Genomic DNA, 72,089 nt, shown 5'->3' with positions numbered 1-72,089 from the left:
AAACCTCGACACAATTAATGGACCATGCACAAATTTAATTTCATCATTCCACACACCCCACAATCAACTATTTACCTGGTTTGTAGCTGCGGAAGACCATCATGCTGTCACCTGAGTTCATGGGCACCAAAAGTTAATCGATTTACACACCGTAGCAGAGACAAAGGACAATAACAACAACAACAAGTGACAATCATCGGACGAGAGACCAGATTCCGAAACCAAACCGTAGAAGAATGACAGAACGAGACCAAGAACTTACTGTGTGAAAAGAATTCGAGCAAGCGCACCTCCAGAGCCAAGACAGACTCGTGCCACAGGAGAAGTCCATTGACAACTGCACAAACAAGTTTGGAAGGCCGACATTCACTTACAACCATACCCAAAGAAAAACCAGATATTGTCATATGTGGCAGAGCAAAAACCATACGTTGTGACAAATAAACCCTTGCAGAGTCGCCCAACAGAACAGAACCATCGCGAATGACTGGAAGGAAAAAACATTTTGGGCAAAGACCAAATGGAGGGAACCAGACCCGAGGATCGTAGGTGAGCATTTATTAATGCATTTAATTATTCCTAGTTTCCAAAAAAAATATATGTTATCCATATTGCATATAACCACCGAAACAACAACCAAACACACCACATCATAAAGCCCGAAATAGGTGTAAAGCCGAGGCTACGTGGAAGCGTGGGCTGGGTCACATCAGAGTTCTTATAGTAAGAAATTTCATTTTAGAGTAAGTGTTTTGTAAGTGAATCTTTTCTGTGTCGGTGCTTAAAATTGATCTTGTTTTCTGGTTACAGTTTTTAATCAATAACGTAGTTTTTTAAAAGTTAATTTAATTTTATTCATTTAGAAAATAATTAGGTGTAGTGAGATATAATTTTTAACAATATAAATTTACTTTTAAATATTTAAGAAACTAGTGTATTAGGAGTTCTTGTAATAGGAAATTTCATTTCAGAGTATAAGCTAGTGTTTTGTAACTGAAATTTTCCTAAATTAGTGTTTAAATTTTTTTGTTGGTCATGTTTTATAGTTATATTATTATACTTTCCACAAGCATGCTATTAAGCATTTAGTTTTTTGTTTCACTAGCTATTTTTTAGGTTCTTAAAGTTGTCAAATTTTTCTATTATTTAGGTTCTAAAAGTTCATCTATCATGTCAATTTTTTCAACTATTTAGGTTCTCAAAGTTCATATATCATGTCAAATTTTTCTATTATTTAGGTTCTTAAAATTCATATATCATGTCAATTTTTTCAATCTTTAAACTTTCAATTTTATAGACTTGTCCATTGAACAATTTTTTGAAAACAATTTGAGAAAATGTTTTATTTGAAAAAATTGAACATGATTGTTTAATTCATATTTCAATTTCCTTTTTCCATATACAAAGAGTAAAATATATCAAATGTTTTTGATTTGAAGGAGTTTGATCTTTCATATTAACATTCAAAGTGTGAGCATTTAGTAAAGGACTCATTAAAGTTTTTAACAAATTGCCCACCAATGAGAAAATCCAAACTAAGATGTGACTAATTTGAGATTGTTCATCAATTTTTTGAAAGTTTAAAGTTCTTCTAGAAAAAAAATTGAAGTAGATAATCAATATCTATTTTATTTAAGAAGATTTTAAAATTATATTATTCTTTTCATATTAATTTAGTTGATATTTAGTTAAAAAAATTATTTGCTTTTATTCAATTTTTGGTCTAAAGAAATTGGCAATTAGGTTTGGTTGGTACTAGTTCGAAACCTTATATCTACACATTATTATATATTATATCACAAATTAGAGAACAAAGCACATTTTAGAAAATTATACATTCATGTTGTGTAGTCAATTGAACTTCATGGACATGTGGGATTCTTAAAACATACTCAAGAATTTGTTTCATTTTTAAAAATTTATATGGCTAATTGTCTTATGCCAAATCATTGTTTTTCACTTCAATTTAATTATATTTAAATTAAGAGGCAGGTACTAGCTACTACATAGCACTTGTTTATATACACAATATACAATATATCAATTCTATGAAAAGTATAAATTTTTTATATATACACTATTAAAATGTTTTAATTAAAAATAAGAAATAATTTTAATATAAAATAATTTTAAAAATAATATATATATATATATATATATATGAGTTTAAATGACAGAGGTTAATTTAAGGTGAGTACTTAAGAACATACATATTTTTAAGGAATAATTTTGTTTCCCTTTTAATTGTTTTTGTTTCTTATTTTTAAATATTTATTTATACAATAAACAATTTTATATTTTTAATTACTTTATTTTATAGCTTAAGTGGGTCTAATGGTTAAGATTATGTGTTTCCTCTTAAGAGATCACAGATTCGAAACCAGAGGGGCTAGAGTATGTATTCCTTTGTAGAATTAGTAGTGAAATCATTGCACAGAGGTTGATCTTTTGTCTCACAAACAAGGGGGTCTCATACACCAATTTGATGTCTGGCCATCAAGGTTGGAATTTGGATTTCTCTTAACCCGTCATATAATGGAATTTGGATTTCTCTTAACTGGAATTGCGCGGAGGTGGGTCTCTTGTCCCACAAACGAGGGGGTCTCATACACCAATTTGATGTTTGGCATCAAGGTTGGAATTTGGATTTCTCTTAACCCGTCATACAATGGAATTTGGATTTCTCTTAACTCGACATACAATATTTTTTTTTATGTTTTGGGTCCTGACGCCGTCAAGAAATGTTATGTTTAAAATTTTTCCCTTCAAAAGTGATGTTCTCATAATAAATTAACCCCTCACCAATAAAATTTCAATTAAAAATTTAACCTTTAATAACATAATTATGCTAAAAAATTTCACATATATATCACAAGAAACAAAATTAAGATAATAGACAAATGACTTATTAAATATTGAATCTTGGTTTGAAATTGCATAGAACACTCACAATAAAATCTTTGGAACCTGAAACCAAATGTCTTTGACTTTGACATGCCATTGCATTTGTATATATGACATGTTGGGTTGTGTTATATTCTTTCCACGACTAGCCCACGTTGTTAACCGGGGGGTTAGAGGGGGGGTGGAGCACCCCCTTCGTTGCGCCGATTCTATAGCAGGGGGGGTCACAGGGGGTTTGAGGTGTACTCGTAACCCTACTTTATGGGGTCCGAGGCAACGCCCAGGAAAATTTTGGTTTTGGACCCTATGTTAGGTTGGGCGGACCCACCTATGGTTTTGTGCATGATTTTCGCACATGGTTTTGGACGCGATGGTTTTCGGTCCATGGTATTGGATGCTTCGGCATGTATAAATATGTATTGTAACATTGAAAGGAACATAATGAAAAATCAAGCTGGTAGTCCCGATTTTGGGATCTAGGGGAAAATCTCTGTGTTTATGTGTTTTATGTGTTATGCTCTCGCATTGTTTATTTTCTGTGTTTTAGAATTCGTATGCAGGTAATATCTGTACGGAGTTAAAACCTACATTTGGTATCAGAGTTGTTTTGGCTTCAAGGGGACGCCTTTGTTGCTGAGGGGTTTCGCTTGGGCCTGTGGTAGACCCTATTCAGTGGGAGATCTGCGAGATCGATTATGGTGGTGAAAGAAGATAGCGAGCAGTGGAAATATAGAGATCGAGAAATTTAATGGTCAAAGTTTTGAGTTGTGGAAACTCAAGATGGAGGATTTGTTGGTGGATAAAGATCAGGGGATCGCGGTAGATCCAGGAACTAAACCAACAGGAGTGTCTGATGAAGAATGGAAGACGTTGGATCGGAAGGCAAAGAGCACAATACGATTGTGTGTCTCAGATTCAGTATTGCCGAATGTATCAGGGGAAGCTACGATGAAGGCTTTGTGGGACAAGTTAGGGACTTTGTATCAATCTAAGTCTCTGGTGGATAAATTGTTCCTACGGAAAAAGCTGTATAACCTAGGATGAAAGATGGAGACTCGGTGACAAAGCATCTGAACGCATTTAATACTGTGGTAAGTCAGTTAGCGTCTGTTGATATTAAAATTTCAGATGAAGATAAGTGCATCAGCTTGTTGTGTTTTCTACCAAATTCGTGGGATAGTCTGGTTATTGCAATAGGTAGTAATGCAACTACCTTGAAGTTTGATGAAATAGTTTCATCCTTGCTGATGGAGGAGATGAGACAAAAAAATACGAAGAGCCAGAATAGTGATGCCTTGTCTATATGAGGATGGTCCCAAAACATAAACAAAAATAAGTCATCGAGTGGGAGATCTAAATCGAAAGGGAGATCTAAATCTCCAAGAAAACCTATAAAGGTGGTGTGTTGGAAATGCGGAAAGGAAGGGCACTACAAAAGGGACTGTAAATCTAAGGCTGCTGATAAAGGAATGCTCCTTCTACAGAGGTGAAAACAACCTCAAATGAAGGTGGGGATGTGTACTTGGCTTCTTCAAGTACACATGTAGATCATGAGGCATGGTTGATTGACTCAGGTGCATCCTCCTTTCACTTCACTCCCCACAAAGAGTGGTTTTGCGAGTATGAGAAATATGATGGTGGCGATGTCTTCTTGGGGGATGACAGGAAGGCTAGAATCATTGGTCGTGGAAAAGTAAAGTTGAAGCTGCAAGGTGGAAGGGTTAGAACACTTCCGGGTGTTCTACATATTCCTGCACTAGCCAGAAATCTGATTTCTGTTAGCAAGCTAGATGATGCAGGTGTAAAAATAGTGTTCGAGAAGGATACCTGCAAGATGGTTCAAGGAGCACTAGTATTGATGCGGGGAGTTTGGATTGTAACTCCGTACAAGCTACAAGGTAGCACTGTGGTTGATGGGTGCAACAATTCTGTGGTTCCTGAAAGTGGAGCAGAAAATCTAGTGGTCTCTGGAGAGAAGACCATGTTGTGGCATCAAAGGCTTGGACATATTGGAGAGAAGGGCCTTCGAATACTTCATGGTAAGAGGACGAAACAGATATTATAACTTATGCACAGTGATTTGTTTGAACCTATGAGGGTTCCATCACTGGGTAAGTCTGTGTATTATGTATCATTTATAGATGACTTCTCAAGGAATACATGGATATATTTCCTTAAGAATAAATCTGAAGCCTTTGACAGTTTTAAAGAATTTAAGGCTCTCGTGGAAAATCGGATAGAGAAGAAGATAAAGGAGCTAAGGAAAGATAATGGTGGAGATTTTTGCAGCAAGGAATTTGAAGAATTTTGTAAGAAATGTGGTATAGCATGACAGAAGACTACTCCATATACACCTCAGCAAAATGGAGTTGCAAAAAGAATGAATAAGACGTTGATGGAAAGGGCAAGAAGCATGCTCAGTGGTGCCGAGTTAGGATAGGAATTCTGGGCAGAGGCGATGGATACTGCATGTTACATGGTCAACAAGTCACCTTCATCAGCGTTGGAGGATAAGACTCCACAAGAGGTATGGACTGGTAAGAAACCCTCTCTTTTACATCTGAGGGTATTTGGATGTGATGCATATGTACATGTTCCAAAGGAGAAACGAACCAAGTTGGATAGTAAATCTGAAAAGTGCATCTTTATTGGGTATAAGGATGGTTTAAAGGGTTATAAGCTTTGGAAGGTTGTGTACAGCCGAGATGTGGTGTTCAGAGAGGTGAAAGATGTTATTAAACATGAATTCCAACCAAAGGAAGCTGAGAAGATAGAGTTTGAGCTAAAGGAGGAAGAATCAGACTCTACAGCAGAGGAGAAATCATAAGAGGAAGAGCCACAAACTCCGGCTATGAGAAGATCAGTTCGAGAAAGAAGGCAGTCAGAAAAGTATAGTCCATCTGCTTTTTGTTCAAATTTTTCTTTATCTATTACTAATGATGATCCCAGAACTATGAAGGAAGCAATAGATTCAGAGGATGGAAAACTCTGGAAAGAGGCCATGGTTGATGAAATGGCATCTTTGCACAAAAATGAAGCTTGGGATCTGGTGGAGTTGTCGGCTGGAAGGAAACCCATTGGCAACAAATGGGTGTTTAAGAAGAAGACAAATGCAGAAGGAAAGGTGGAGAAATACAAAGCTCGGTTGGTAGCAAAAGGTTATTCCCAAGTGTTGGGAATTGATTTTGGGGATATTTTTTTCTCATTTTGCCAACGTAACTTCTATTAGATTACTTTTATCTGTTGTTGTTGCTTTTGATTTTGAGGTAGAACGGATGGATGTGAAGACAACATTTCTTCACGGGGATCTAGAAGAGGAAATATACATGAAGCAACCTAAAGGCTTTGCGGTGAAGGGTAAGAAAGAACCGGTATGCAAGTTAAAGAAGTCCCTGTATGGGTTAAAACAGTCACCAAGGATGTGGTATCAAAAATTTGATACATTTATATGGGGACTTGGCTTCACCAGAAGCAAAGTGGATCACTGTGTGTATTTTAAATTAATTTGTGACCATGTTATTTATTTGGTCTTGTATGTGGATGATATGTTGCTAGTTGGAAATGACAAAGAAATTATCCAGGATTGAAGACCCAATTGTCCTCCAAATTCGACTTGAAAGATCTTGGTGCTGCAAACTATATTTTGGGCATGGAAATTAAAATAGATTGTACAAAGAGGAAGCTCTAGTTAAACCAAAGGAAGTATGTCGAGACAATACTACAGAGGTTTAATATGCAGGATAGTAAACCGGTGAAGGTTCCTATTCTTGTAGGTGTGAGGTTATCTGCTGAACAGTGTCTCAAGACTCAAGAAGAGGAAGAGGACATGTCCCGTGTTCCATATGCAAGTGCAGTTGGTAGCCTGATGTATGAAATGGTCTGTACTAGACCAAACATTGCACATGCAGTGGGAGTATTGAGCAGGTTTATGTCAAAACTAGGGAAGGAGCACTGGACAACAGTGAAGCGGGTTTTCAGGTATTTGCGTGGCACTAGTGATTATGGTTTATGCTACCAAGGAAGACCAGGATTGGACAAAGTGTTGGATATTCATGGCTTTGTTGATGTAGACTGGGCTGGAGATCTGGATCAGAGAAGATCTACAAGTGGGTATGTGTTTAACCTATTTGGAGGTGCAGTCAGTTGGATGAGTAAGAAACAATCTATAGTGGCACTATCAACTACAGAGGCAGAATACATGGCAGCCACTCATGCAAGCAAGGAAGTAGTTTGGTTGCAGAGATTGTGTTCAAGTATGAGGTTAATATAGGAAGCTATAAGGATAGACTATGACATCCAAAGTGCAATTTTCTTGGCAAAGAACCCTGCATATCATTCAAAGACAAAGCGCATTGATGTTCAGTATCACTTTGTGAGGGATATGATAAAAGACAAAAAGGTGTTGATGGTAAAGGTGGACACTTTGAAGAATATTGCAGATGCATTGACAAAATCTGTGAGCTCTGAGAAGTTCTCTTGGTGTAGAGAAACAATGGGCATTTCAGGGCTAGAAAAATGACTAAGCTCTCTTGTGGCCCCCTGTGGAAAGAAAACAACAAGTGGGAGAATGTTGGGTTGTGTTATATTCTTTCCACGACTAGCCCACGTAGTTAACCGGGGGGTTAGAGGGGGGGGAAGCACCCCTTCGTTGCGCCGATTGTGTAGCGGGGGGGTTACAGGGGGTTTGAGGTGTACTCCTAACCCCACATCATGGGGTCCGGGGTAGACCCACCTATGGTTTTTTGCATGATTTTCGCACATGGTTTTGGATGTGATGGTTTTTGGTCCATGGTATTGGATGCTTCGGCATGTATAAATATGTATTGTAATATTGAAAGGAACATAATGAAAAATCAAGTTAGTAGTCCCGGTTTTGGGATCCAAGGGAAAATCTCTATGTGTTATGTGTTTTGTGTGTTATGCTCTCGCATTGTTTATTTTATGTGGTTTAGAATTCATATGCATGTAATTTCTATATGGGGTTAAAACCTACATGACATATGACTAAGAAGATCTTATGAGATATATAAGATGACTAACAAAGTAAAAGTATTCATTATTATCAATAAAAACTCAAAAGTAGATTAATTAATATGGTTTATGTTATGGTCTACATAATCTAATATATATTATTGGATATAAAGATAAAATATACATTTTACTATAAATATTTTTGCATTGCTTTGGATCATAAGATACACTAATATTAATAAGATTGAATGCATATTATATAAACCTTTTAAAAATTAAAAAAACTAAACTTATAATAAATTGACCATACGAATATTAATAAAATTGAATGCATAGTATCTAAACCTTTTTAAAAATAAAAAACTAAACTTTTAATAAATTGACCTTGTGGATCTCCTAACATCATGTCATAGGATTATGTTATGCTTTTCTCCTTCATTATTACATTCTCACACAACATTGAAGCTTGAACATGTATGAAGTACTAAAGGAAAATTAAAACAATAATTTGGTCGGTGCTTTATTTTACCCTACTCCAATGTGCCTCATATCCCTAACATGTTTTCCTCCATAAAATATCTTAACCTACCTTGTTAGATATGTTTGTGTTATGCACCAATGTGTAGCTATGTTTAGTACAATTCAAAATCCATTTTCTAAATAAAATAATTTAATGGGACCTTATGCAATGTTCCTTGTATAAAGATACATCAATGCAATGGTCTATTTAGAGCACACTAGAGCAATGGTATGTTTAGTGCACATTGCACAACAATCATTTTAAAACTTATTATACTACACATTGTATCACTTGAATCAATGTAGCTATTTTATTTAGTGCATTAACATTTTTTTATTATCAAATGTTAGCCTAATGTAGTGTGCATGGCATTGTACAAATGGGTGCCTCTTCCTTTTAAATTGTCATTTTAGCAAAATTTAGGTTTTGTATTAACCCTAAAACTAGCATGTTTGGTAACACAATGTACATGTGTGTTGTACTTAATAACAAGCATCAGGAAAATTATATGTTTTCCTTACCATGTTGCATCTTTTTCAATGTATGTATTTTACAAAAATTGAGCCTGGGAGGATGTATAACTATCAAGAGAGAGAGGGGTGTTATGAAAATGTAATTGTCAAGACTTTAAAAGTTTATGTGCTCGAAAAAAAATCTACTAAAAACTTTTCCATGTCTATTCACCTCCACTAAAAAGAGAACAAGAACAAGTGTGTTTGTTAAAAGTTTTATTAATTGGTGTGTTCTTTCTAGTGCTTCCTTCTTTGTTGGGGGGCATTCTCTTACTTAGCTTCTATATCATGAGCTCAAGGTGTCATGAGAGCCATTAATATTATTACCCTTTCATAGGTCTTATGGAGTTGGTGCCTAAGCCAGACTTGTGATTTTTATGATGGAAAGTAGGTATATATGCTTTTGTCTCTTAATATTTGATGTAGTTTAATTGTTCTATATTTTGGTCTTTTTGTCAAATTTTGATGATAAAATTTTTTGAAAAAAAATTAATTTTCCATTATTTATATTTTGTTCTGAATGCATAAATGGATTGAATGTCCAAAGAAACCTTTACAGCACTTAAATTGTGTGGAATATATAACTAAAATTTACAATCCAACAAATCCATTAACCACAAAATTTACTAAAAAAAAAACCAAAACATTAGATAATTAAACTACACTTTTACATTTTAACATCATCCTAGATTTCACAAAACCCTTTATCCACATACAAAGGTATAAAATTATATATTTTGTGAAAAAAGAAGAGGAAAGAAAATTACTAACTAATATATTGAGATTCCATCTAAAAGTAAATGTGAAAAAATAATGTACTTGTTTTTTCCAAGTTTGTTTGAAGTTTAGTGCTTTGATATATGAATGCCAATATACTTTTTTCTTATGGGTTAATGAAAAAAATTAAATTGTATATGAATGATTATTTTTTAATCATTAATGTTTAATTAATTTAAAATACAAATAAATTTATTTTTATAACTAATAATAATTTAAATATGAGGAACTCACAAATTTAGGATCGATACAGTTATATTAGTAAATATGATTGATATATGTTTATCATTATTTTTTATCTTTTACAATTAATGGGTTGATTCACATGGTGTTATTTGTTATTTGATAATTTGTGTGGTGAATTCATCATTGTATTAGGTAAATGTAAAAGGATACATATTGATAACCGGAATAAGAGATAACTAGAATATATCAATATATTTCATTTATGACCATTAGATAAAGATTTAGATTAAAATATAAATAAATATAAGAATCTTCCCTAAAAATTACCTATCAACATAAATAAAAACAGCGTTTATAAAAGATCTCAACAATTTTCATAACAAAAAAAATAAATTAATATATTGTATAGTAAAAGTAAGTTTTATTATACACAACCACATTCAAATTTCTTTTTTTATTTTAACGATGTAATTAAAGAACATTATTATTTCAGATGTAACTAAAAACAAATTGATTGAATTATTCAATTTGCACGAAGAAAACAAGGCAGATTTTGCTATTTTTTAGAAAAACAATTTACTACAACTATCACGTTATTATTTTTTTAAACGATTCCAACTGACCCACTCATCTTTTTTGTAATTTTTTATATGATCATCTCATTTCTTATTACATTCTTATTCTTTTATCTCCATATTAAACTCAAAACATATTCAAACCAAAAAAAGCATAAAATAATAAAACAAACTAAATCACCCACCCAACCACATATATTTATACATTATATTTGCTTCCGCATTAATCTTCAATCATTATACCAGAGGATCAAAGTTTAGGATGCCTCATTATCACTCGTCTAATTCTCAAGAAAATAAAAATACTAAATTATATATATTTACAAAATCTTGATATGAAATAAGAGAAAATTTTGTATAGTGATTAAAAGTTTCTGGAAATTTATAATCACTTCAATTATTAAAAAAAAAAATTATTAATAAAGTGAAAGATTAAAGTCGTCTCTCAAGTTTCTTACCACTTCCACTTAATCGATGAATGGTTGATCAAGTTTGCAACGCTCAGCGGCTTTTGAAAATCGGGTGGGAATTGGAAGTAAAAAGATGTTTCATTTACCATGATGATGATTGCCTGGAATATCTCGTGGGACCACTGCCTACAAGGATGCCATGTATGGATTCATATCATGTCTTCCATGCCATGTTAACAAAATATACATATATAAAATATTTTGAATAGTAATGGGCTTTGAACCAGTCCACCCTAGTCTCATTATTATGGCTTACCAGAGGGCCTTTGTGGGTAAGCTGAGAGAGGAAACGACAGTCCGTCAATTAGGGTTTGATGCCTGAAAAGGGCTAGCCAAAACAATTAGGGTTGGTACTAGTTGCAAGTGAAATACGTTGCATACTATTTTAGATACCTAGATACGGGTCAGGAGAGTCAGGGATTCTGTCATCAAGTAAAGCAAGGCAGGGGGATGCAGATCATGATGATCGTGTTTTTTCCCTCTATCTGAATTCAACCACCCCTCCCTTTCAATCTCCTAGTCTTGGCTTGTCCGCAATGGGTTTTACTCTTGGCTTCCAATCCTGCTTAACCCAAATCAATTAAATGTCAGTCCCTGTCCTTTTCATTCAATTTCACTGGAATTGAATACCGTCCAATCCCGGATTTTTGCATTTTTTTCTCTCAGAAAAAAAGCAGAAATGCATTATATTAAGACATGGTTTTTGCCTTTCCGCGTTTCTCCTTCCCTGAGTCTTATCAGAGAAGTCTCTACCATGCTCTCTCACATTTTTCTACTGAGCGCTGGTTTTCGCTATTTTCCCATGCAGAATTGCTTATTACGTTGACGAAAAGGAGACGCTGCTCATGGGTTTCGCTTCTGTAAAAGGTCAGTTCCCCGCTTCTTCGTGCATATGCTTTTTCCTTTTACTGAACTTGTATGGAGCATCTTATTATGAATCATTGCTTCAGTGATTTTTAGTTAAATTATCCATGTATGTCTTATCCTAGAACTATGGACAGTCCTATGAAAGCCTATCTTTCATGCTAGATTCGTTACAAGCTCTCCATACTCAGGAAGTCCCCTAGATTGCAAATTTTCCCTGTCCCTCTCCTCACATGTTTAAGGATTTTCTTCAAAAACTCAGGAATCTCATCGTTTTTTACAAGCCATGCTCAGATATTAGATTTAGAATTGGACAATGATGGTGTGTTTTTGAGATTTACTGCTGCTGTTTTGCATGCCTCTGAGATCACAGCTTTTAATCCTCACGAGCCCCCCTATGCTGAACGGTCTCTCCTCCCCTCACCGGAAAACTTTTTCGGTGTCCGTTTTTTCCTTCCGGTCTCCTCAGATTTTCAAACTGTCATTGGGATTAGAATCTAGCATGTGCCAAAGTATCTTCAAGGCCCGGATTTTTGCATTTATCTGTACAGCATATTGTTTAACTTGGTAAATTTGTTTTGACCAGTTTATCCTTCATTCAACCAAAAAAACCATTGAATATGAGAACCAGAAATGTACCTGGACACTTAATTCCTTCCCAGCTTGCTTGTGAGAATAGAATGTCATATCAGCTGTCTCCTCATTATTCATTCATGGAAAACTGCTGTCCTCGTCAACTTCGAAGGGCATAACTCACTACTATTTTGAGGTCTTATACAATATACTCCATCCATCTATTTGTAGAGCAGAGGAAGTTACAGTATTAATGCAACTTTCCTATCTTTGATGAACATTCCTGCAATCGAATGCAATCGAAAGCAACACAAGCATGCAAGTAATGTTGTATATCCATTACGTCATCAGTATACTATTAATGTGAAGTTACATGATGTTTTATAATGTGTGGTTAATCGGAAATAGTGAACTCAAGATATATCTATAGAATGATAGTTTTTTTTTGTTTTTTCAACCATACGTATCCTATTATGGTTGAGTTATGATGCGTTTAGATCTTAAAGATTCTTCATTGAAAATAATTTAATAATTAGATACATTTTTTCCACATATACTATATTATTATCACAAAATCATTAAAAAAATATTATTAATAGTTAATAGAAATAAACTTTCCATGTTTATAAATATAATTAAATTTAAAAAATTATATAATTTTTTAATATATATAAAAGATTACACACTAATGTAGATTTATCTTTTTAATTTAATTTACTGATAGTAAACATGAGTTAACAACTTTTCTCCTTGTCATTAAAATTAACTATTTTAATAATTACTCAATGTTGATAATAATCATATGGTTAATGATATTGTTTATTTTAATAATTACTAAATGTTAGTAATAATATATACAAAAGTGGTAATAATAATATAGAAAAACAAAAGAATGGATAATGATACATATTTCTGTTGGAGCAGTGAAGTGACATTATAAGATAAAATCACAGATGCATGTTGAGGGATCCTAACTTTTTAGGGTTATAACCTGCCACTTCAATCACCTTGAGACTCCACACATATAATTTTTTAAGATAATTTCCAACCTGTTTCTCTGTGACCTGTTCCATGCAAATTGCAAATTGTTTTGTCCCTGTATAATTTTTTTTCAAGATATTCTGTAATTATTTTATTTTTGAAATTACAAGACAATTTTTTTGTTTTTTCTTAAATGATTTAAAATATGTTTTTTTAAATATATAAATAAATTCAATTTAATGAGAAAATTTAGAAACATTTAAATTATACAAAGTTTACATTTCTAATTTTAATAAATTCCCCTAAATTTTAATTGAAAAATATCTCTTAAAAAACTCCAAAATGGAAGACAATCAGAGTATAAATGGTCATTGCTATAATCTTTCTATTCTTACATTTAATTGTCATTTATATAGATGACTAATGTATTTTAAATCTAAATCTACTACTATTATTATTATTATTATTATTATTAAAGAAAAATGTAAATATGATGGATTTTTTTTTTAAAGAAATATATATATATATATAATTGGAAATTTTGGAGAATGTCTCTTTAATCTATGTATTTGGAAAACAAATCATTCCATAGTTTTTTATTTTGAAAAATCTTAAAATATTATTTTAATGATAAAATTATAATTTTTTATTGTTTAAAAATATTTGAATATATAAATGAATTTAGAATTTTTAATTAATTAAATTATGTAATTTCGATCGGCATAAATGTTCATAATGTGTTTTATCAAATTTTAAATCAAATCTGAAATTAAAAAATAAATAAAATGTTTAAAGAATATTAACAAATTTCCTAGTTCTAAACTGCCATATCAACAACCTTCAGATTCTATGTAGAATATTTATGTAGATAATTGCTAGCTTCTTTTATCTGTGACCTATTCCTTGTTGGTCAAGAGTTTAGGCAATTTTTTTTGAGGTATTGTGTAATTATTTTTTTGAAATAACAAAATAATTTAGTGATTTTTTTTAAATATATTTTTGAATATATAAGTGAATTTAAAGTAAAGAAATTCTTTTAAAACAGTTAGATTATAGGCATTTTATATCTGTTGATTTTAATAAATCTGAGCAAATTTTAATTAAAAAATATGAAAACAAAACTCTAAAATTAAAACAATCAAATTACATATGGTCATCGGAGAAGACTCTTATTTTTACATTTATTTTTCATTTATATGAATGATTAGTGAATTGTATCACTTATTATTATTATTTCAAAATGTAAAACAACCTGATTGAATAGGCTCATCCTCATACACCTCATATTTTTACATTTAATTTAATTTTCATTTATATGGACTACTAGTATAGTGTAAATTTTGATCACTAATTATTATTATTATTTTCTTTGTGGTCATGTCATATCTTTAGGCTTAAGATAAATCTATACTGATTTTAACACAATGTTAATAAATTATCAAAATCTAATTACCAATAAAATTATAAACTTTATTAATTAAATATTTTTTTAACATATAAATGAATTTCACATTTTTAATTAATTAAATTTTCTAATATTAATTAACCATTCATATTTGTAATATGTTTTAATCAAATTTTAAATCAAACTTAAATTTCCAAAATAAATAACATGTTTAAAGTTGCCTTGTGTAACTAAAAATCAAATTTCACGAATAATTCTGACATAATCAATAATATGGTACAATTTTCAAATTTATTCCATTGGCACGGCGGAATTTATGAACCATATTTCACATGGCATGTGAAACATGTCTGTTTAAGTTGTTCCAACTGAATAATACAATTCTAGATAAAGAGAATCAATGCTTTGAATTTAATTTCTTCAACGACTGTGAGTTCGTATTTTTCTATGTGAATGCAGTAGGATTCAGTTTGAATCGAAGATTATATCTAATTCGTTCGTCTGTGTTTTAAATAAGTAAGCATTATTCTAAATTACTCGTCTAGTTTTGTCTAACCCTCGATTTATCATGCCGCGATCCATCGAGGTGAAAAACTTCTTTTTGGAGTGTAGAATTTGAGGAAAGATTTAGTTAGCAATGTCATATTTTTATACTATCATTATTATGTATATGTTTGAGATAAACTTCGTACTTTGAAATTTACATTATGTTTCCTTTTAATTTAGTCTATGTTTCTTTATTTGAACGGTTTGTTTGTCTTTGTTTAGATGTTTTGAGTGGTTTGTGTGTGTCTGTATTTGGATGCTCTGAGTGGTTTGTGTGTTTGGATTTGGATGGTAATGTTTGTGATTGTTACAATTTTTGTGTTATATTTCTATATGTGTATATAATTGTCTATTAGTAATTAGTTGGTGATGATGAAGGAAGACAATCTTGTCAATAGCATGTAGGAGGATTGATATTGCACATCCATTTCATTTAATTTTAGGTATCTTAGTTTTTGACAACTAATTAATTCTTAATAGTGTCCCTTCGGGTATTACTAAACATATCTTGAAGAGTAATTTTAATGTTAAATTTGTTGAGTTACCTTAATCTCTTGAGATGATAAATATTGTTAATAATTTTAACTATGAAAAACGATGAAATAAAGTTTTTGAATGCAAAGTGACAATGTAATAGTGTTGACTGACAAAAGATGTGAATAATAAGAATGTACTAAATTACAAATAGTCTTCATTGTGATCAATCTAAACTATTTTCTTCTACTATTCTTATTTTCATCCCTGTTATTTTTTCCATATTTTCATATCGATTATATGAAATCCGTAATTGAAATCGTAAACCATTCAAATCTTTAACTCGAGCTATTATAGTAAACATCTTACCTTTTCTCTCTTGCTCTCCAATATTAATAGGTTGTATTACTATAACACAAAAATCAATGCACATTGTCAATAATTTCTTTGTGCTTACACTAAAATAAATCACACTATTAATCTAGTCACTTTAAAATTAATGTACCATCATACATCCAGTTACATCAAATCATAAATCAACATCTACACTGAAATCAATGCATCTAGTGCAAGGAATCAAATATGACTAGAAAAAAACGTCTACACTGAAATCAATGCATCTAATGCAAGTAATCAATTAGGATTAGAAATCAACATCTATAACGAAATCAATGCATCTAGTGTAGGTAATCAAATATAATAAGAAATCAACATCTACACTGAAATCAATACATCTAGTGGAAATAATCAAATATAATTAGAAAACAACATCTACACTCAAGTCAATGCATCTAGTGCAAGCAATAAAATAGAATTAGAAAACATCTACATTGAAATCAATGCGTCTAGTGCAAGTAATCAAATAGCATTAGAAATCAACATCTACACTAAAACCAATGCATCTAGTGCAAGCAATCAAATATCGTTAAAAATCAACATCTAGTGTAGGTAATCAAATATAATAAGAAATCAACATCTACACTGAAATCAATACATCTAGTGCAAATAATCAAATATAATTAGAAAACAACATCTACACTCAAGTCAATGCATCTAGTGCAAGCAATAAAATAGAATTAGAAAACATCTACATTGAAATCAATGCGTCTAGTGCAAGTAATCAAATAGCATTAGAAATCAACATCTACACTAAAACCAATGCATCTAGTGCAAGCAATCAAATATCGTTAAAAATCAACATCAACACTGAAATTAATGCATCTAGTGCAAGCAATGAAACAGTATTAGAAATCACAATGTATGTTAAAATCAATGTACTTGTGTAAGAAATGGTTTTCCCTCTCTCCCCCTCCATCCATATTTATATCTCCCTCCATCTCACCTTCTTTGTCTCTTTATCTCATCCCAAATATGCACACACTCTCTACATCTCTCCCTTGTCTCTCTCTCTCTCTCTCTCTCTCTCTCTCTCTCTCTCTCTCTCTCTATGTCTTTCTTCTTCCCTCCCTCTCTCCCCTTCGAACTCCATCTCTTTGTCCCTCCCTCTCTCCTTATCTCTCTCCATCCCTCTCTCCTCCTCTATCTCATCCTTCCTCTCTATCCCTTTATCTCCCCCAATCTCTCTCTATTATGTGCCTATAATACTGGTGTATGCCCCCATTATTATCTTCATTGTAGCCCTTATTGTTATTCTTGTGCCCATGTTGTCCCCATATTGTTATTAGTGTGCCCCATAGAATTATGCTATTGTTATTTTTGTTCCCTTACATTATTATTGTTATGTCAGCTTTGATTATATTGCGACCCCTTAGACTCCTTTATATAGAAAAGGAGCTTTTGTCATTTTCATCATCCAAGAATTATTAATTTGTGTAGTGTAAATGAGGAATCCCCCTCGAAGAGGCTGATTTTGAAGTCGTTGATCTATATTTTCTTCTATTTTGTGAGCTAGTTGAATAACATTTGATATCAGAGCTTTGGATTATAGGGCTTCACTGCTTCAAACCGGTCATCGTGGAATTTTTGCTATAACTTTTTTCTACAAAGCTCCAGACTAAAAAAAATAACCCATTTGAGAAGAAATCTTGACAAACTTCATGTCTAAATTTAAAATTGTTTATCATTATATTTTCTGATATATGAACCGAGGAATTTAGGGTTTTGGTAGGCTCCTAAATTCCATCTCAAACAGGTGACCTTGGAAAAATATTCGTAACATTTTCTCTGAGCACTAGATTCCAATTTCATAAAAAGAGACAGAAAGAGGATTACAGACTGTAGTGTGTTGGGTATCGTGTTCAGGGTCTAAGGGTGTTGGGCATCGAATCCCCCGCGCAATGGTTTTGGGGCTTAAAGCGCGAGTTTTGGCTCAAATTGTATTGTAAAGACTCCACAAAGTGCGGGGAGCGTGAAATGAAAATATGGGTCAAAGGATTGTCCACCCTAAAATAATGTAATTTAATGTAAAGTGAGTCGACCTATCCATGGTCTGTGGACCATGGGAGTGTATAAATAGAGCAAGGCTCTACAATGTAAAGGAGTAAGTAGTTCAATGAGAAGTTGTAATGGATGATTGAATAATTCAGAGTCTGTAAGTCTGAGTCTTGGTAGGTGTTGAAAATGCAACAAGAGATGGAGCTTAGTGAAAAGAGGTCGCCTTCACTAAGTGAGCCTGCAGGCTATTTTTGGTGCAAAGTCTATTTTTAGACATATGGATCATGGTCTATGAGTTGCAGGATGCTATTTATGGATGATTGGTCATGTTAGTAAAAATAGATGGACCTCTATTTTTAGACATATGGGTGGAGTCTATTTTTAGACTGCCAGTCAAAAAATAGAACAGTCGAATATTATTAGCTCTTAATAATATTTGGACTATAAACGTTATCTTATCCTCTTGCAACACTTCAGTTCGAGCTACGGATGTGGCGCATGCAACTGCCAGAAGGAAATATGCTTTTCCTATGGGTTAGTTGAGCTATTGCATGATGGACTTCAGTTACAACTCAAGTGATTGAGTTTGGTGGAGTTGATGGAGTTGTGTTCAGTTTGACTTAGTTGAACTAGTTGTATTTAGTCTAACTGACAAATACACTAGTGATGAGTGATGTGAATTAATTATTAATTAATTCACTAATTATTAACTCATAAATCAACTAAAGAATACATCAGTTAACTCAGTGCATGGACAGTTCAATGGAGACAAGTGTTAGAGGTGGGTGAAAGGGTGAGACTACTATCAGTTGTGACTATAGTTGTGCATGAGATTTGCACAATCAATGATGGAGATTGCCAATGAGGATTACGCAGTACAAACCAGGGGAATTTGAACTTGGATCTGATTCATTCTCAACTTGGATTTCGCAGTAGAGGCAGGCAAACAGCGGAGGAGATTTGAACCCGTGACTTGTTCAGATCTGAGCTAGTTTTGTTTGTAGCAGGTGGAGATAGTACTGAGTACTTGTGAGGAGTATTGTACTATGTATTGTTACATGTTCTTTATCATTATAATATATAGATAGTTGGGGGTTTTCAGCTGTATGCTTTCCCCATTACATATTGTGTTGATATGTGTGATTGATGTTTCAATGTGCGCATGCCATTATTTTTTATTCCGCAAATTGATGATCAATAGTAGAGGAGGTTATGTATTATGCATGCATTCCGCAAATAGTGTATAATCAGGATAATATCTGTAAATAAGTGTTATATTATTCAAAATTTCATTGACTAGTTACGGGTCAATATCATTGACTCTGTCAATGATATTTGGCCATCCATCCAAGTAATTTCTGAGCAAAGTGACTTAGTGAAAGAGGCTACAAAATCCATATAGAGAGTTAAAGCAGAACTGGGAGACGTGCCAAAGGAAGCCACTAGAATAATTCATTTCTTCAACTCCAAAAAAAATATGAATTGCAGGAGCTGGAGATACCTGACAGGACTGGCACAATACTAGACGTAAAAGGTCCTCACCAAGAGGAATTTGATGATGAACCTTGAATATAAATGCCAAACCATGCAGCTGGCTATAGATAGGTTCATGGTTAAGTTTAATGTTTTGAGGCAGAAAGGTCTACCAAATCCCTTGGTGATAAATGAAAAATTGATGCCACACGAAGACTACAATAGAAGAAATTAGAGAAGTAGCCAGGGATTAGGTAAACACTTCCTCTATGAAGGGGATGCCTACTGGCAAGGTCCTGTATCAGACCTTTGAGAACTTGTTTTACCTCCAGCATGAGGTAAAACACCTTTTTGTAAATAAACCCACTTTTGCCAAATAGACTGAAGTAGATGAAATATACAAGAAAATGGTAAATATCCAATTACCATATGTAGAAAAATGGGAGAAATTGAATGACTTACTGTAAAGATACATAGTCAAAATGTAAAAATGTACATTAAGGGTGAAAACGACATAGTAAAAGGAAAATGACAAGTCAGCTAAGTAAAAGAGTATTAGTTGAAAGGTCAAAGAAGAGTCCGCGTGAAGACAAACAACAAGGCAGAGAATAAAAAGCAAAATATCAGATCATAAAGAACAACACACCCTAATAAACAAGGACAGCATACAGCTGTTGAACATCTGCCTCTATCTTCTTACATGAAGCTAATTCTTTCTCCTAGATTATTTCCCAAGACAATTTGGGATATTTTGTAAACTATTTTTGTATAAATACTTCATAATTCGAAGTATTGAATGTGGATTGATATACATTTGTAGAGTTGTATTGATCATAAACCTGAGGGTTATTGTACCAATTTTTCAATTCAATAGACTGGACTAAGTAACAAAGAGATTGCATTGCAGGATTCATGTGTTGATCTATTACAATGAAGTATTTTCTTTGTCAGATTTGTTATATTTTTATGTATTTCACAAACTTACATGTTATCTGAAGTGAATGAATTAACTGGAAATTTATCTTAGAATTTGTTTAAGTACACATTGTTTTGAACAGTTGATCATTTCTATGTTTTCTTCTGATATCCAGATTTGAGAATCCTTAATTGCTCTCCCATCCCAGTTGACCTCTTTCACTTCTTTCATAATCTGACCTAAGGAACCCTTAATTTCTCTTTGGATCCGATTGAAACCAACTTCACCATCCAGGCTTAAGATCTGAAATAGCTTAGCTACCTTGTCCTGTAGACACTATTTTTAGAACTTGATTCAATCCTGTTTGCTTGACATTTGACCGCATAGCCCAATGGTAAAAAACATCCCTATATCCATTTAAGTAAGTGATCCCACCAAATCCAAACCAAAACCCAAGTATAATCATAACTAGCCTAAAACCAATTAACTAAACAAAGTTAAATCATAAAGAAAGAGTCCTCTCTGAGAATTAGGAAGGCTAGATCCTAATATCCAGAGTTGGTTTGTGGTTACCTCTAATCATTTCTTTCTTAACAATTCTAGAGAAATATTGGAGTGATAACAAGACATATATCATATTGTTGTTGTATTATGTGTTTTTCCATGTAAGCATTGAGGGAGGGTGTTGGAAGTAATGCTTCCATGTCATGTGTAGTTGTCATTAGGAGTTACAAGGAGTCAATCTAGAAGTTGTTGTTTCGAATGTATGAGTTGTAGTGATGATCTATATGTGTTGAAGTCAGTAAATTATGTCCTATATATTTCTATATGTAGTGATAAATAAAAGTATCAAGTGTGATTTGTTGTGTGCAATCAATCGCTCTCTGATCTCTCTATTTTCTAATATTAGAGAGAAAAATATGTATTACTCAAACCCTAAGTTGTAGAGTGCTTTTAAACCGACTTCATAAAAATAAGATAACATTACTCATTCTAAATGGAATGAATTTTCAATCATTCATTTTTTATTTTATTTTAAATTAATTTAATGTAACAATAATCTTTTTATATAGCTTAATTTGTTTTTTAAATGCACAAGAATATATCTATATATATATATATATATATATAGAATAGAATGGGGGAATTTTATTTTGGTTACTTTTGTTGATTAGAGACATGATATAATTAGTGATTAGATATATGGCATAATTGAAATAATAAGTTTATAAATATTTAATATAATCTATTCAATAGGTGTATTATGAAGTCAACTTTACATTTATAGTTATAAAATTAATAATGATTATATAATAAATAATTATGTTATTTAATTCTGTGTATATTTGTGTAGTATGGGATTTTTTAATGGGTGGTTTTCAAACTTATAAATAATTTGTATAAATTATTTAATAGGAGTAATATGAAGTCCATTTTAAAGTTAGAGTTATAAAATTAATTATAAATATATAAAAAATAACTAAATAATTAAATTATATGTATAGATTTATGTGTTTTTATATATATAGATTTATATAGTATGTTTTTTTATGGTTAATCTTTACAAAAGGTTAAAGAAGAATGGAATCCTTATCAAATATCCAATTAATTTATCATATTGATTTTGTGAATATGTAATCGTAAATAATTTAATTAAAGTTAAAAAAATCCAAGTAATAAAATTTAGGATGATAAATTTTTAATTGTTTCAATTCAATAAAATGCAATGCTATATGCTATAATATAGTAAAAATATTATACACCATGCAATTATTTTTTACTAGCATATCTAAACCACATAAAAATTACATCAACTCAGTGTATTTGATATACAATCTTTTGATCGGATGACATAGCTCAATGAAACAATCTTATATCAAATAAGTTGAAATCAATAGAAATTCTACATGGTGTAAAAATATATTTTCCACTTATAGTATATAATATGATGTAGATAATTGGTGGCATATTATAATGATCATTTAAACATTCCAAAAATATTACATCTTTCAATCTAAATGAAATTAATTTAATTATTTTTTATTTTATTTTAGTTTATTTATTTTAAATTATTATTATACAAATAATTCTAATTATTTTTTTTCTTACTTTAATTTATTTATTTTAAATTATTATTATACAAATAATTCTAATTTTAAAGTTCAATTATTTTTATATTTAATAAATACTATTTATAAATATTATAAAGTTTTTAGTTTTTAAAATAATTTAATTGATAATGATTATAAAAATAAAAATAAAATATTATATTTAAAAAAAAATTGAGTTCAAATCCCTTAAATTTATTTGTAAATAGTATATTGAAAATCACCTAGTTTACCTAAAAATTATAGTGACCATAGTTGAAATAGATTTAGGTTAAGCGAGTACAAAATTAATCTAATTATCAATTCTTTAATTACAAAATAAATAATTAAGTAAATAAAATAAAATAAAATTATAAATATTAATTATACAATATTTCAGAGCGCAATAAATTACATAATTGCGTTCCTCATCATCTCAAGTGCACTATACTTAATGTCCTTTGTCCTTTGGTACAGTGGTGTTGTTATTCATTAAATCATGGAGCTCGTGGGTTTCACGAGGGTTGAGGATGGGCTACCCCTATTTCCAATCCTATAGCAATATAAATGTTATCTGACATGCGAGCAGAATAGCATCGCCCTCTGAGTGAGGAGAGAGAGGGCGAGCGTGGAGAGGGCACTCTATGGCTATTCCCCTCACATGTCAGATAGCATTTATATTGCTATAGGGTTGGAAATAAGAGTCGCCGTTGAGGATACCTGCCTGACTCGATTAAACACCATGAATTTGATATTATAAAGGCCACTTAAGGCTTAAACGAGGTTGGTATAAAGACACAAGGGCTTGGTTAAACTATTAGGAGATGACCATAATGTTGCATTGTAAGACATTAATAACATTAAAAATATTGTTACTTCTAAGTTGAAAGGAAAAATGTGGTGTGAGAAAGATTTAACAGCTAAAAGAAAATTAAGATATTATAAGGAGGTCATCAACCCCACTGTAGAAGATCAAAAGTATCTCTTTGTTTCAGCTATCTCAAAGAAGAAAATTAATATAGCCAAGATTAAAACGAACTCTCATGAGGTCCATAGTGAAACGAGTCGTTGGGTAGTTCCTAAAACACCATGGATGGAAAGGTTCTGCCATCTTTGTGAGACATCAAAGATGAAAATCACTTCCTCTTAGAGTGCCCCGCTTACAACCTCATTAGATCTTAGTTTCAAAATCTTTGTTGCAATAGTGACCTTCCTAGTCTTTTATAGCAAACTCGGGAGGCTTCTCTCCAAGCTTTTTCAACATAGGAATAAAATCTTAAATCAAATTAAATAATTCGTTTCTTAAAGTTTGTTCTCAATGAACGTTAACCATCATTATCATTATCATATTAATCGATTACATTTGAATTAGTTAATAATTTGGTTCAATAAATATATCCTAAAACTAATTATATTTAAAACTCTAAAAATTAACAATAAAACTTAGATATTATTTTATTTTGTTTAACCTATTTAATATTTATTTGTTTTTAAAAATAAAAATTCCATTAAAAAAATTGTTTTATATATTTAATTTTTATATATGTTAAAACCTTACACTTTGAGAATGGAAAATTACTTTTCTAAAACATTATTCTATAAATAATAAAGGAAGATAATGGATGGGCATATTAATTTGGTATAATGACACTCTAACGTGTAGTATGTCACTTTCTTCTTTAACCATAACTTATTTTGGTTTTAAGATGTAAATACTTTCAAATTAAGTTGTTTTTGGTGTGATTTTTTTAACTTTACATGGATTCAACACTATTTCTAGGGCACTTCGATTATGCAGCGGTTACCCATCAAGCTTGTTATTTCAATAAATTCTTGCTCGACTTTAGAGAAATTAGACTGAAAAAGCCCACAGAAAAAATTTCCAAAAAACTTCAATAAAAAAGAAAAGTCAAATTACTTCTAAGTGTGATTTACGCCGAAATTTCTTCTTATAATTGTTATGGATTATAGAAGCCTCAATTCAACCATAAAAGTCAAATTGTTCAAAGTATTTATTAGATTTAAATATTTTCAAATTTAAAAAACAAATTAATTAAAATATTCAATATAAAACACTTGAAAAAATTATTTAAATAGAATTAACATTTTATTTTAAAATCACAATGTTTTATAATATTAAAATTTCTTTCCCATTAAAATAAAAAAAAACATATCCTATAATATTCTTTTATATAAATACTCCCTTATCTCAGAGCTAATACAACAATTATATATCTATAGTTTTAATTAACAAAACACATTTTATCCATTACTTTGAACTATTATATAAACTTAAAGTTAGTTGTTACTTTTACTTATTAAAGGGTGTTAAAAAACGCTAAAAGAAGTGAAGGAGGAAGGAGTATATAGTTTTTAACTAAAAAAATTCATTTTAGAATGCAGGAGTTACAAGGACAATAGACAAAATTATGCAAATATTCTGGCAGTTGTTGGGATAATCTATTTAACGAAGTGTTTGTCAAGAAGCTAGTAGCAGTAAAAAAAATTCAAAATATTTATGATGGAATAAATTCAGCACCATCAAAAACTTTCAAGACAATTAAAATTATAAATTTTGACAACATTTGTTTACATTTACAAAAATCCCTACCAATTTTTTTTTTTTTAAATATAACTGAAATTTCCATACTTACCCAAAAAAAACGTAATGGTTAGGCTACAGCTTCAAAGTTTACTTAGTGTATTCATAAGTTGAGACCGCCACGTGCCCCATCATCGTACATGATTCGATTGTCTCTAAACTGAAAGCTAAACGATCACGATCGTCTAATCGTGATATAAATATTCAATCTAATGCAGCGCGCGTTCCTCACGACGAACAAGAATAGCAAACAGACCGGCAGAGCTCTGCCTGCACCTTTCTGCAAGACTTCCTTGAAGACTTGGGTTTGCGCATCGAGGGTTCGAAAAGCACCAAGGAGAAAGAAAGTCGAATCAGGAAGATGGTGAGGCATACCGCTTCTCTCTCGCCTCTGGTGAAGTACAAGCTTGTTTTCTTGGGAGACCAGTCCGTGAGCAAGACCAGCATCATCACTCGCTTCATGTATGACAAATTCGATGAAGTTTACAAGGTATGTATGTGCGTTTTGATTTCATAAGTGTCTTCACTCACTTTATTCTGCCACAATAATGCCTTTAGTTTCATGGGACTTAGATTTATGGAATTCTGCGAGAAACTTTGTTATCTGGCAGAAATTCTTGGTGGTCTTGCACATACATCTAAATCTTTTCACTTATGCTGAATTTAATTTTTGTTTCAGTTACCTTGCAAGTTGAATTAAACCTTGTCCTTTGGCAAAATTTTGAATTAACCAAAATCTATTGCTTTAGTTACATTTATAGGGAGGGTATGTTAAAGTATCGTTGTTTAAATTGATTTCATCTTCCAATCCCAGGCTGGTTAGCTGTATTCATGAAATTGTTTGTGTATCTTTGTAATTGGGCCATAAATAACTGGACGCTAAAGGGACTTCAGTTAACCACTATCTTGAAATTTGAGAACCTCCACTGTAAGGATTTATGGCTGCTTGAAGACCATAGATTACAGGTAGATTGTTAGTAAGGTGAAAAATATGGATGCTTGTACGGAGTGGGTGGGGACAGGGGGAATCCATAACTCTCTTTGTTCTTTGTGAGATGGCAACTGGCCTTCTCTTTAAGCTTTGAGACTCTGGAAGGTCAGGGGTCAGATCCATCCGGTTGTTTTATCTATTGTTTCAGTCTTCTAGGTGGTATTAATTGTGAGACTTCCTGGTTATATCCTACTGCTACTCAGTCCCCGAAATATCTGTCAGCGGGTGATTAATGGCAGGCAAGAAAAGTTAAGCTGAACCTCTTGCTTCTCTTTAGGCTTGGTGAGGGTGTGATATTAGCACAATCCATCTGGATTCTGAACCCAAATTTCCCAACTTCTTGCGGTTTTATCTGTGGCTGCAGAACACCAATGGTTGGCTTACTAGATATTGGAACCTGAGATATGCCACCTCAAGCTTTGCTAGCCTTACATGGCATCGGTGCATATCTAGATTCAGATCGGTTTTTGATAGTTCTAATAGATCGGATGAAAGTAAGATACAAATTATCAAAAAGGGGAGGTACAGGAACTATTACATTTCGCTGCCCAGATGGGTAAATAACAAGTCATGAGAGCCCATTGATTAGGAAACTAAGACATTTTCGCTCAATATCAACATCTTGAAGGGCATGTTAACAATAGTGTTTTGATTGAATTTAAGCTTCCGTGTCTCTATTATGAAAAGTAAGAAAAATTTCAGTAAAAATCATGTCATCTGAATTTTATGTTTCGAACCCTCTAATATTTTTCTGGTCACTTCAGAGCCGAACTTTCCCTGTTCTTGTTATCAATTCAGAGCCAAACTTTCCCGTCCTTGAAAGAGATTATAAACATGCTGAGGGGCATGTTTCATAGTTTTTTCCTGCCACCTAGGATCTGAACATTACCTATTTCTGAAACAGATTTCTTTCAATCTTATAACTAGTTGGGCCTCAACAGTAATGAGAGCCAAACTTTCCCCGTCCTTGAAAGAGATTATAAACATGTTGAGGGGCATGTTTCATAGTCTTTTCCTGCAACCTAGGATCTGAACATTCCCTATTTCTGAAACAGATTTCTTTGAATCTTATAACTAGTTCGGCCACAACAGTAATGATAGACAGAACGAAGCAGAAAGAAATCTGGACTGATTTACGTCCCTGTTTAAGTTTCACAATTTTTTCCATTTGAGTATTTGTTTAGAACAATTATAACTTGTGTTACCAATCTTGTGGAAAATTTGATTCGGTGTTCCTCTTTCACTGAACTAGGATTGATCTCTTTTTTCTTGCCACCTAAGATCTGAACTTTCCCTATTCATGAGAGAGAATTTTTTGAACCTTATAACTAGTTGGGCCATAACACTCATGATATCTAAACTTTCCCTATTCCTGAGAGAAATTTTTTTGAATCTTATAACTAGTTGGGCCACAACACTTATGATAGACAAAAAGAAGCAGAAAGAAATGTCAACTGATTTGTCTGCCCCCTTTTAAGTTGCACTACGTTTTCCATTTGAGGCTCTCTTTGAAACAATTACAACTTGGGTTACAAATCTTGTGGGAAATTTGTTTTGGTGTTCCTCTCCCACTGAACTAGCATTGATCTATTCAATGATTTTGGCTTTCCCCAGTGCCTTGTTAGGTTGTTGAATCCTTCTTCTCTTGAGTGAGAAATGCGTGAACCACTTCTGATATGCCTGGCCCCCTTTTAGTTTCACTAGTTTTCCCATTCCAGTGGCGGTTTAGAATGGTTACAGCTTGGGTTGCAAATCTTGTCGAAATATGTTTGGGTGTTCCTCTTCCTGACAACCCCCTGCAAATTGTCCACCTCCAGGGATGCTTTGTTCCCGCTGGGTCATTTTAGCCCTTTTGCTCGCTTCTTCCATGATTTGATTATCTTGCCCCTTTACCAAAGACCCAGAACTTACAAGTTTTTAAGAGAAAGAAATGGTTACAAAATCTCTGCTTTGAAAAATATCATAGAGCCGAGAGGCTCATTTAAACAATGTTTGCTTATAAAAAAAATTGCATGTGAAGAAATTGGATCTCTTAGCTCATGTTAAATCCCTATTTAAGATGGATCTATGCTGATCTACCTCCAATGAGCTCACCTCTACGGCGATTGGGTCTTTAATCTCCTTATTTTTTTTAGTACTTCGTAGATCCTCACTCAACTCTCAGCTGCCTATGCCATGTCGCCGGAACGCATCCCCCAAATCAGGTCTTTAATGCCCTTATTTTTTATTACTACCTAGATCTTCACTCAACTCTCAGCAGCATATGCCATGCCGCCCCAAACAAAATCCCCTGCATAGATCCATCTTAAATAGGGATCTAACATGAGTCAAGAGGGATCCAATTTCTTCACATGCAAATATTTTTAATATTGTTTAAATGTTTTCTATAATCTTTTTTTTTAGAATTTTTTTTAAGGGGGCATGAGCATATTTTCAACTTTGATGACTGGCGTACAGTGATATACGTCATACTGGTCTGTAGAATTAACCTCTGGACTCATGCTATATCCTTATTTAAAATGAATCTATGCTAACATACCTCTAACTAACTCATCATAATACCTCTACCATATTCTGGTGTTTAATCTCCTTATATCTTTTTAGTACTTTCTAAATCCTCACTCAAGTCTCAGCTGCGTATGCCATGTCGCCTCGAACACATCCCCCAAATCGGGTCTTTAATGCCCTTATTTTTTTTTATTACTACCTAGATCTTCACTCAACTCTTAGCTGCATATGCCGTGTCACCCCAAACACAACCCCCCCCAGCCAAAAACAACCCCTGTCTGAGAGGCTCTCTAGTGCTGCAATGGGGAAGAGAAGAGCGAGAGGATTGCTTTATAATAAATGGTAGCCATTTTATCCTAGAGACCTTGTCTGTCGTGTTACCTTTAGGCCTTAACTCTCGTGTCAGTTTCTTCACTGTTTGTGCGTACTATTTGACATCAGTAACTCCTATACTCTGAAGGCCCACAAAACAGCTGAATATCAGTTGAACAGTTGCTTGAAACATGTAATGATATCAGTATCATAGGATATACTTTTGATGCCCGACACAAGATTATTGTTACTCAAAACTGGGTTGAAAGAACTAACAATTTTATCAGTATACTTTCCACAAAACAGCTGAATATCAGTTGACTAGTTCCTTGAAACATGTAATTATATCAGTATCATGTGATATACTTTTGATGTTCGACACAAGATTATTGTTACTCAAAACTGGGTTGAAAGAACTAACAATTTTCATTTGACTTTCCCCTTTTGAAAGAACTAACAATTTTCATTTGACTTTCCCATGTTTAACTATTGCCCACAATATGTGTAATTCTGTATACACCTTATGCTTATTTGCAAAATCAGCCCTTAATATTTCTCAATCTTTGTGGAGAAATATTAAAAGAATTTATCACTCACATATTTTAAAGTTAAGCTTAGAGGTTTTGAATGTTAAATCCGGAAATTCAATCTTTTTAATGAAAAATGTCATTTATAAATAATTGATAAATAATAAAATGTTGTATGCAACCGAAAATGCCTACATTTCCCATGACTTCATAATTTCTTGATCTATTATTTGTCTTATAATAAGAAAAACAAAGAAAAGGATTAAAGTAGTAACCAGTAAACACTAGGAGAATCTGGCATTACATATAATCTTTTGATTGCATTACTGGACCCTTTGGGGAAATATATAACCCCATTATGGACCCTTCCACGATGACTTATCATTGATACAGGGTTGCCTATCTTTTTTGATGGTTCTACGAAGTGAATTTTTTCTACAACCAGTTTACTTATTTTCTATTATTTTTATTATTATTCAATTTCATTATACTTATTCCGAGTCATGGTTAGTTAGGTTTTTTTTGCCTTTTGCTGAAAACAATTATTAAATAGATTAAAAATTTTCAATTAAAATATGAAAATGATAGAGGATAAGATCTAGTTTATTTTTCTCTTATTTTGTGAGTGAACAACCAGGATTGAGATTCACTATCCACTTTACATTTTCTAAGAAAAAAAAATCTATATCCATCTTAACATTGAGCTAATGTATTACTAGCTCAATGCATTATTTGCTAGTGTCTATTTAGATATAATTGTATTTACAATTATTAATGTTTATGTAATATATAATAAAATTAATTTTAGTGTTTTTTTAAAGTTTGGTAGGACTACATCTCTATCATGCTAATGCATTACTTGCTAATCTCTATCATGCTAATGCATTACTTGCTAATGCAAACATTGTTTAAATGAGCCTCTCGGCTCTATGATATTTTTCAAAGCAGAGATTTTGTAACCATTTCTTTCTCTTAAAAACTTGTAAGTTCTGGGTCTTTGGTAAAGGGGCAAGATAATCAAATCATGGAAGAAGCGAGCAAAAGGGCTAAAATGACCCAGCGGGAACAAAGCATCCCTGGAGGTGGACAATTTGCAGGGGGTTGTCAGGAAGAGGAACACCCAAACATATTTCGACAAGATTTGCAACCCAAGCTGTAACCATTCTAAACCGCCACTGGAATGGGAAAACTAGTGAAACTAAAAGGGGGCCAGGCATATCAGAAGTGGTTCACGCATTTCTCACTCAAGAGAAGAAGGATTCAACAACCTAACAAGGCACTGGGGAAAGCCAAAATCATTGAATAGATCAATGCTAGTTCAGTGGGAGAGGAACACCAAAACAAATTTCCCACAAGATTTGTAACCCAAGTTGTAATTGTTTCAAAGAGAGCCTCAAATGGAAAACATAGTGCAACTTAAAAGGGGGCGGACAAATCAGTTGACATTTCTTTTTGCTTCTTTTTGTCTATCATAAGTGTTGTGGCCCAACTAGTTATAAGATTCAAAAAAATTTCTCTCAGGAATAGGGAAAGTTTAGATATCATGAGTGTTATGGCCCAACTAGTTATAAGGTTCAAAAAATTCTCTCTCATGAATAGGGAAAGTTCAGATCTTAGGTGGCAAGAAAAAAGAGATCAATCCTAGTTCAGTGAAAGAGGAACACCGAATCAAATTTTCCACAAGATTGGTAACACAAGTTATAATTGTTCTAAACAAATACTCAAATGGAAAAAATTGTGAAACTTAAACAAGGACGTAAATCAGTCCAGATTTCTTTCTGCTTCGTTCTGTCTATCATTACTGTTGTGGCCCAACTAGTTATAAGATTCAAAGAAATCTGTTTCAGAAATAGGGAATGTTCAGATCCTAGGTTGCAGGAAAAGACTATGAAACATGCCCCTCAACATGTTTATAATCTCTTTCAAGGACGAGGAAAGTTTGGCTCTCATTACTGTTGAGGCCCAACTAGTTATAAGATTGAAAGAAATCTGTTTCAGAAATAGGTAATGTTCAGATCCTAGGTGGCAGGAAAAAACTATGAAACATGCCCCTCGGCATGTTTATAATCTCTTTCAAGGACGGGAAAGTTTGGCTCTGAATTGATAACAAGAACAGGGAAAGTTCGGCTCTGAAGTGACCAGAAAAATATTAGAGGGTTCGAAACATAAAATTCAGATGACATGATTTTTACTGAAATTTTTCTTACTTTTCATAATAGAGACACGGAAGCTTAAATTCAATCAAAACACTATTGTTAACATGCCCTTCAAGATGTTGATATTGAGCGAAAATGTCTTAGTTTCCTAATCAATGGGCTATCATGACTTGTTATTTACCCATCTGGGCAGCGAAATGTAATAGTCCCTGTACCTCCCCTTTTTGATAATTTGTATCTTACTTTCATCCGATCTATTAGAACTATCAAAAACCGATCTGAATCTAGATATGCACCGATGCCATGTAAGGCTAGCAAAGCTTGAGGTGGCATATCTCAGGTTCCAATATCTAGTAAGCCAATGGCGTTCTGCAGCCACAGATAAAACCGCAAGAAGTTGGGAAATTTGGGTTCAGAATCGAGATGGATTGTGCTAATATCACACCCTCACCAAGCCTAAAGAGAAGCAAGAGGTTCAGCTTAACTTTTCTTGCCTGCCATTAATCACTCGCTGACAGATATTTCGGGGACTGAGTAGCAGTAGGATATAACCAGGAAGTCTCACAATTAATACCACCTAGAAGACTGAAACAATAGATAAAACAAGCGGATGGATTTGACCCCTGACCTTCCAGAGTCTCAAAGCTTCAAGAGAAGGCCAGTTGCCATCTCACAAAGAACAAAGAGAGTTATGGATTCCCCCTGTCCCCACCCACACCGTAGAAGCATCCATATTTTTCACCTTACTAACAATCTACCTGTAATCTATGGTCTTCAAGCAGCCATAAATCCTTAAAGTGGAGGTTCTCAAATTTCAAGATAGTGGTTAACTGAAGTCCCTTTAGCGTCCAGTTATTTATGGCCCAATTACAAAGATACACAAACAATTTCATTAATACAGCTAACCAGCCTGGGATTGGAAGATGAAATCAATTTAAACAACCATACTTTAACATACCCTCCCTATAAATGTAACTAAAGCAATAGATTTTGGTTAATTCAAAATTTTGCCAAAGGACAAGGTTTAATTCAACTTGCAAGGTAACTGAAACAAAAATTAAATTCAGCATAAGTGAAAAGTAAATTCAGCATAAGTGAAAAGATTTAGATGTATGTGCAAGACCACCAAGAATTTCTGCCAGATAACAAAGTTTCTGGCAGAATTCCATTAATCTAAGTCCCATGAAACTAAAAGCATTATTGTGGCAGAATAAAGGGAGTGAAGACACTTATAAAATCAAAACGCACATACATCCCTTGTAAACTTCATCGAATTTGTCATACATGAAGCGAGTGATGATGCTGGTCTTGCCCACGGACTGGTCTCCCAAGAAAACAAGCTTGTACTTCACCAGAGGCGAGAGAGAAGCGGTATGCCTCACCATCTTCCCGATTCGACTCTCTTTCTCCTTGGTGCTTTTTGAACCCTCGATGCGCAAACCCAAGTCTTCAAGGAAGTCTTGCAGAAAGGTGCAGGCAGAGCTCTGCCGGTCTGTTTGCTATTCTTGTTCGTGGTGAGGAACGCGCGCTGCATTAGATTAGGAAAATTTGAATATTTATATTAGATTAGGAAAATTTGAATATTTAGGCCGATAGGCCTTCCTTTGGAACAGACTCCCGTCGTTACTTTGTCTCCCGTCGTTACTTTGTCTCCCGTGCTGACACGTGGCCTTATGCTCCACCATAAATGATGTCCCACACTTCTTATAGCTTTCTGACATGTGTACACAGATTTCTATTTAACATATGTGCGCACCGTCGGACTTCCAGAACAGTCAGTTCAAATTTTTTATAGGGTTTATTGTTTGATAATGCGCTGTGCTCCAGCTATGACGCAAAAATCCGAGAACCGCTGAACTGAACCACGAGAAGTCTCCTCCTCCTTAACAATATCCCCCACATTCTGCAAATTATTATCCGAGGCGGTGACTCTAGAATCTGGAAAATCCACTATATATTCAACTTTTAGCTTGCAGAGTCCAGTTTTCCGTCCCCTTCGGTTTTACAAGGCTGTCGATCTTCACGACGGGCTCTGGTTAGGGTTTTGAGTTTCTTGGCCTCTTTCGACTTGAGCTTTATCCGGCCAACACAGCAGACGTCTGGCGAGCCTGGCTCATAAGTCTTGAAACTATTAATGTAGCCACCCTTACTACCAGAAATACGACTATCCCCTAAAGCTTTCTTGTGAATAAAAGAAAATGAGTGTTTCTTGCAGCTTACCAGAAATACGACCACCCCTAAACTTCATTGGGAATGAAGGAAAATGAGGGTTTATTGCAGCCTTTACGGGTGAGCCTGCATCGAATTCTGGCAGCAAAATCTTGACTCCTGCGCACAGAAATGGTATTAGATTCACTTTATGCTGCTGCCGCTGGTTAAACCTAGGATTGTAGTATTTTGTTAGGCATTTTTATTGTTCTGATTATGGATGCTTTTGATTTGAAATTGTATTAGAAAATTAGAAGAATGCCCTGTTCTAAGCGAAACCATGATTAATTGTGGCTATGTGCAGAACTCTTGTGATGTATTATTCATCTTGTTGTCATTGCACCATAAATTATAATGTATGATGCATCGATGTGACTGGGGTGTATTTTGACAGCATAAATTATAATGTTACTTTTTTTATTTATTGTGTATCAGTGATACTGATAAGATGTGAGTGAGGTGTATTTTGAGTGAGGTGTATCAGGTAAATGTTTTTGAACATTACCTGCAGCCTGCTCCCTATTTTGTTCAGAGGCATATTTCTCTGTTTTTCCAGGACACAAATGGGTGCTAGGCGTGCATGACGCGGTACATCCACTCGATGCTCGAACAGCGGAGGCATCAGATATATTGCCCGCATGAAACTTGCAGAGAAGCATTGACGCTGGATGAGTGCAGGTATTTTCTGCCTGCGGAGATCTTTGAGCAGTGGTCGGCTGTAATGGTGGAGGCAGAAATTCCCGAAGCCCTGAAAGTATACTGCCCCTTTTCCGACTGCTCTGGACTTCTTGTCAAGGAAAGTGTTGGAACCTTGGATGTGGAGGAAGTGGAAATGGCGGAATGCCCCTTCTGCAACAGGTTGTTCTGCGCGCGTTGCAAGGTTCCGTGGCATGCAAATTTACAGTGCTCCGAGTTTCAGAGCCTGCCGACCACCGACAAAACTGAAGCGGATTTTCTGCTTCTCAAGCTGGCCGAGGATCATAAGTGGCGCCGCTGTGGAAAGTGCAAATCGATGGTTGAATTGATCTATGGGTGTAATCACATTACTTGCAGGTACGTTTTTTCGTTTATTTTCTGAAATTCTTCGCTTGTCTGTTGAATTCTCAGGTAAAGTAGAGCCCATATAAAGACTTAGGGCTGAGAATTGAACCTGGGCATCTTGTTTATTAAAGAAAACGCTACAAACCGAATAATCGGTTACTGTGCAATCAGGGTTTTTGGGTTCGTAAGTAATCTGTGTTGGTGATGGTCAATGCAGGTGCCAACACGAATTCTGTTACGTTTGTGGCACCTCATGGAGAAATGGAAGCCCTGACTGCAATTGTCCTCGGACAACTGTTGACCGCTTAATACGTTGACTGGTTCATAATCCCAGGAGTTCTGATGATATATATTTTTTGCAATACACGCAGGCTGTAGATGATTTTTACCGGGTAATTACTATGTTAGTGGATTGTGTTTAGATGGTGCTATGGGGATTCTGTGCAGCATCCCCAAATATATTGTCTGTATGAATGCACTTCCATGGCAGAGGAGGCAAAGCCTGCTCACGCCATTTGTGCAACAATTAGTTCCTTGTAATGGAGTATTTGGATGGAATATTTTGGTTTGCTGTCAGTAATTAGTGTGCACAGTGCTTTTCTTTACAACCCAGAGGTTACTAATATTCTGTTACAGTCGGTGTTCTGATGGGATATAAATTAGCAACTGAAAGTGACGTGTCTCTGTGTGATGTAGAAATAAAGAGTCGATGTAACGCATAAAGAAATGGTTTTTCTATTAATAACATATTATAATATTTAGGCCGATAGGCCTTCCTTTGGAACAGACTTACATATTATGCGGGGCTATGGTATCCCACATATTTGTTCTATTTATCCCTTTGGCCATAAGCAAACCTATCTCATCTCATAGAACAAGAAAAGAGGTTGTGCTAAAGTGACCTCTTTGTATTGCTAACATGAGTATTTTTGTGTGTCTCTCTATTTTCTTCAGCTTAATTTACTTTCTACTAAGACAATGAATCTCAGGGAATTGAAGTGTGCAAAAATAGCATTAATTTACTTTCTACTAAGACAATGAATCTCAGGGAATTGAAGTGTGCAAAAATAGCATTCATTAACGTGGGGCTATGAAATTTCTGTTTTTAACTGTCAAGGAATTCATCCTGGTCATTTGTTGTCCTTAACATAAATATTTAAGGTAGTGAGCATCTACATTGTTTGACATGCATACCCATACTGTATTTGGTATTTCTTCCTTGAAATAGAATGGAGATGTTCAATACACTATTGTTTAATGTAACATTTATGCCTTTTATTTATTATATATAATTTTGATATTTTCTTTTTGGTATCTCCATGCATCTTACAAAGTGGTGAAAAATGTGTCTTACACGGATGATTTTACTGATGTGTCTTTTCTTGATACTGATAATTGATGGCAGATGTTCACACTACCGCCGGAGATGCCAAATAAGGGCTCCGTCTTGTAATGAAGTCTTTCACTGTAGGAATTGTCATAATGAGGCCAAAGTATGCTTCTTTTTCTTTACTTCATTCGTAGCTATTTCAAGTTCAACGGTTGTGTTTGGTTTATATACTTGTTAAAATAGAACTATAAAATTACGTCTCTTCTAATTTCATTTGTGAGGGTATAGTATGGTCTGATCTCATATCTGAACAGAATTCAATGGATGTCCATCCACATGACAGACATAATGTACCGCGCCATGAAGTTCGAAAGGTAAGGTTCTATCTTGTTTTCCAGTTAGATGTTATTCATTATGATGTTTGTCTTAATGCTCTGAACAATATGTATTCTTTGTAATTTTCTGAAGGTAGATTTGAAAGATGTAAAGGTTTAACTTTTATTCTTCTCAAAAGATAAATGGTCAATTATCTAGCAAATTTTATCTAACTTGCTGGATTACTATATTGCTTTTGTTTATTTATAGTTATTCTCGTATGTTTGCAGTATATTGCTCTTGTTATTTATAGTTATTCTTGTATGTATGCAGGTTATCTGTTCACATTGTAGAACTGAACAAGATGTAAGAGCTGAGCCTTTTTAATTTTAATAATGTGCAGAAAATTTAGAGGTAAACACTATAATGCTTCTTGAGTTATTTTAAAAATGATTATGCACTGTCATTTTGTAGGTTCAGCAAACCTGCGTTACTTGTGGTGTTTGTATGGGAAAGTACTTCTGTGAAAAATGCAATTTCTTTGATGATGAGGTACGTTTTTAATGCCTTTTCAGGTTTAATAGTTCTGGTTTAGGAAAACAGAGAGTTTCACTCTTACAAAATTATAAAAAGATGGTTTGGATGTATACGCTTTTGGTTCTAATTGTACTTGCCACTTTGGTTTCCAGGACTCAAAACAGCAATACCATTGTGATGGATGTGGAATTTGCAGGTATGCTTTTCTCTTTTTCCTTTGATGTTTCTTGCTCTCTTGTAAAGTAATCTTTCATGCTATTGTGAAATGTATTAGACAGCAAGAGGAATCATTCCTTGCATCAAAATCTATTGAGAATAATACACTTTAACCCATCGTACAACCTTTCATCCAGAATTACCCACATGGTAAACACCACTCACTACATAACGAAGTTTCACATATACTTGCTTGCTATTACATTTAGTTTCATATGATTTTATAAACGTTTGGAATCGTTAATTTATTTCGAATATTCAAACAAAATCGTCAAACATATTCATTGTCACTTACAATGTTTCCTTTTTGGACGACAACAGGTATGAATACATGCTACCTACGAAGGTTGTACGAGTGTTGCGAAGAAATTCAGCAACAAGAACTTACGCTTCAAGATATGCAGACAAGGATCCTGCCACAACAATCAATGCCACTTTACCGTTTGCGCCCAGCCATCAAGTTGTTAAAAAAAATAAGGCAAATACTTAAGATGACAATTCACATTCATGAAAGGGACGCACACAGGCAAATGCGCCATCAATTGCAGGAACAGCTCGCACAATATGGCACCACAATAAACACTCACTGGTGTTGCCGATGCCATGGCCCATCATGCATATATGATTAGCTGCACATGCTCAAACACATCTCTACATAATAGAATGCTTTTATTGTACATATGTTTAGAAGCCAACAAATACTTTCATTGTATATATGTTTAGTTATATCTTTCCAAACACATCTCCATGTCTAGAGTGACTTGTCCCTGTCGACTTCAGGATCTTCAGATTATTACGGAAGTTGAGCATTTTAGCTCTGGACCAAACTCTGTTGTTTTGTTCTCGTTCTGTCAAGATCTATTTATGCAAATCATGGAATTACAGAGTTTTGTATGACTGTGAATGTAATCAGTAAATTGGTTGGGCATTCTCTTTTCCTTGTAGTATACATATATGAACTTTGGTATTTTATGGCTAAACATTTGGCTTGAAATAGTTCTGCAACCATCTCTTGCATGTTCGGCATGTAAATAATTCCATTTCTGAAATCACAAATGAATCTTGTCCGTGCAACAAATATGCATACAGTTTTTAGACAACAATGCCATTTCTTCCTCATCATGTTGACAATCCATTTTTCTCATAGATTTAATAGAGTCTTCTTATGTGTTCTATATGTTTTTAGGAAGATATTCTGTAGACATGAAATATCTGTATAATCAATTTCTAAATGAATTAATGAAATTTAATTCAGAAAACTGTTATATGATGTTTTCTCAGCTTCTCTAGCCCGAGTCTGTGAATGTCGAAGAGCATCCAATAAGTCTGACTTCCTGGTATAATCAGCGTCCAGATATTCTGTTTCTCCATCGGAGCTGGTTAACCTGCGATTGTATCTGCCAAACAATAATGACTAGCTTGAGCCACCAAGAAAATAAGAATAAATTACCAATACCCAGATTTATTAGCAAGAAGCCTTTGTCAATGACACCTTCATGTTATGGTTATCACTATATCTTTAATGCAGGGTTCTCCATGTATTGCATGTTTATAAACTCTCTAAGACTCAAAAGGGACATTGAATGGATGTGCCAATATAGTTTGCCAATTTATCATGGACTTTTGTTCACGTTCTGTGAAAGAGATTTTTTGTAAATATACATATTAGCTTTTGCAAAGAACAAGAATTACAAAGACAAAAATGCCCCTCCTTATCAAGTATATTTTACGCACCTTTGAAAAATAGTATTTTATGAGACATCATGGGGCAACCAAACTCACCTAATGATTCTCTCTCGGTAATCAGTGGAGGATGATTTATGGGCAACTTCTGATTCGGTGGCTTCTGAAGTTGAGGGTGAATGGCCATAAAGTAACAAGGAGTTCAAGCCCTTCTCTTCTTGATATGGAGATTTGAACCTGCCAACAGAAGTTGAAAAAACTGCATCTTTGGATTTAGACATGTCCATCTCTTTAAATTTGTCACTGCTTTTAAAAGGTGCACTCCCGTGCCAGATCACAATTTTGCAAGCTCCCTTTGATCAGCTCTACACCACCTAATTCCACCCTTCTCATAAGATTTTGCATTTGTACAGTTCAGATAGTGGTTTATGGAACCTTCAAGCCCAGTACCATCCATCAACTTATCCATTGTCCATGCCTGATCTTGACAACCATCAACAGCTGAAGCTGTATGATCTTTACTTCCATTCACTTTCTTGACTTTGTTAAAGGCAGAGTTTTCCTCATTCACTTCCCGTGGGCAGCATGTATCATTTTTGCTTCGTCCACATGTTTGTCCATTGGAACAATTACTCAAATCTGAGTCTGTACATGCAGGTAATTGAGCTTCAGTGATGCTCAATTTCCTACTGTACAAAGAGTCACAACCAAAATTGATCTTCCCTTGAAAGTCAGGCTAAAATTGTAACCACCATTTCTCATCCAGTGAGAGGCTTGGATTCATCTTGATCCAACTAGCTCTGTAATCAGATATTGCACCAACGGGAAATTATATTTGAAAGCAAACGGGTTCTGAACCACCAACTATAATCTATCTGCAATAGTGCAAAGCATATCAAAGAAAAGAATTCCATTGAAGGTCACTCTCCCTCTCTCTCTCTATATATATAGTTCAATGGGTTGGTGCCAGTATTGCTAGGACATTATTAGTACTCCAACAGACTGTGGAAGTCCCAAGTTTGATTCCCACAAAGTCAGGCATGCTTAGAATGGGGAAAGTGTCTGGGAGTATCCTAGCGATTTATTTCCGATGATGTGTGTACGTGTGCAAATAATAGAAATAAAACAAAGAATTATAACACATAAAATGTGCAAGAATACACCATAGATCATACATAGTGCATTAAGATCCAACTATTGATAGTTTGAAAATAATTGACAAATGACAACATATGGGGACATTAACCATTGGCCACATCAGTTGGACACACAGGGCATGTACCCTACTCATGATATGTGCCCCAGGATTGACTAATACTCAGGGCTCAAGTGTTTAAGTGCTTAACATATATTCATGGACTGAAAAGTAAAATATATTTCTCATTTTATCATCTGAGATATCGATCACCTTAGGAATCCAGATTAGGCAATTGTGTTTTTCATTGACAAAGGATGAGACAAAACCTTTAATCATAGATGACACATGCATTTGTTTCTCACATGAAAAAAAACAAAATGTCATATTGCCCATCAAAGACGAAGAAGGTAGCATACCTTCTTCACAAAATGATATTAAGGGGAAGCGATCCACTATTTTAGTAGTTTATGTAAGGCCAGAGAAGGACTTTGTTTTTATTGCCAGAAAGAGTTTATAGATTTATTTTTTTCCATGGTAAATGCAGAGGAGAATGCACACTTGGAGAGGACAATAACTGAATAGGAGGTGTTGGGCACTCTGAAATCGATGACAAAGGAGAAGAGTCCATGACCAAGTGGTTGCTTGATGGAGCTCTTCTTACATTTTCAAGACATTAAGTTAAGGGAGCTCATAGAATTGGTAGAGGAATCTAGGTCAAAATGCAAAATATCAGGGGTGACCAATGTTATGTTCGTAGCACTCATCCCAAATACTGAGAAGCCCTCAACCTTTTTTGACTTTCGACTCATATCATTATGTAACACAACCTACAAAATGATTTCTAAAATCATTGCCAGCAGGCTCAAAGCAACTCTATCAAGGCATGTGACTCTAGAACAATTTGGCTTTTTTGGACAACTGACAGATACATGATGTGGCTACAATCACTCGAGTGTATCCACATTTCATATCTTTTCAATTGGAGGCAAGCATCATGAAGATGCTACAGGGCTCAAACATGGATGCAGAACAGAAAAAAGAACAAATGATAGGAGGAATGCGGTTCCTTAGTATATACCTTTGTGGAAATGTGCATGTCCCAGTACCTGTCATCACAAATCCATCAAGGAAGATTTGCATGAGTGCAATGCATTCTCCAGTCTCACACAATTTCAAGCCTCAATTTGTATATCATGTTAACCCATGAAGGGAAGATTTTCAAAAATGTATAATGTCAAGCATATTAATCACAATCAAATATCTTGAATCTACCAGAACCAAAACGTCTTTTATATTCATATAAACTGGAACAGTAAAATTTGCAGAAGACAGAGTGGGTATAAAGGAAACTTAGTATGCATACCCTTAGCTTCTCATAACAAAATCAATAAAGAAAAAAATAATATCCAATATATCCAGGCATAAATGAAAGGTTGCATGCAGTTTTAAGACAGACAAAAGGCAGGAAATGGGTCTATAATCATGTCACTTACTTATCATGGTGGAACCTACAATGGGAAAATGTATATCAGCGGAGGATGTAATTCCTGTCTTTAGTGAAATCTTTTGACTTTACTATGCTGTAGTCTAAATCCAGCAAGAATTGTTTTGGTTTTGATGGAAATGCACATATCAGATGTTAATTTTTACAAAAGTGGTTTTGAGTAGGAATATTAAAACGAACAATTTTACTGATTCAAACTTGCAGTTTTGACAAAGATTGACTGGCTCGATTTGGCTGATGGAAAACTGGAAAAGGATAAAAACGTAGTGTTTAGCCTTCTTCCATTGATATTCCCCTCAAAACCACTTTTGTACAGAACAACAATACAGAATGACAAATGTTACCTTTGTTTTGTTTATGTTAGCATTGGAAGATTCTCAGTTTAGGTGAAAACTTAAAAGTCAGAGCCAATAATGGTATATGGAATAGTTACCTTTGTACAGGATGATATTTTTTCTTAATTTAGGAGACTAATTGTATGTCATGATGTTGATCTAAGTTATCTCTATATGAATATCTGTCATATCTATTTTCCCTGATGAGAGTTCACAGGAAATGTTGGAAAAGTTTCAAAATTCTACAGATTATACTAAAAAAGATATACGATATCTGTTAGTACTGTTTCAAGAAACGTTTGCCTTGAAAGCAATAGTGGTAATATGATTCCCACAACATGTCAGTCATGCAACTACCTTGATGTTCTATTGAATGTGAAAGAAGGAGCATTTTCAAAAGGGAAATGATCATCATCGTTTCTGGTTTTCGAGCTTCATTATGTGACGGGCATTCATCAGTGCCTTATTACATGAGATATACGTACAAACCCAAACATATCTAATATGCAAATACCCATTCTTTAAACTGAAAACAGTGTGTTTCAATACAAGAAATGAGGAAATAGGAGGACCATTTCTGCATATACAGGTCATCATGAAGGTCAGATTTTGCTGCTTGATAACAATATTTTATGCTACTTTTCAATGGATTTGTTCTATTTGGGATGATGAGAGTGCATTGATGCTCCCGTGAACTAGCCAATTGCTCTTTGTTCCATGGAAAACAAGGTTCAGGTGCCAAAGAAACAGAGCAGAGGAAGCAATGGTTAAATGACAATCCATATCTGACAAAGTTAAATTCTGGAACATGCAAAGGAAGCAATTTTTAGGCATGGAGGAGGAGAGGTAATTCTGTTATTTGTATCTTGTCTCAACTATTTAATGAAGCTACTAGGGTTCTTGCAATGTCAAGAAGGATGAGATGCTTTTTTTCCCGGATTGGCTTTTTGTCCATTATTTCGCATCTTATGAAAAGCATCTTACAATTACTTAATGTTTTAGTTATAATGTGAACCACCAATGTAAGTGATTTGTTTTCATATTTGCAAATGTAATTCGCCACTTTTCAATTACCATGTTCAATAGTTTCGTTGCCTATCTATAGAGGTTTCCTCCTTTTAATAATCCTATCGGCCTCTCATTGTACCTTTTGGGACAATTGCTAGTTATATCACGATTAGAGATCGTTTAGCTTTCAGTTTAGAGACAATCGAATCATGTACGATGATGGGGCACGTGGCGGTCTCAACTTATGAATATACTAAGTAAGTAAACTTTGAAGCTGTAGCCTAACCATTACGTTTTTTTTTTTGGGGTAAGTATGGAAATTTCAGTTTTTGGGTAAGTATGGAAATTTCAGTTATATTTAAAAAAAAATAAAAAAATTGGTAGGGATTTTTGTAAATGTAAATAAATGTTGTCAAAATTTATAATTTTAATTGTCTTGAAAGTTTTTGATGGTGCTGAATTTATTCCATCATAAATATTTTGAATTTTTTTTTACTGCTCCTAGCTTCTTGACAAACACTTCGTTAAATAGATTATCCCAACAACTGCCAGAATATTTGCATAATTTTGTCTATTGTCCTTGTAACTCCTGCATTCTAAAATGAATTTTTTTAGTTAAAAACTATATACTCCTTCCTCCTTCACTTCTTTTAGCGTTTTTTAACACCCTTTAATAAGTAAAAGTAACAACTAACTTTAAGTTTATATAATAGTTCAAAGTAATGGATAAAATGTGTTTTGTTAATTAAAACTATAGATATATAATTGTTGTATTAGCTCTATATAAGGATAGTATCTGAGATAAGGGAGTATTTATATAAAAGAATATTATAGGATATGTTTTTTTTATTTTAATGGGAAAGAAATTTTAATATTATAAAAAATTGTGATTTTAAAATAAAATGTTAATTCTATTTAAATAATTTTTTCAAGTGTTTTATATTGAATATTTTAATTAATTTGTTTTTTAAATTTGAAAATATTTAAATCTAATAAATACTTTGAACAATTTGACTTTTATGGTTGAATTGAGGCTTCTATAATCCATAACAATTATAAGAAGAAATTTCGGCATAAATCACACTGAAGTAATTTGACTTTTCTTTTTTATTGAAGTTTTTTGGAAGTTTTTTCTGTGGGCTTTTTCAGTCTAATTTCTCTAAAGTCGAGCAAGAATTTATTGAAATAACAAGCTTGATGGGTAACCCCTGCATAATCGAAGTGCCCTAGAAATAGTGTTGAATCCATGTAAAGTTAAAAAAATCACACCAAAAACAACTTAATTTGAAAGTATTTACATCTTAAAACCAAAATAAGTTATGGTTAAAAAAGAAAATGACATACTACACTTTAGAGTGTCATTATACCAAATTAATATGCCCATCCATTATCTTCCTTTATTATTTATAGAATAATGTTTTAGAAAAGTAATTTTCCATTCTCAAAGTGTAAGGTTTTAACATATATAAAAATTAAATATATAAAACAATTTTTTAATGGAATTTTTATTTTTAAAAACAAATAAATATTAAATAGGTTAAACAAAATAAAATAATATCTAAGTTTTATTGTTAATTTTTAAGTTTTAAATATAATTAGTTTTATGATATATTTATTGAACCAAATTATTAACTAATTCAAATGTAATCGATTAATATGATAATGATAATGATAGTTAACGTTCATTGAGAACAAACTTTAAGAAACAAATTATTTAATTTGATTTAAGATTTTATTCCTATGTTGAAAAAGCTTGGAGAGAAGCTTCCCGAGCTCAGGTCACTATTGCAACAAAGATTTTGAAACTAAGATCTAATGTGGTTGTAAGCGGGGCACTCTAAGAGGAAGTGATTTTCATCTTTGATGTCTCACAAAGATGGCAGAACCTTTCCATCCATGGTGTTTTAGGAACTACCCAACGACCTGTTTCACTATGGACCTCATGAGAGTTCGTTTTAATCTTGGTTATATTAATTTTCTTCTTTGAGATAGCTGAAACAAAGAGATACTTTTGATCTTCTACAGTGGGGTTGATGACCTCCTTATAATATCTTAATTTTCTTTTAGCTGTTAAATCTTTCTCACACCACATTTTTCCTTTCAACTTAAAAGTAACAATATTTTTAATGTTATTAATGTCTTACAATGCAACATTCTAGTCATCTCCCAATAGTTTAACCAAGCCCTTGTGTCTTTATACCAACCTCGTTTAAGCCTTAAGTGGTCTTTATAATATCAAATTCACGGTGTTTAATCGAGTCAGGCATGCATCCTCAACGGCGACTCCTATTTCCAACCCTATAGCAATATAAATGCTATCTGACATGTGAGGGGAATAGCCATAAAGTGCCCTCTCCACGCTCGCCCTCTCTCTCCTCACTCAGAGGGCGATGCTATTCCGCTGGCATGTCAGATAACATTTATATGGCTATAGGATTGGAAATAGGGATAGCCCATCCTCAACCCTCGTGAAATCCATTTTCAGGTGCAATGAAACCTCATGACATCCATTTTCAGGTGCAATGAAGCATGCTTGGCATTTTGCTTGGAGTTATTGTTGGAATTATTGACGAAACACACCACAATCTTCTAACAGGGCTTGCATAAAGACAATAGTGACTTGAAGAATGTTGTGCACGAGCTCCATGATTTAACGAATAACAACACCACTGTACCAAAGGACAAAGGACATTAAGTATAGTGCACTTGAGATGATGAGGAACGCAATTATGTAATTTATTGCGCTCTGAAATATTGTATAAGTAATATTTATAATTTTATTTTATTTTATTTAGTTAATTATTTATTTTGTAATTAAAGAATTGATAATTAGATTAATTTTGTACTAGCTTAACTTAAATCTATTTCAACTATGGTCACTATAATTTTTAGGTAAACTAGGTGATTTTCAATATACTATTTACAAATAAATTTAAGGGATTTGAACTCAATTTTTTTTAAATATAATATTTTATTTTTATTTTTATAATCATTATCAATTAAATTATTTTAAAAATTTTATAATATTTATAAATAGTATTTATTAAATATAAAAATAATTGAACTTTAAAATTAGAATTATTTGTATAATAATAATTTAAAATAAATAAATTAAAGTAAGAAAAAAAATAATTAAAATTATTTGTATAATAATAATTTAAAATAAATAAATTAAATAAAATAAAAAATAATTAAATTAATCTCATTTAGATCGAAAGATGTAATATTTTTGGAATGTTTAAATGATCATTATAATATGCCACCAATTATCTACATCATATTATATACTATAAGTGGAAAATATATTTTTACACCATGTAGAATTTCTATTGATTTCAACTTATTTGATATAAGATTGTTTGATTGAGCTATGTCATCCGATCAAAAGATCGTATATCAAATACACTGAGTTGATGTAATTTTTATGTGGTTTAGATATGCTAGTAAAAAATAATTGCATGGTGTATAATATTTTTACTATATTATAGCATATAGCATTGCATTTTTATTGAATTGAAACAATTAAAAATTTATCATCCTAAATTTTATTACTTGGATTTTTTTAACTTTAATTAAATTATTTACGATTACATATTCACAAATCAATATGATAAATTAATTGGATATTTGATAAGGATTCCATTCTTCTTTAACCTTTTGTAAAGATTAACCATAAAAAAACATACTATATAAATCTATATATATAAAAACACATAAATCTATACATATAATTTAATTATTTAGTTATTTTTTATATATTTATAATTAATTTTATAACTCTAGCTTTAAAATGGACTTCATATTACTCCTATTGAATAATTTATACAAATTATTTATAAGTTTGAAAACCACCCATTAAAAAATCCCATACTACACAAATATACACATAGAATTAAATAACATAATTATTTATTATATAATCATTATTAATTTTATAACTATAAATGTAAAGTTGACTTCATAATACACCTATTGAATAGATTATATTAACTATTTATAAACTTATTATTTCAATTATGCCATATATCTAATCACTAATTATATCATGTCTCTAATCAACAAAAGTAACCAAAATAAAATTCCCCATTCTATTATATATATATATATATTTGGGCATTTAAAAAACAAATTAAGCTATATAAAAAGATTATTGTTACATTAAATTAATTTAAAATAAAATAAAAAATGAATGATTGAAAATTCTTTCCATTTAGAATGAGTAATGTTATCTTATTTTTACGAAGTCGGTTTAAAAGCACTCTACAACTTAGGGTTTGAGTAATACATATTTTTCTCTCTAATATTAGAAAATAGAGAGATCAGAGAGCGATTGATTGCACACAACAAATCACACTTGATACTTTTATTTATCACTACATATAGAAATATATAGGACATAATTTACTGACTTCAACACATATAGATCATCACTACAACTCATACATTCGAAACAACAACTTCTAGATTGACTCCTTGTAACTCCTAATGACAACTACACATGACATGGAAGCATTACTTCCAACACCCTCCCTCAATGCTTACATGGAAAAACACTGAAAACACATAATACAACAACAATATGATATATGTCTTGTTATCACTCCAATATTTCTCTAGAATTGTTAAGAAAGAAATGATTAGAGGTAACCACAAACCAACTTTGGATATTAGGATCTAGCCTTCCTAATTCTCAGAGAGGACTCTTTCTTTATGATTTAACTTTGTTTAGTTAACTGGTTTTAGGCTAGTTATGATTGTACTTGGGTTTTGGTTTGGATTTGGTGGGATCACTTACTTAAATGAATATAGGGATGTTTTTTACCATTGGGCTATGCGGTCAAATGTCAAGCAAACAGGACTGAATCAAGTTCTAAAAATAGTGTCTACAGGACAAGGTAGCTAAGCTATTTCAGATCTTAAGCCTGGATGGTGAAGTTGGTTTCAATCGGATCCAAAGAGAAATTAAGGGTTCCTTAGGTCAGATTATGAAAGAAGTGAAAGATGTCAACCGGGATGGGAGAGCAATTAAGGATTCTCAAATCTGGATATCAGAAGAAAACATAGAAATGATCAACTGTTCAAAACAATGTGTACTTAAACAAATTCTAAGATAAATTTCCAGTTAATTCATTCACTTTAGATAACATGTAAGTTTGTGAAATACATAAGAAGATAACAAATTTGACAAAGAAAATACTTCATTGTAATAGATCAACACATGAATCCTGCAATGCAATCTCTTTGTTACTTAGTCCAGTCTATTGAATTGAAAAATTGGTACAATAACCCTCAGGTTTATGATCAATACAACTCTACAAATGTATATCAATCCACATTCAATACTTCGAATTATGAAGTATTTATACAAAAATAGTTTACAAAATATCCCAAATTGTCTTGGGAAATAATCTAGGAGAAAGAATTAGCTTCATGCAAGAAGATAGAGGCAAATGTTCAACAGCTGTATGCTGTCCTTGTTTATTAGGGTGTGTTGTTCTTTATGATCTGATATTTTGCTTTTTATTCTCTGCCTTGGTGTTTGTCTTCACGCGGACTCTTCTTTGACCTTTCAACTAATACTCTTTTACTTAGCTGACTTGTCATTTTCCTTTTACTATGTCGTTTTCACCCTTAATGTACATTTTTACATTTTGACTATGTATCTTTACAGTAAGTCATTCAATTTCTCCCATTTTTCTACATATGGTAATTGTATATTTACCATTTTCTTGTATATTTCATCTACTTCAGTCTATTTGGCAAAAGTGGGTTTATTTACAAAAAGGTGTTTTACCTCATGCTGGAGGTAAAACAAGTTCTCAAAGGTCTGATACAGGACCTTGCCAGTAGGCATCCCCTTCATAGAGGAAGTGTTTGCCTAATCCGTGGCTACTTCTCTAATTTCTTCTATTGTAGTCTTCGTGTGGCATCAATTTTTCATTTATCACCAAGGGATTTGGTAGACCTTTCTGCCTCAAAACATTGAACTTAACCATGAACCTATCTATAGCCAGCTGCATGGTTTGGCATTTATATTCAAGGTTCATCATCAAATTCCTCTTGGTGAGGACCTTTTTACGTCTAGTATTGTGCCAGTCCTGTCAGGTATCTCCAGCTCCTGCAATTCATATTTGTTTTTGGAGTTGAAGAAATGAATTATCCTAGTGGCTTCCTTTGGCACGTCTCCCAGTTCTGCTTTAACTCTCTATATGGATTCTGTAGCCTCTTTCACTAAGTCACTTTGCTCAGAAATTACTTGGATGGATGGCCAAATATCATTGACAGAGTCAATGATATTGGCCCGTAAATAGTCAATGAAATTTTGAATAATATAACACTTATTTACAGATATTATCCTGATTATACACTATTTGCGGAATGCATGCATAATACATAGCCTCCTCTACTATTGATCATCAATTTGCGGAATAAAAAATAATCGCATGCGCACATTGAAACATCAATCACACATATCAACACAGTATGTAATGGGGAAAGCATACAGCTGAAAACCCCCAACTATCTATATATTATAATGATAAAGAACATGTAACAATACATAGTACAATACTCCTCACAAGTACTCAGTACTATCTCCACCTGCTACACACAAAACTAGCTCAGATCTGAACAAGTCACGGGCTCAAATATCCTCCGCTGTTTGCCTGCCTTTACTGCGAAATCCAAGTTGAGAATGAATCAGATCCAAGTTCAAATTCCCTTGGTTTGTACTGCGTAATCCTCATTGGCAATCTCCATCATTGATTGTGCAAATCTCATGCACAACTATAGTCACAACTGATAGTAGTCTCACCCTTTCACCCACCTCTAACACTTGTCTCCATTGAACTGTCCATGCACTGAGTTAACTAATGTATTCTTTAGTTGATTTATGAGTTAATAATTAGTGAATTAATTAATAATTAATTCACATCACTCATCACTAGTGTATTTGTCAGTTAGACTAAATACAACTAGTTCAACTAAGTCAAACTGAACACAACTCCATCAACTCCACCAAACTCAATCACTTGAGTTGTAACTGAAGTCCATCATGCAATAGCTCAACTAACCCATAGGAAAAGCATATTTCCTTCTGGCAGTTGCATGTGCCACATCCGTAGCTCGAACTGAAGTGTTGCAAGAGGATAAGATAACGTTTATAGTCCAAATATTATTAAGAGCTGATAATATTCGACTGTTCTATTTTTTGACTGGAAGTCTAAAAATAGACTCTGCCCATATGTCTAAAAATAGAGGTCCATCTATTTTTACTAACATGACCAATCATCCATAAATAACATCCTGCAACTCATAGACCATGATCCATATGTCTAAAAATAGACTTTGCGCCAAAATTAGCCTGCGGGCTCACTTAGTGAAGGCGACCTCTTTTCACTAAGCTCCATCATCTTGTTGCATTTTCAACACCTACCAAGACTCGGACTTACAGACTCTGAATTATTCAATCATCCATTACAACTTCTCATTAAACTACTTACTCCTTTACATTGTAGAGCCTCGCTCTATTTATACACTCCCATGGTCCACGGACCATGGATAGGTTGACTCACTTTACATTAAATTACATTATTTTAGGGTGGACAATCCTTTGACCCATATTTTCATTTCACGCTCCCCGCATTTTGTGGAGTCTTTACAATACAATTTGAGACAAAACTCGCGCTTTAAGCCCCAAAACCATTGCGCGGGGGATTCGATGCTCAACACCCTTCGACCCTGAACACGATACCCAACACACTACAGTCTATAATCCTCTTTCTGTCTCTTTTTATGAAATTGGAATCTAGTGCTCAGAGAAAATGTTACGAATATTTTTCCAAGGTCACCTGTTTGAGATGGAATTTAGGAACCTACCAAAACCCTAAATTCCTCGGTTCATATATCCGAAAATATAATGATAAACAATTTTAAATTTAGACATGAAGTTTGTCAAGATTTCTTCTCAAATGGGTTATTTTTTTTAGTCTGGAGCTTTGTAGAAAAAAGTTATAGCAAAAATTCCACGATGACCGGTTTGAAGCAGTGAAGCCCTATAATCCAAAGCTCTGATATCAAATGTTATTCAACTAGCTCACAAAATAGAAGAAAATATAGATCAACGACTTCAAAATCAGCCTCTTCGAGGGGGATTCCTCATTTACACTACACAAATTAATAATTCTTGGATGATGAAAATGACAAAAGCTCCTTTTCTATATAAAGGAGTCTAAGGGGTCGCAATATAATCAAAGCTGACATAACAATAATAATGTAAGGGAACAAAAATAACAATAGCAGAATTCTATGGGGCACACTAATAACAATATGGGGACAACATGGGCACAAGAATAACAATAAGGGCTACAATGAAGATAATAATGGGGGCATACACTAGTATTATAGGCACATAATAGAGAGAGATTGGGGGAGATAAAGGGATAGAGAGGAAGGATGAGATAGAGGAGGAGAGAGGGATGGAGAGAGATAAGGAGAGAGATAAGGAGAGAGATAAGGAGAGAGGGAGGGACAAAGAGATGGAGTTCGAAGGGGAGAGAGGGAGGGAAGAAGAAAGACATAGAGAGAGAGAGAGAGAGAGAGAGAGAGAGAGATGTAGAGAGTGTGTGCATATTTGGGATGAGATAAAGAGACAAAGAAGGTGAGATGGAGGGAGATATAAATATGGATGGAGGGGGAGAGAGGGAAAAACATTCTTACACAAGTACATTGATTTTAACATACATTGTGATTTCTAATACTGTTTCATTGCTTGCACTAGATGCATTAATTTCAGTGTTGATGTTGATTTTTAACGATATTTGATTGCTTGCACTAGATGCATTGGTTTTAGTGTAGATGTTGATTTCTAATGCTATTTGATTACTTGCACTAGACGCATTGATTTCAATGTAGATGTTTTCTAATTCTATTTTATTGCTTGCACTAGATGCATTGACTTGAGTGTAGATGTTGTTTTCTAATTATATTTGATTATTTGCACTAGATGTATTGATTTCAGTGTAGATGTTGATTTCTTATTATATTTGATTACCTACACTAGATGCATTGATTTCGTTATAGATGTTGATTTCTAATCCTAATTGATTACTTGCATTAGATGCATTGATTTCAGTGTAGACGTTTTTTTCTAGTCATATTTGATTCCTTGCACTAGATGCATTGATTTCAGTGTAGATGTTGATTTATGATTTGATGTAACTGGATGTATGATGGTACATTAATTTTAAAGTGACTAGATTAATAGTGTGATTTATTTTAGTGTAAGCACAAAGAAATTATTGACAGTGTGCATTGATTTTTGTGTTATAGTAATTCAACCTATTAATATTGGAGAGCAAGAGAGAAAAGGTAAGATGTTTACTATAATAGCTCGAGTTAAAGATTTGAATGGTTTACGATTTCAATTACGGATTTCATATAATCGATATGAAAATATGGAAAAAATAACAGGGATGAAAATAAGAATAGTAGAAGAAAATAGTTTAGATTGATCACAATGAAGACTATTTGTAATTTAGTACATTCTTATTATTCACATCTTTTGTCAGTCAACACTATTACATTGTCACTTTGCATTCAAAAACTTTATTTCATCGTTTTTCATAGTTAAAATTATTAACCATATTTATCATCTCAAGAGATTAAGGTAACTCAACAAATTTAACATTAAAATTACTCTTCAAGATATGTTTAGTAATACCTGAAGGACACTATTAAGAATTAATTAGTTGTCAAAAACTAAGATACCTAAAATTAAATGAAATGGATGTTCAATATCAATCCTCCTACATGCTATTGACAAGATTGTCTTCCTTCATCATCACCAACTAATTACTAATAGACAATTATATACACATATAGAAATATAACACAAAAATTGTAACAATCACAAACATTACCATCCAAATCCAAACACACAAACCACTCAGAGCATCCAAATACAGACACACACAAACCACTCAAAACATCTAAACAAAGACAAACAAACCATTCAAATAAAGAAACATAGACTAAATTAAAAGGAAACATAATGTAAATTTCAAAGTACGAAGTTTATCTCAAACATATACATAATAATGATAGTATAAAAATATGACATTGCTAACTAAACCTTTCCTCAAATTCTACACTCCAAAAAGAAGTTTTTCACCTCGATGGATCGCGGCATGATAAATCGAGGGTTAGACAAAACTAGACTAGTAATTTAGAATAATGCTTACTTACTTATTTAAAACACAGACGAACGAATTAGATATAATCTTCGATTCAAACTGAAACCTACTGCATTCACATAGAAAAATACGAACTCACACTCGTTGAAGAAATTAAATTCCAAGCATTGATTCTCTTTATCTAGAATTGTATTATTCAGTTGGAACAACTTAAACAGACGTGTTTCACATGCCATGTGAAATATGGTTCACAAATTCCGCCGTGCCAATGGAATAAATTTGAAAATTGTACCATATTATTGATTATGTCAGAATTATTCGTGAAATTTGATTTTTAGTTACACAAGGCAACCTTAAACATGTTATTTATTTTGGAAAATTAAGTTTGATTTAAAATTTGATTAAAACATATTATAAATATGAATGGTTAATTAATATTAGAAAATTTAATTAATTAAAAATGTGAAATTCATTTATATGTTAAAAAAATATTTAATTAATAAAGTTTATAATTTTATTGGTAATTAGATTTTGATAATTTATTAACATTGTGTTAAAATCAGTATAGATTTATCTTAAGCCTAAAGATATGACATGACCACAAAGAAAATAATAATAATAATTAGTGATCAAAATTTACACTATACTAGTCGTCCATATAAATGAAAATTAAATTAAATGTAAAAATATGAGGTGTATGAGGATGAGCGTATTCAATCGGGTTGTTTTACATTTTGAAATAATAATAATAAGTGATACAATTCACTAATCATTCATATAAATGAAAAATAAATGTAAAAATAAGAGTCTTCTCCCATGACCATATGTAATTTGATTGTTTTAATTTTAGAGTTTTGTTTTCATATTTTTTAATTAAAATTTGCTCAGATTTATTAAAATCAACAGATATAAAATGCCTATAATCTAACTGTTTTAAAAGAATTTCTTTACTTTAAATTCACTTATATATTCAAAAATATATTTAAAAAAAAAATCACTAAATTATTTTGTTATTTCAAAAAAATAATTACACAATACCTCAAAAAAAATTGCCTAAACTCTTGACCAACAAGGAATAGGTCACAGATAAAAGAGGCTAGCAATTATCTACATAAATATTCTACATAGAATCTGAAGGTTATTGATATGGCAGTTTAGAACTAGGAAATTTGTTAATATTCTTTAAACATTTTATTTATTTTTTAATTTCAGATTTGATTTAAAATTTGATAAAACACATTATGAACATTTATGCCGATTGAAATTACATAATTTAATTAATTAAAAATTCTAAATTCATTTATATATTCAAATATTTTTAAACAATAAAAAATTATAATTTTATCATTAAAATAATATTTTAAGATTTTTCAAAATAAAAAGCTATGGAATGATTTGTTTTCCAAATACATAGATTAAAGAGACATTCTCCAAAATTTCCAATTCTATATATATATTTCTTTAAAAAAAAATCCATCATATTTACACTTTTCTTTATAAATAATAATAATAATAATAATAGTAGATTTAGATTTAAAATACATTAGTCATTTATATATCTATATAAATGACAATTAAATGTAAGAATAGAAAGCTTATAGCAATGACCATTTATAGTCCGATTGTCTTACATTTTGGAGTTTTTTCATAGATATTTTTCAATTAAAATTTAGGGGAATTTATTAAAATTAGAAATGTAAACTTTGTATAATTTAAATGTTTCTAAATTTTCTCATTAAATTGAATTTATTTATATATTTAAAAAAACATATTTTAAATCATTTAAGAAAAAACAAAAACATTGTCTTGTAATTTCAAAAATAAAATAATTAGAGAATACCTTGAAAAAAAATTATACAGGGACAAAACAATTTGCAATTTGCATGGAACAGGTCACAGAGAAACATGTTGGAAATTATCTTAAAAAATTATGTGTGTGGAGTCTCAAGGTGATTGAAGTGGCAGGTTATAACCCTAAAAAGTTAGGATCCCTCAACATGCATCTGTGATTTTATCTTATAATGTCACTTCACTGCTCCAACAGAAATATGTATCATTATCCATTCTTTTGTTTTTCTATATTATTATTACCACTTTTGTATATATTATTACTAACATTTAGTAATTATTAAAATAAACAATATCATTAACCATATGATTATTATCAACATTGAGTAATTATTAAAATATTAATTTTACTGACAAGGAGAAAAGTTGTTAACTGATGTTTACTATCAGTAAATTAAATTAAAAAGATAAATCTACATTAGTGTCTAATCTTTTATATATATATATTTTAAAAAATTATATAATTTTTTAAATTTAATTATATTTATAAACATGGAAAGTTTATTTCTATTAACTATTAATAATATTTTTTTAATGATTTTGTGATAATAATATAGTATATGTGGAAAAAATGTATCTAATTATTAAATTATTTTCAATGAAGAATCTTTAAGATCTAAACGCATCATAACTCAACCATAATAGGATACGTATGGTTGAAAAAACAAAAAAAACTATCATTCTATAGATATATCTTGAGTTCACTATTTCCGATTAACCACACGTTATAAGACATCATGTAACTTCACATTAATAGGTATACTGATGACGTAATGGATATACAACATTACTTGCATGCTTTTGTTGCTTTCGATTGCAGGAATGTTCATCAAAGATAGGAAAGTTGCATTAATACTGTAACTTCCTCTGCTCAAAAATAGCTTGCGGGCCCACTTAGTGAAGGCGACTTCTTTCCACTAAGCTCCATCATCTTGTTGCATTCTCAACACTCCCTCTCAACAAGATATGGATTATTAGCAACCCCTATCCTGCCTCGGTGGTATTCGAATTTTCTCCTGGTGAGCGCCTTCGTTAAGATATCAGCATCTTGATCCTCCGTTGGAATGTATGAAAGTAACATGATTCTCCGCTGCACACAATCTCTGATATGATGGTACCTGATGTCAATGTGCTTAGATCTATCATGAAATACTGGATTAGCCGAGAGTTTAATGCAACTCTGGTTATCACAGTAGGCTCCAAGTATGAACCGAACAACCCGACCAGGATCTTCCTCATCCATATAGCCTCGCATGCAGCCAAACTTGCTGCCATATACTCGGCCTTTGCTGAACTAAGTGCCACGGATCTCTGCTTCCTGCTGTACCAAGAAACTATTGTCGACCCGATACTGAAGATCCCTCCAGATGTGCTCTTTCTGTCCGTTGGGCTCCCTGCCCAATCTGCATCCGTGAAGCCACATAGCTTCACCTCATCCTCTTGTCTGTACCACAATCCATATCCCGATGTGCCTCTGAGATAATGCAATACATGCTTTCCTGCCTTCTAGAAGAGCTTGGTTGGCTTAACCATAGCTTGTGAAAGCTGGTTAACAGCATAGCATATATTAGGTCGTGTATTGACCAGATACATAAGCGACCCCACCAACTGTCGATAAACAGTGGCATCCACTACTTTTGTTGAAGTAGCATCCTCCTTCCTCCAACCTCCAGGAAGAGGAGTATCAACAGGCTTGCAGCCATGCATGTTGAACTTCTCCAGTATCTCCTGAGCATACTTACCCTGAGAAACAAATAGTCCATCACTGCGCTGCCAAATTTCCAATCCCATGAAATAATGAAGGAGGCCCAAGTCCTTCATCTCAAACTCCTTAGCAATATCATCCTTGCATGAAAGTATCAACAGCTCATCACCCGTTAGAATCAAATCATCTACATAAAGTACAATGATAAGCAACTTACCCTCCACCACAATCTGGTATAGGTTAGGATCCGCCTCACTCTTGGAGAATCCAAGTCCAGTGAAATAACTGTCTATCCGTGTGTACCAAGCACGTGGTGCTTGTTTCAACCCATACAGCGCTCTCTTAAGCCTGCACACATGCGACTCACTGCTAAAGATCTCGAAACCTTCGGGTTGCTCTATGTACACCTCCTCCTCAATGACTCTGTTGAGGAATGCAATCTTCACATCCATCTGATGAATGTGCCACCCCATCTGCGCTGAGAGAGCAAGAATCGTCCGTATGGAAGAATACCTTGCGACAGGTGCAAAGGTCTCCTCATAATCGATCCCCTCTATCTGTGAAAAGCCTCGGGCAACAAATCTTGCCTTGTACTTCTCCACACTCCCATCAGCTTCCTGCTTAACTTTGTAGATCCATCTCGAACCCACCGCTAATTTCCCTTCCGGTCTTGGGACAATCTCCCATGCACTGTTTCTGACAATCGAATCATACTCTTCCACCATGGCATCTACCCATGCGGGATCTTCCACAGCTTCCTCGAAAGAGGATGGCTTAGTCACAACATATTTGCTCACAAGAGCCATGTATCCAGTGTATCAATCAGGTGACTGTCTCTGTCTGCGTTGAGCTGTAGGTGGTCCTACAACCTTCTCTGCATCTTGAGCCAGTCGCTCAGCTTCTATCAAGCGCTTTCGCCCTCTGATGGTTGGCGTTGCATGAGTGGTCTCTTCCACTCCATGAACTTCGTCCTGTGGCTGATCCACGTCCTGAAGCTCATCCTTAGGAACTAATAGCTCCTCATGTGCATGCAAGTGTGGCTCCCTCTCAAGCGAGCACTTCATGGCTTTCTCCTCCTGAAATTTTATATCCCGTCGCACAATAGTCTTGTCGCTGTCTGGCAAATACACACGATAGTTGTGGGGCACATCAGTGTACCCCAAAAATATCCCAACCTCTGCGGTCGGCTCCAGCTTCTTCCTGGCATCCTTCGTCATATGCATGTAAACGTTAGAACCAAAAATCCTCAAATGAGAAATATCAGGCCTCTTACCAGAATAAGCCTCCTCAGGTGTACTCATGCCAAGTATCCTGTGAGGACAACAGTTCTGCACATATACTACAGTATTGCATGCTTCTACCCACAAGTGAAGGGTAGGCCCTGATCATGCAACATCGCACGTGCAGCACCCACGATCGTTCTGTTCTTCCGCTCAGCAACCCCGTTCTGTTGTGGGTTATGGGGAGCTATGAGCTCTCTTCGAATCCCTTCTGTGCTGCAAAAGTCCTTGAACTCGCCATAGATGTATTCACCACCATTGTCGCTCCTAAGAGCCTTCACCTTCTTCCCCGACTCCTTCTCGACCAGTGCTTTGAACTCACAGAACTTTGAGTATGTCTCGTATTTCTTTTGCATGAAGAAGATCCAGCACTTTCGAGAGAAATCATCAACAAAGATCACATAATACCTGTGCTTTTTTGTCGAAGCTACTGAGAAAGGTCCACACACATCTGTGTGAATTCTCTCAAGGATTTTCGTGGCACGACTATCCTTCTCGTGAAAGGTGGCTTTCACAAATTTTCCCAAAGTACACCCCTTGCACTGATCTGACTGCGCAAGAGTGCCTTTAGGAAACCCTGTAGTAATCTGCTGCAGTATCTTCAAGGCTCCATGGTGAAGGTGACCCAATCTCCTGTGCCACAGCTCGCCATCATCCCGGCTCACCAATCATTCTGCCTTGCATGACATTGCCGTGCAGCAATCTACATGCAACTGATAAAGGTTCCTGACTCGAACGCCTATCTTCCGGGTTTCTCCAGTTGTCTTACTGTGCAGGAAAGCCTTTCCCTCGCTGAAAACAACATCATATCCCTTGTCTTCTAACATCGCCATAGAGATAAGATTCTTCTTCAATCCTGGAACATGCATCACTTCCTTCAATATGAAGGGCTTACTAGACTCCCTCTCAAAGGAAATGGTACCGATACCGATCGCACTGTATCTACCATCATCGCCCATCTCAATGTGCACTCCAAGATCTTTCTCCTCCAGATCAGAAAACAAATCTCGATCTCCTGTCATGTGAAAAGACGCACCACTGTCCAAGAACCATACTGATCCCATCACACTTGATACCAAGCATGCGATCAACAAAAAATCAAGCTCAAACTGCGAGGCTAATATACCATGATAGAATAATGATATATTTAAATATGAGGAAAGAAGACTAAAGAATATACCAAATAACAATCATACTCATTATGAATATGTAAGCCAACCAATAAGATTAGAAGGCATGAAGAAATACTTTCAACAACTCAACAATAACACAAATTGAAATTGTAAAGGCATCAATCTTTAGATGTAGAGGAACTAACATAAACAAACCGTATATTTAGCTTGCTCAGTAAAGAATATAACTCTTCCAGGGGAACTAAGTGAGGTTGATATTCAACCTAGCCTCTCCTTAGGATCTGCACAACTTCAAATTGTACAAAGGAAAAGATAATGAACACACTGGAAAGCACTTACACAGTAAACAAAGATTGTCACAAGCTAAATCCAAAAGCCTCTAATTAAACTTTGAAAGTAGGATAATGCTTCTTATGTGTAGGAGCTCTAATACAAGGCATTTTCTTGTATGGAAGAGTCGAAAATGCAACTAATACCCCATTGTAGTGACACCCTCTCTATTGGATGATAGAGGATATAAACAAATCAAATTATTCTATCATATCTAGGAAAATCAAGTATGTAATGGGCATCCTCTATTGCGGGGTCGAAGCACCAAGGTAGCCCTTAGCTTACGTCATTAGCAGTAGTCGGTTTTCTAGGCATAACAAGGAGTACTTTATTAGGCATCTACAAAATACAAGCCTGGGTTTTTTACACCAAAATCCAACCCCCCTTACATTACAAATGAAAGAATATATAGGAAAAACATAATCCTAAAGTTGTTACAAAATTCTAGGAATAAAATGATAACAATAAACTAAAAATAAAACAATCTTTAAGTTGTTACAAGGAAAATGGAAATGATAGAAAATCCTATGCCATCAAATCTAGAAATTGATTCTTTGAGTGTTGATATCCTGCCTGGAAATCTTGTTAAAATTGGAAACTAGGGCCAAATTTCACCTTGGGACAGCTCATTTGATGGAGATTATTATTGCATTAAATTCCTCTTTTCGAAAGGACCAAAATTGATATAAAGATCATCCAATTTGGACAAGCAGAAGTGTATTTTTTAATTTATGTCCACACGTGTAAATTGTTCGGGTTAGACACATCATCATGTAGGCTCATGAAGCCCAATGGACGTGACTCTTCACCATCAACGAATTGTATAAATACAAGTGACCTCTCACCTCATTTGGCCTCATCATCGCTCACACATCATTCCCTCTTCTTCTCTCATTGGTTCGTACAACATTAGACATTCTCTCTCTCACACACATGTGGCACAAGAAGGACGAATTTATGGGCTGAGTTGCAAGGCCAAAAATTTCAAGAAGTTGACCAACTTTGACTACGATTTTTTGCAGGATTGTTTCTGTCTTTTTAGGTTGCATTTATGGGCACATAAATTGAGAGATTTTGGGTAGTTTGACCTGCACTGACTTCAAGGTTGATTGCAATTTTGACCACAAAAAATTACAACAATTTCTCTCTCCTTTGACTGAATTTGACTAGACTGTTTTGGGTTTATTTTAACCAACAAGGAAGGTCGAGTTTGATTGTGTTGACTAAGCTCAAGGAGGCAAGTTTGATAGTTGCGTTGACCACTTTGACTTTCTAGTTAGGGCTAATTTGACTGCAAATTTTGACAGGGATGTTTTGACTTTGAATTTGGCAAGTCAATTTGACTTTTGTACTATCTCTTTCTGTTGAACATTTTGATATAATAAGAAGAAGAATTCATCAAAGGGTTTTCCCCACATTGGGGTTTTTCCTTGGCATCTGCCAAATCTGGTGTCCTCTTGTCTTGGCTTGTCTTCTGCATTTTGTTTCATGTTCTATCTACTTTTATTGTCAATGTGATTAATGGTTAATGTGATTTCTACTGGAAATCTAAATTGGAAATTGTCATTAGGATGCTAAAGGAACATTGAATTAATTGTGCTAAGTATAGAACATACCATTTTTAACTAAAATTAACATGATATCAGAGCCCAGGTGAAGACAAAACCCAAGCAAGAGAGAGAAAATCAATCACTAAGAAAGAGTTGTTAGACAAGAGTATTGATCTAGCTTCAATGGCTACTACATCTTACTTCAAATCCGAGGATAAGATCAAGGAAAAATTCAACTATCATGTATGGAAGATGACTTTGGACTTGACTTTGGAAGAGCATGATGTTATGGATTATGTGCAGGGAAAAGTGGTGGAACCTCCTTGAAATGCGTCTACTGCTGCAAAGACAAAGTACAAGAAAGTTGAGGTAAAAGCTAAAAGAATTATTATTGACTCCATTCAGAAGCATTTGGTTGCCTATATTTCTGATTTGGGAACATCTAAGGAGATGTATGATAAGATGATTGGGATGTTCAAAGTAAACAATGCAAATCAAATCCTATTTCTCAAGAACAAGTTGAAGGACATCAAGATGGATAAAGGGGAGTCTATCCAATCCTACTTCATGAGGATTATAGAAATCAAGAATGACCTTCTATCTATTAGAGAATTTTTTTCTGACGGGGAGCTCACTCTCATCGCCCTTGGAGGTCTTACAAGAGCATGGGATGTGTTTAACACCACCATTCTCAACAATGACAAGATTCCTAGTTTCGATGAATTATTGGCTAGATGCACTCAAGAAGAGACAAGTATTCAAATGGAAATGAACCTACTGTTTCTTCGCTGATGCAAAGAGGAAGAACAATGATGGTCCAAAGAGACAAGGTCAAATATTCAAACAGGAATTCAAAGAAGGAAAAAAAGGAAGGTGACAATTGCAACAGGTTTGGCCACTATGCTGGAGAGTGTCCTCACAAGAAGGATGCTCCACGGGATGATGACAACAACAACCACAACAATTTCAAAGGCAATGGCAATCAAGGGAACAACAGGTTCAATAATAAAGGAAAGAGAAATTCTCCCACTACTCGATATGGAAATGATTGACTTCCCAAAAGGACGAGAAACTCCACGTATGAGGAAACTAATGTTGTAGAAAAACAAAATGAATTTTATCTTATTTCCACCCTCACTACTGCTTCTCCTCCGAATACTTTAGATCATTGGTTGATTGATAGTGGTTCCTCAAGGCACTTCACTGGGTACAAGGAGGCCCTCTCAAATTTGATTGAAAAGAAAACTAATTTGGAGATCATACTTGGAGACAATGGCACCTACCTCGTGAAATGGATAGTGACTGCCACTCTTCACATAAGTCAAGGTCAAACCTTTCACCTACAAGAAGTATTGTATGTGCCCGATTTGAAGAAGAACCTGGTGTCCATTTCTGCGATGGAAGATAAAGGCTTCAAGGTAGCATTCATTGATGGAAAGGTACATATTTGGAAAAGAAACCCTGAAGATGCATTTACACTTAGATTTAGGGTTAAAGGTCTCTATCAAGTTGGAGGAAGTCCTTTGGGAGCTATGACTTGCGATACTTCTCCTCAATCTGAATTATGGCACCGGAGATTTGCTCACCTTCATTACAAAGCTTTACATGGGTAAGGAATATTGTCACAGGCATGTCCGAGTTCAACATGAATCATGAAGGAGTTTGTCATGATTGTGAAGCTGGGAAACTTATAAAGGGACCATTCCCTTCAAGTGAAAGTCAAACTATTGGCATTCTTCAATTGGTTCATTTTGATCTATCTGGTATGTTTCCTGTAACATCATTAGGAGGATACTTATACTATACAATTTTTGTGGATGACTTCTCTCACAAAACATGGATCTATTTCTTGAAGAAGAAGGACAAAGTGTTCAAATGGTTTCGTTCTTTCAAAGCCTTGGTGGAAAATCAAACAGGGAAGAAGATCAAAATATTGAGGACCAATAATGGAACCGAATATGAATCAAATGAATTCAATGACTTTTGCAGAGAGGTTGGAATTAAGAGGGAGACCACTACTCCATATACTCCTGATAAAAATGGAGTTGTTGAATGGAAGAATCGAACAATCATAGAAACCACCCATGCCATGCTCCATGACCAAGGCCTACTGAAGTTCTTATGGGGAGAAGCTGCCAACACTGTTGTGTATGTTCAAAATAGGAGCTTGCATCAAGCATTGGATTTCAAGACACCCAAAGAAGTTTTCACTGGTAAGAAACCTGATGTTTCTCATTTTAGAATATTTGGTTGTTCCATGTATTTTCATGTGCCTAAAAATAAAAGAAACAAGTTAGAAGCATCTGGGAAGAAAGGTACATTTGTGGACTACAGTGAAAATTCAAAGGCATATAGAATCTATGTGCCTGGTCAAAGAGAAGTGGGAATAAGCCATGATGTCACTTTCGATGAAGATTATGCCCTTGGAAAAGCTAGAGATCTCCCTATCCCAAGGAAGGACAATGATAATGGAAAGCGGGATGAACCTCCGACAGATGAGTCGATCGCTGATGTTGAAGGCCCGATGGATCCCATTGATCCACCTCCCAATGATCCCTCTACCTCAGGGAAAAGAACTTTGTGGCTCAAAGATACTCTCGAAGATGTTGAAAGACATATTGCTCTAAGAGGGACATTCCATGAAAGTAAGAAGTCGAACAAGTATCAAGGGTACTTAGCTGCTATGAGTACTATTGTTCAATTAGAGCAATGTACATTCGATGAAGTTGTAAAACATCAAGTATGGAAGGATGGGATGAATGAGGAGTATGAATCAACCATGAAGAATAATGTCTGGGAAGTGCTTTCTAGACCCAAGGTCAAGTTTGTGGTCACTTCTAAATGGCTTTACAAAATCAAACATGGAGTTGATGGGAGTGCTGAAAAATATAAGGCCAGGTTCGTTGCTCGAGGCTTCTCTCAAAAGGAAGGAGTGGACTATGACGAGATATTCACACTGAATTCCAAATATACCACTATTTGATCTATTCATTCTCTTGTTGCCTCTCAAGGATGGAGCCTACACCAAATGGACATTAAGACTGCTTTCTTGCATGGCTCGCTTAAGGAGGAAGTCAACGTGGAACAACATCAGGGGTTTGAAGGACGCGTATGCAAGTTGAAGAAATACCTCTGTGGGTTGAAGCAAGCCCTTAAGGTTTGTTATGAGAGGATTGATAACTATCTTATGAAGCTGGGATTTACAAGGAGCGATGTTGATCCTAACTTATACTTCAAGGTTGAGAAGGAAATGCCTCTCATTCTGGTACTTTATGTAGATGATCTTTTTCGGATAGGTGTAAACCCTCTCATTTATCAATGCAAGAGGGAGTTGGCTTCCGAGTTTGAGATGAAGGACTAGGCATGATGCACTACTTCCTAGGCCTCAAGGTCTAGCAAAAGTCAGGTGCTAATTTCCTTGCTCAAGAGATGTGGGATGGTGGATTGCAAATTTGTGTCTACTCTGGTGGAACTCAACTTCAAGAAGCTACGTGGAAGTGTTGTTGGGCCGCATTGGCAAATCCTTCTAAGTATCAACAACTTGTGGGGGCTCTGATGTTCTTGTTAAACTCACGTCCAAACATATGCTTCAATGTAAATACATTGAGTCAATTTATGGTCGAGCCTCATCACATATATTGGATTGTTGCTAAGAATCTCTTGAGATATCTTCATGGCACAATAAACTATGGATTGAGATACACTGTCAGGAATTTGAGGCTACATGGATATACTGATGCTGACTAGGCTGACAGTGTGGTAGATTGTAAAAGAACGTTTGGATGTTGCTAACTTACTTCTCATTGGGGTCTGCGTAAATTTATTGGATGAGTAGGAAGCAGAAATTGGTTGCTCTAAGCACTGCTGAGGCTAAATACATTGCTGCTAGTATGTCCTGTTGTGAAGTTGTTTGGTTGAGGAAGCTCTTTAGTGAGCTATTTGAGCATGTGTTGGATACCAATGTGATCTACTGTGACAACCAAAGTGGGATTCGCCTTTCATAGAATCTTGTGTTCCATGACTGCTCCAAGAACATTGATATCAGGTACCACTTTATCTAGGATATGGTACAGTGAGGAGCAATAAGGCTCCAACACATCAGGACTGATGAGTAGGTCACAGATATCCTCAAAAATCCCTTAGGGAATGTCAAATTATTAGCTTTTCAAGAAAGACTTGGAGTCGTGGAAAGACCCTCCTATGAGGGTCTCGTTCGAGTTAGACATTGAGCTCTAGGAGCTCCTGGGGGCTTGGGTCACTTCTTGGAGCTATGAGTGACCATAGTGTGAGTGTTTCACCTTCCCCTATTGGTGCGTTGTGTACATGGCGAGTGGTTCACCTTCCCCTATGATACCCCATGATGGTTGACATGTGTGTAGGGTGACTGGTTCACCTTCCCCTACGATTGACATATGCATAAGATGAGTAGTTCACCTTATCCTACTGATGCCCCAGCATACATCCTACCCATGTAGTCTGGGACTCATGGGAAGTACCTCTCATCTAACCAATGAGTTGGGAAAAGTTGGATAAGGACCATAGAACTACAAATGGATGCATCATGTACTGTCGTACTCCCTATGTCTAGGATGCATGGTGTTCAACAACTTGATCTAGGATCAAGTTTGATTGAGGTTCTACCTCTGGATTGACTTTTGTCAGTGGAAAGTGGTAAGGTCTTATGACTCACTCTCGATTAATTCTTCTTCATTATTCATATCAGTGTTCAATAGAGCAGAGATGAGATGAGATACAGAAATGGTACATTACGACAAGATGGCATAATGATCGATGATGATGGATGGATTGGCAGGTGGAATTCTCCCTAGTTGAGAGGGAGTGTTAAAATTGGAAACTAGGGCCAAATTCAGCTTGGAACAACTCATTTGATGGAGATGATGGTTGTATTAAATTCCTATTTTCGAGAGGACCAAAATTGATATAAAGATCATCCAATTTGGACAAGCAGAAGTGCATTTTTGAATTTATGTACACACATGTGCAAATTGTTCAGGTCAACCACATCATCATGTAGGCTCATGAAGCCCAACGGACATGACTCTTCACCCTCAATGAATTGTATAAATACAAGTGACCTCTCACCTCATTTGGCATCATCATCACTCACACATTCTTCTCTCTCCTTCTCTCATTGGTTCATACAACATTGGGCATTCTCTATCTCTCACACGTGTGGCACAAGAAGGACGAATTTTTGGGTTGAGTTGCAAGGCCGAGAATTTCAGGATGCTGAACAAGTTTGACCAACGTTGACTAGGGGTTCTTTAACCAAATTTGTCTGTGATTTTTGGAGGATTGTTTCTGTCTTTTTAGGCTACATTTCTAGGCACAAAAATCGAGATATTCTGGGGAATTTGACTTTTGCTGACTTTAGTGTTGACTGCAATTTTGACCGCAGAAAATTACAACACTTTTCTCTTTCCTTTGACTGAATTTGACTGGATTGTTTTGGGATGATTTTGACCAACAAGGAAGGTCGAGTTTGACTATGGTTCACTAAGCTCAAGGAGGCAAGTTTGACAGTTGTGTTGATCATCTTTCATTTTCTAGTTAGGGCTGATTTGACTGTAGATTTTGAGAGGGTTGTTTTGACTTTGAATTTGGCAAGTCAATTTGATTTTTTTACTCTCTCTCTCTCTCTGCTAAACATTTTGATATAATAATAAGAAGAATTGATCAAAGGGTAAATTTGCCCACATTGGGGTTTTTCCCTGGTATCCTCTTGTCTTGGCGTGTCTTTTGCATTTTGTTTCATGTTCTATGTAATTTCACTGTCAATTTGATTAATGGTTAATGTGATTGCTACTGGAAATCTAAATTGGAAATTGTCATTAGGCTGCTAAAGGAGCATTGAAACAATTGTGCTAAGCATAGAACATACTATTGTTAACTAAAATTAACAAATCTGAATCTGTTGTAACTATTCCTCAAAATCTATCCACCTCCCTTTAAACAGGGTCAACTCTGCCGCATGTTCTCCAACTATCCTTTTATCCAATATTGAAAGAGTAATTTTTGTCATTTGTTGAAGTATGTTGTACAAAACCTTTTGCATCATATAACTTATTTGAAAAATATACTCCTGCTTTATCCATGGGTTATTTCCTCATGTAAAAATATAATTATGGGTAAATTCCATAGGAGAAATTGATTACTTTTTTTCTGGACATCTAGCAAAACTATAGAAAAAGTGTCTTGCGATCAAACAACCCTGGTTTCCATATATCTGATATCCTAATGTCACAAAAGAAAGATATAGGAGTTCATCAATAATTGGAAATTCATTGTGTTTGGTGTTTCTCAAGATCTATACAATATTTCCTACCCTCTCTTTTCCAACAAAAGCTAAGAATTACATGTGCTTCAAGGAAAAGAAGCCCCTTCATGTGAACAACTTGGTCATAGACACCATTGAAGCCACCTCTTTTATCGACATTCTGCAGCTCAGATTTGAATCCATGACCAAATTGCAGAGGTAGCATCTTCTCGTGCCGAAGAAATTGCATAGATTGAGATTGATGGAAGCCATCTATCACCTTAAATACATAAACTTGCAGCTGACATATACATTATACAATATTAAAAATTGAATACTTCTGTATAGACCTTGACCCCATAGCAGACCTATAAACAAAACATTTTTGACCTTCACTTGCTCATTTGCAAACACACTCCAAATTATCTAAAAAGCTCCTTGGATTGGCAAGATCTAAAATCTGGATTAGCATCGAGATGATACCAAACCAAAGCATTTTCTTTAGCTTCTATGGCAAAACCATCAGTAGTCTCAGTACATAATTTCATAACAGGCTCTGCTGATTTCTTCCAGTCAAAAATTTGCAGTGGGTTGTTGTTTTTCATTCAGTATCTTGGTTCATTTTGCAACTAAAGGCATTCCTTTCTTGCACTACTTCTGGCTATTGCTGAGTCCTTTGGTCTTTTGAGCAGCATACTTCGTTTTATCCTCTCGTCCAGCTTTCACAAGAGCTATCCTTTCTTTTTCTGCAAATATGTAAACTAAAGGTCTGGGTGACCTAGAAGGCTCGCATAATATACTTTCTCAATCAGAGGATGAGATAACAAAAATTCTGCAAATTTCTTTGCATTCTCCTTGTTTCTTAATGCACAAAGTCATTGTCTTGATTTTTCGTAAGCATAGCCAAGTGTCAAATGAAGTTAGATCGAACCTTCTCACATTCTGTAGGAAATAGATGTCTTTGGCCTAACTTCCCCCCTGAAATTGTATCTTTTGGACTCACGATTGTTACCAATACTACAACAACTGCCTGTTGATGGAGAGCCTCAAAACTTTGTTGCGTATTTATACTACACCGAAGTGTTTTTTTTTGGCTTGCTTCAAAATATTATATGAATTCTTGCCAAGGTCGTTCTCTGGTGCTTGTGGATCTTCAACCAAAAGTAGATGTCGTCACTTTAAGTTTGAAAATCCTCCTATATTCTTTGAATAAAATTGGCTACCAGATCTACAAGATACCCCAGATTTGATATAGATAGAACTTCAACATTCCCAACTGTTAGCCAAAAACTGGATCAAGATCTTAGAAATTTCCTTTATAACAAATGCAACTGGTTAGCAGACTCAAAAGATTAGCTATTAGAATGTGCTCAAAGCCAGAAATATTAAGCTGTGCATGCGATGAATAGAACTGAATGAATACAAAAAGTTCTAAATAATCTTCTCTTGAATGTCAGAACCAGTGACTTCTAAAACTCTGACAGAAGATGTACCTAGATCTAAAACACCATTTTCATGATATCAAAGCTTCTAATTCCAAGCCACCAAGGAAACATGCACCCAGCAACCAACCTGAAAATAAAGGATCAATCGTTTTGCAAAAATCGGCCATGCCAAAAACTGAGTATATGCCCTTTAGAAAACCAACAAAATCTCCCAAACTGTTGACGATTTTGCAAAAATTCTCGCCTCTCGTCTAATTGAGACCATTCTGCAAAAACCCCAGGTTTGGAATTTTGAAATTTTCCTTCGATTGCTCGGAAACTACGCCCGAAGTTCACCGTGTGAAAATGCCCACCAAATTTTGACGGGTGGTTTCCAAAAGCAGTTTCGCAGGGGGGCTTCCTAGCATTGAAAACCGTGAAGGGGGCACCGCCATGAACCTGCTGCTGCCACACCGCGAGTTGTTTTCACTAGGAAATCATTATAAAAAAATTTCAACAAATTTGGGATAACAGTGTTTAATCAAGTTTATCATGTTTTTGATGTTAGATATTAATTAGCACTATTATAAATTTCTGAAACACTTAAAATCTTTAAATTATACACTTAAAATCTTTAAATTTAAATTTAAAGACTGTAACTTGGATTTACAGAAATCCATACACTTAAACAAAATATTACCCAAAAACAATCTGGTTAGACTACCGCCTTTGCCTTTTGCAAACATCGAGCACACGGAAGGGGTCCGCGATTTATAATAGCTCTCGATCTGCTGCAATGAGGCAAAACGTGCAAAACGGATTGTGATTATACTCTGCCTTTGGAACTTTCTGCTAACAATGTGACCAGGTATAATATCTAACCATATGCAAAATGCTTATTCTGCATAGCCAGATGCAGAGCATATAAGAGTTCTCACATTTTTGTAACAATCAGATTGGCTTATATGCTCCCCAAGAAATTCTGATTGGCGTAGTGTCTCAGGTGGCAACGATCCATAAACTACATAGCATAGATTTTTACTTTTTGATTCAATCGCTCTCTGCTTTTATTCGGTTTTCGGTATCCTAATCTTTCCAAGTACTCTTCAATCATCATGCCATAAACTGAACTGATTTCTGTGGAGATGCCAATTCTTGATTTAGAAAACTTCCTTCAAAGAGGAGGCTCAACGAAATATAGAGACCTAGAACCTTATGAATAGATTCTAGTTTCTAACAGTATTTGTGTTTTGGGTACAGGCAAAGTTGCATGTTTAAAAACCTTTTTCAGGTTAACCTCACCCTTCTTTGCATAGTCTTTCACAAATTGAATAAGCCCTTGAGCTGAAATGCCATCATCCATATCAACGGGACGGACACAGAAGAGACATCTTGTTTGCAATCCTAATGGAAAATCTTCAATGACTTACGGAATTTTCGATATGGATTCATAATTGGTATTGAAGTAATTTGAAGACAATTTCGCATTTTCTGCAAAATGTTTCAGAATAGAATATATAATTTGGATTTATTAGACTTTGTGTAAACTGCAAAAATGGATGAGAGCAACTAATACCATTATGTTGTAATTTTTAGATAATAGTACTCATGGATGTAAGCAAAGAAGCTTTTTCCAAAACCGTTTATCAACCTGTGTATATCTCAAACTTAATAAGAACAATTTGCCCATCATAAAAATGTACTATTTTATCTATAATATTAAAACAAACAGTTTTTTTTCTGGTTAAAAAAATGTATACTTTGGATGCAATCCAGAATATTGAGCCAAGAGGAAACAACGCAACAACCTCCAAGCAAGGTGAAAGAGCATTCAGTGAAGAGTGAAGTAAAAAAAAATCATAACCTGACCTGCATGACTTCCCATGTGTAAACATTAAGCCATATCTCCCTGCCATGCTCGCTATTTGCTTTATCTCTCAAGCATCCATGCATACTATATAAAGCCAATCCTAACAGATCAATACAGAGACTCCCCAATCTAATATCAATTTCTGCATAGAAATACCTGTACCTGGTCATTTCATAGCTGTAATAAACTTACAATCGAGTTATTATCAAGTAGTGTGCCTTTATGTATAACAAAATTAGAGCATCTCACCGGAACAATGATATAGTAAATTCAGTAAATTTATTGGAAGAGATGCTGTAATTTTTTGTTGTACGTGAAAGTAAAATTTAAAAACACTTCAGCCTTATATAAATTTTTAATATTTTAAACAAAATTAAATTAAATTTAAAAAACTAATGATTATAATTATTAATAAAATATTTTGACTCAGTATAATTACATAAAAATAAAATAATAAAACAAGAAATAATAATATAAAAATAAAATAGAATTAAAAATAAAATAAAATTATTTAGTTAAAATAAAATAATCAATTTACTACTATGAGATATTTTAACTTAGGGTTTCATCCAAAGTGTTCTTCTCTAATCTAGCCTATAAAATAAAAAATTAAAATTACTTAATTAAAATAAAATAGTCAATTTACCTTTATGTAAACATTTTGAATCACAGTGTTCACACTTCATGGTTTTTCTAATCTCATGGTTTTTCCCCATAGTATTCTTCTGTAAGGTAACCTATTTAAAGGCATAAAATTCTAATGAATTTTCCACACATAAAAATAACAAATTGTAAATTTGTTGTGCCAAATTTGAATATTTTTGTGTGAGAGCTATATATAGACGCAGAAAATTCAAAGCGCAATTCAGGGATGTCATATTTGAATCTTTTCGTGTGAGAGCTATATATAGAGGCAGAAGGTGACTATTATTGGTAAAGGTAAGCCTTCTTCTGGAGAACACCATACAAAGTCTAAAAGAAAAAGGGAAAATTTTGATAAAACTTTTCATTATAATTTCTTAATTTAAAAAACAAAATAAAAAATAAGAGTTATTTTCTCTTTGTTTTTATTATTTTTAAATTATATTTTAAGTTTTTTGCCAATAGTTTGTGTAAATAAAATAAAATTGTCAAACCAAAATCACCTATATTTTTGTATTAGAGTGTCTTATAGACAAAGTAAAATAAAAAAGGAAATCTCTTTTCAATGATTTTGTTTATTTATCTAGTCTTTATGTCTAAAAATTAGACTTTACTTTTGTATAATTATTGTTGTCGGCCAACATTGGTATCTTATAAGCAATTTTGTTTTTTTTTACATAGGGAAAATTTTGATAAAACACTTTTCATTATAATTTCTTAATTTAAAAAATAAACAAAATAAAGAGTTATTTTCTCTATATCCCATTTCAATGATTTTGATTCATTTATCTATAGTGT

General features: G+C 34.0%; 2 protein-coding genes and 1 pseudogene across 3 annotated transcripts; 2 read left to right on the top strand and 1 right to left on the bottom strand.

Moving 5' to 3' along the window:
* The first annotated feature begins 33,514 nt into the window (after positions 1-33,514).
* Positions 33,515-35,553, top strand: LOC149147819 (E3 ubiquitin-protein ligase RSL1-like). The gene is made up of 3 exons (XM_089441198.1): positions 33,515-34,067; positions 34,489-34,985; positions 35,191-35,553. Exons 2-3 carry the CDS (start codon positions 34,513-34,515, stop codon positions 35,288-35,290), a joined length of 573 nt encoding a protein of 190 aa, XP_089297324.1. The 5' UTR covers positions 33,515-34,067; positions 34,489-34,512; the 3' UTR covers positions 35,291-35,553.
* Positions 35,554-36,009: 456 nt separating this feature from the next.
* Positions 36,010-37,995, top strand: LOC149147818 (E3 ubiquitin-protein ligase RZFP34-like). 2 transcript variants are annotated; one of them, XM_089441517.1, is made up of 6 exons: positions 36,012-36,466; positions 36,618-36,677; positions 36,952-36,984; positions 37,093-37,170; positions 37,308-37,351; positions 37,693-37,995. In XM_089441517.1, exons 1-6 carry the CDS (start codon positions 36,317-36,319, stop codon positions 37,859-37,861), a joined length of 534 nt encoding a protein of 177 aa, XP_089297643.1. In that variant the 5' UTR covers positions 36,012-36,316; the 3' UTR covers positions 37,862-37,995. The 2 variants fall into 2 exon arrangements, with proteins under 2 accessions (XP_089297644.1, XP_089297643.1); XM_089441518.1 differs by lacking the exon at positions 36,952-36,984 and having other exon boundaries at positions 36,010-36,466.
* A 622-nt stretch (positions 37,996-38,617) lies between these two features.
* Positions 38,618-39,853, bottom strand: LOC149147817 (uncharacterized; annotated as a pseudogene).
* Positions 39,854-72,089: the final 32,236 nt, after the last annotated feature.

This window comes from Pinus tabuliformis, chromosome 9, assembly GCF_031772625.1.
Source record: "Pinus tabuliformis cultivar Carrire ecotype Pingquan chromosome 9, CPIR1, whole genome shotgun sequence".
Taxonomy (NCBI): domain Eukaryota; kingdom Viridiplantae; phylum Streptophyta; class Pinopsida; order Pinales; family Pinaceae; genus Pinus; species Pinus tabuliformis.
Note: the sequence above shows the minus strand (reverse complement) of the source record. Positions and strands in the feature narration are given on the sequence as shown.

What these genes read in the sequence shown, in the direction of transcription:
- LOC149147819 (XM_089441198.1), top strand. Translation starts at nt 34,513, where the DNA reads ATGACGCGGTACATCCACTCGATGCTCGAACAGCGGAGGCATCAGATA. An exon ending in TGTAATCACATTACTTGCAG is followed by an intron (nt 34,986 to 35,190) that starts GTACGTTTTTTC and finishes TGGTCAATGCAG; the next exon opens with GTGCCAACACGAATTCTGTT.
- LOC149147818 (XM_089441517.1), top strand. Translation starts at nt 36,317, where the DNA reads ATGTGTCTTACACGGATGATTTTACTGATGTGTCTTTTCTTGATACTG. An exon ending in CGCGCCATGAAGTTCGAAAG is followed by an intron (nt 36,678 to 36,951) that starts GTAAGGTTCTAT and finishes GTATGTATGCAG; the next exon opens with GTTATCTGTTCACATTGTAG. An exon ending in GATGGATGTGGAATTTGCAG is followed by an intron (nt 37,352 to 37,692) that starts GTATGCTTTTCT and finishes GGACGACAACAG; the next exon opens with GTATGAATACATGCTACCTA.